This window comes from Nicotiana sylvestris, chromosome 11 (genome assembly GCF_000393655.2).
Source record: "Nicotiana sylvestris chromosome 11, ASM39365v2, whole genome shotgun sequence".
Taxonomy (NCBI): domain Eukaryota; kingdom Viridiplantae; phylum Streptophyta; class Magnoliopsida; order Solanales; family Solanaceae; genus Nicotiana; species Nicotiana sylvestris.
Window position 1 is genome coordinate 17660172 of NC_091067.1, and position 72089 is coordinate 17732260.

General features: G+C 40.0%; 2 protein-coding genes across 2 annotated transcripts; one reads left to right on the forward strand and one right to left on the reverse strand.

Moving 5' to 3' along the window:
• Positions 1–17786: 17786 nt before the first annotated feature.
• LOC104244161 (protein LATERAL BRANCHING OXIDOREDUCTASE 1) lies at positions 17787–19227 on the forward strand. Its single transcript, XM_009799508.2, has 3 exons — positions 17787–18069; positions 18370–18697; positions 18778–19227. The coding sequence occupies exons 1-3, from the start codon at positions 17897–17899 to the stop codon at positions 19012–19014; spliced, it is 738 nt and encodes a 245-aa protein (XP_009797810.2). The 5' UTR covers positions 17787–17896; the 3' UTR covers positions 19015–19227.
• A 4676-nt stretch (positions 19228–23903) lies between these two features.
• On the reverse strand, positions 23904–25734 carry LOC104244162 (arogenate dehydrogenase 2, chloroplastic). Its single transcript, XM_009799511.2, has one exon. It carries the CDS (start codon positions 25466–25468, stop codon positions 24338–24340), a length of 1131 nt encoding a protein of 376 aa, XP_009797813.1. The 5' UTR covers positions 25469–25734; the 3' UTR covers positions 23904–24337.
• Between the last annotated feature and the right edge of the window lie 46355 nt (positions 25735–72089).

Sequence of the window (72089 nt, forward strand, 5' to 3'; positions counted from 1 at the left end):
ATGCGGTATGGGGACCGCACTTGCGGAGCCGCAGATGCGGTTTAGGCTGGTTAATGAATTTCCGCAGAAGTGGAGGTCTAACCGCAAATGCGGTACCGCAGAAGCGGTTAATGAATCGCAGATGCGACAATGTCTGGGCAGAATGTTTTAATTCATTTCATCCGCGATTTTGGGGCTCATTTCCTCCATAGTTGGTCTTTTTGATACCTTTTTGAAGGAGATTGAAGAGAGATTCAAGGGAAAACGATTGGAGGTAAGAATTTCGGACCTAAAACTCGATTTTATTGTGAAATCCACCTAGAAAATCATGAAAACTTAAGCTAAAATGGAAGAACTAGGGCTTGGAATTTTGGACTTTTGATTGGGGATTTGGAGGACCATTTGAGGTCGAATTTGAGAACTTTTGATATGTATGAAATTGTGGGAAGATAAGGAATCCGTTGTTGTGAAAATTTTTGAGTTTCGAGAAATAGGCCCGGGGCTCTGGTTTTGCCAATTTTGGGATTTTTGATTTTTTTTTCAATTGTTTTTGCTTGGCCTTTGTTCCCTTAGCATATTGTGACGTATTGTTCTAATTTTGGATAGATTCGACGCGCGTGGAGGCCGATTCGAGGGGCAAAGGCGTCGTAAGCTAGAGATTTAGCCGGTTCGAGGTGAGTAATGATTGTAAATGATGCTCTGAGGGTTTGAAACCGCGGATTGCACATCGTAGTGCTATATTGAGGTGAGACACATGTTTGATGACGAGCATGGGTTCGTGCACTATTGGGGATTGTGACTTGGTCCGTCCCGATTGATAATTTTACCGCCTATTTGATCGAAAACTATTTGCTATTATCATGTTTTTAGGCTGAATGTCATATTTGGGCCTAGTGCCAACTATTTGAACCTCTTCGGGGATTTTTATTATTGTTTCCTCGCTGTTTTGACTTATTACTTGAACTCAGTCATGTTAATTTCCACTGTTTTACTACTCAGCCATTTTTACTCAGTTTTGAGACTTAAATGATGTTTTAAATGGTGTTTTGGGCTGAGAGATACTGTTTTACTAATGCCCGAGGGGCTTGTGATGATTTTCGGATTGAGTAAGGCCAAGGGCCTATATTATGAGGAACATTGATACTGATATGAGGCTGAGGGCCTGAGATACATATATACGCCACGAGGTGGCAAGATTGATATGAGGCCGGGAGCCTAGATTTGATGCCACGAGATGGCTTGCTATTGCGCTTGGGCCGTAAGGGGCCCCTCCCAGAGTCAGTACACCCCCAGTGAGCGCGGGTACCCATTGTGATGTGAGATTGAGCCCGAGGGGCTGGTATTGTTCTGAGATTGAGCCCGAAGGGCTGGTATCGATCTGAGATATTGCCCGAGGGGCAGATTTGTTGATACTGTGCCCGAGGGGCGAACTTCTATGTATTTACTTTATCTTAATTATCTGTCAATTTACCTGTTTACTGGTTAAAAAAAGATTTTGCTTGCTTTTACTGGTTTTACTGATTTTAAGTGATTTTACTGCTTCATTATAAAATGTTTTGTGCCTTGTGTGATTTCTTACCTTCAGTTGTTATTTACATTTGTTACACACTGAGTTGGAGTACTCACTTTACTCCCTGCACCCCTGTGTGTAGATTCAGGCGTAGCAGGTCCCGCTCTTGAGTGCTAATCCCTCCCGTCCAGGCGGTGTTTCGGAGACCACGAGGTAGCTGTTGGCATCCGCAGCCCCCGTGTCTCCCTTATCTTATTACTTCTATGTTCTTCAAACAGTTGTACCAGATATTGCATTTAGTAGACTCGTATCAGGATCCTTAGTTGCTCATGACTTGTGACACCCCGATTAGGGCTGTGTCGGGTTGGATTTTTGCTTTGTTATCTCTATTTCCGTTAATTGTGCTATTAAATCATGTTTGAACTATTCTTATGCTATTTAACTGCTTAAACGGACGAATTGGGTTAGACTGGCTGCCTTGTCTTCATGAGAGGCGCCATCACGACCAGGTTCGGGGTTAGGGTCATGACAAGTTAGTATCAGAGCCTAGGTTACATAGGTCTCACGAGTCATGAGCAAGTTTAGTAGAGTCTCGCGGATCGGTACGGAGACGTCTTTATTTATCCTCGAGAGGCTGCTGAACCTTTAGGAAAAACTTCATATTCTTGAAATTCTTATCGTGTGAACTTGTTGATCTGAGTGCTGAACTTCCATTATTCTATTCTCTCACAAATGGTGAGGACACGCGCTACCGGACGAGGTGGATGACCCCTAGTGCCACCAACTGAGACCACCATAGGCCGAGGACGCGATCGCGATCGTGGCAGAGGCAGAGCAGTGAGGGTAGCACCTATTGATCTACTAGCTGCCCCAGCTCAAGATCAGGCTCCAGCAGCATCAGTTCAGGCACCAACTATGCCTATCGTGATTCCAGATCTTCAGGAGGCCCTGGCACAGATCTTATCGGTTTGCACTAGCCTGGCTCAGGCGGTTTCAGCCACTACAGCCGCAGCTACTTCATAAGCCGAGGGAGGCAATCAGACTTCCGCCGCCCGCACCCCTGAGCAGGTAGTGCAGGGACTTCAGATGCCGGGGGCGTATCCAGCCCAGCCGGTTGCAGCTGCTCATGATTATGTGGTTCCTGTCATGCCGGAGGATGAGCAGCGGAGGTTGGAGAGATTTGGTAGATTGCAGCCTCCGAACTTCAGTAGCGCAGAGGGCGAGAATGCCTAGGGTTTTCTGGATAAGTGTTAGAGGATGCTTCGTATTGCCGGTATTCTGGAGACCAGCGGGGTCTCTTTTACCACCTATCAGTTTTCAAGAGCTGTTTTTACTTGGTGGGAGGATATTGAGAGGCGTAGGCCTGTTGGTGCAGCACCCCTTTCCTGGCAGCAGTTCTCCATTCTCTTCCTGGAAAAGTATGTGCCTCAGTCCCGAGAGAGGAGCTACGTAGGTAGTTTGAGTGGTTGCGATAGGGGGATATGACTGTGTCACAGTATGAGCTGAGGTTTTCTGAGTTGGCTCGTCATGCCATTTGGATGGTTCCGACAGATAGAGATAGGATTAGGAGGTTTGTGGATGGCCTCACTTATGAGCTTCGTATTCTCATGACCAATGAGAGGGTGATTGGTGCTACTTTCGAGGAGGTTGTGGATATTGCCCGTGAGATTGAGTCTATTCGTCGTTAGGAGCGAGAGGAGATGGAGGCCAAGAGGCTCGAGGATCTGGCAGCTATAGTGGTACTCCTTCGAGGGGTCAGTTTCAGCATGGCAGAGGCCATTCATTCAGATCTGCTCAGCCAGCTCGCCCAGGTTATCATGGGGCATCTTTGGGTCATGGTTATCACGGTACTCAGCAGGGCCAGTCATCACCTAGTGCCCTTCCAACTCAGAGTTCATCCCGTGCTCCATCAGTTCAGGGCTCTTCTACGCCGAGTGCATCTGCTAGTCACTCCGGTGTGAGGGGTTCCCTTCAGTTCCATTCTCCAACACCTGGGTATTGTTTTGAGTGTGGTGAGATGGGTCATATGTGGAGGCAGTGTCCTCGTCATTTTGCTAGTTTATCCCAGCAGAGGGATCAGTCATCAGCTTCAGCGCCAGTTGCATCATTACCACCCGCTCCGCCAGCTAGGGGTGGAGGTCAGTCAGCCAGGGGTCACCCCAGATGTAGAGGTCGATCAGGGGGCGGTCAGGCCTATTTCTATGCACTCCTAGGCAGACCCGATGCTATTGTTTCAGATGCTATTATTATAGGTATTGTTTCAGTTTGCCACAGAGATGCCTCTGTATTATTTGATCCCGGTTCCACCTTTTCTTATGTGTCCTCGTACTTTGCTCATTATTTGGGTACGCCCCGGGAGTTTCTTGCTTTACATGTTCATGTATCTATCCAGGTGGGCGATACTGTTGTTGTAGACCGTGTGTACCGATCATGTGTGGTGACTATTGAGGGTTTGGAGACCCGAGTGGATCTATTGCTATTGAGCATGGTGGATTTTGATGTCATTTTGGGCATGGACTGGTTATCTCCGTGTCGTGCTATTCTGGACTGTCATGCTAAGACAGTCACTTTGGCTATGTTGGGTGTGCCGCGAATCGAGTGGCGTGGTGTGACTGATTATGTTCCTAGTAGAGTGATCTTATTCTTGAAAGCCCAACGTATGGTTGGGAAGGGTTGCCTTTCATATCTATCATTTGTGAGGGATATCGGAGTTGAGGCTCCCAGTAGTGATTCTATCCCAGTTGTGAGGGATTTTCCTGATGCGTTTCCTGCAGACCTGCCGGGCATGCCCCCAGACAGGGATATTGATTTTGGTATTGACCTGCTGCCGGGCACTCAGCCTATTTCTATTCCGCCGTATCGTATGGCACCAGCGGAGTTGAAAGAATTGAAGGAGTAACTTCAGGAACTCCTCGATAAAGGGTTCATTCGGCCTAGTGTGTCACCTTGGGGTGCGCCGGTTCTGTTTGTGTAGAAGAAGGATGGCATAATGAGAATGTGCATTGATTATAGGCAATTGAACAAGGTAACAATTAAGAACAAGTATCCTTTGCCTCGCATTGATGATTTATTCAACCAGCTTCAGGGAGCGAGAGTGTTCTCCAAAATTGATCTCCGTTCGGGCTATCACCAGTTGAAGATCAGGGATTCAGATATTCTCAAGATAGCCTTCAGGACCAGATATGGTCATTATGAGTTCCTTGTGATGTCTTTTGGGCTGACCAATGCCCCAACATCGTTCATGCATTTGATGAACAACGTGTTCCGGCCTTACCTCGATTCATTTGTCATAGTCTTCATTGATGATATTCTGGTGTATTCGCGTAGTCAGGAGGAGCACGCGGATCATTTGAGAGTTGTGTTGCAGAGATTGAGGGAGGAGAAACTTTATGCAAAATTCTCCAAGTGTGAGTTTTGGTTCAGTTCAGTGGCTTTCTTGGGGCACGTGGTGTCCAGTGAGGGTATTCAAGTTAATCCGAAGAAGATAAAGGCGGTTTAGAGTTGGCCCAGACCGTCCTCAGCCATAGAGATTCACAACTTTCTTGGTTTGGCAGGTTATTATCGTCGTTTTATTCAGGAATTCTCATCTATTGCATCGCCCTTGACCAAGTTGACTCAGAAGGGTACTCCATTTGTATGGTCAGACGAGTATGAGGAGAGCTTTCAGAAGTTCAAGACAGCTTTGACCATAGCTCCAGTGTTGGTCTTGCCATCAGCTTCAGGTTCATATACCGTGTATTGTGATGCTTTGAGAGTTGGGATTGGTTGTGTGTTGATGCAGGAGGGTAGAGTTATTGCTTATGCTTCTCGTCAATTGAAGCCCTGTGAGAAACATTACCCCATTTATGAATTGGAGTTGGCTGCCATAGTTCATGCATTGAAAATTTGGAGGCACTACTTGTATGGCGTATCTTGTGAGGTGTTCACTGATCATCGCAGTCTTCAACATTTGTTCAAGCAAAAGGATCTTAATTTGAGGCAGCGGAGATAGTTGGAGTTGCTTAAGGATTATGATACTATACTGTACCATCCGGGAAAGGCTAATGTAGTGGCCGATGCTTTAAGCCGAAAGGTAGTGAGTATGGGGAGTTTGGCATATATTCCAGTTAGGGAGAGACCTCTTGCAGTTGATGTTCAGGCCTTGGCCAATCGGTTTATGTGGTTAGATATTTCGGAGCCCAGTCGGGTTTTGGCTTGTGTGGTTTCTCAGTCTTCCTTGTATGATCGCATCAGAGAGCGCCAGTATGATGATCCGTATTTGCTTGTCCTTGGGGATAGAGTTCAGCATGATGATGCCAGAGATGTGACCATTGGCGATGATGGGGTGTTGAGGATGCATGGCCGGATTTGTGTGCCCAATGTGGATGGGCTTCGGGAGTTAATTCTGGAGGAGGCCCATAGCTCGCGGTATTCCATCCGTCCGGGTGCCACGAAGATGTATCAGGATTTGAGGCGGCACTATTGGTGGAGAATAATGAAGAAAGATATTGTGGGATTTGTAACTCGGTGTCTCAATTGTCAGCAGGTTAAATATGAGCATCAGAGACCGGGTGGTTTGCTTCAGCAGATGGTTATTCCTGAGTGGAAGTGGGAGAGGATCACTATGGACTTTGTTGTTGGACTTCCACGGACTTTGAAAAAGTTTTATGCTATTTGGGTGATTGTGGATCGGTTGACCAAGTCCGCACACTTCATTCCTGTGTGTACTACCTATTCTTCAGAGCGGTTGGCAGGGATCTATATCTGAGAGATTGTTTATTTGCATGGTGTCCCAGTTTCCATCATTTCAGATAGAGGTACTCAGTTACTTCGTAGTTTTGGAGAGCCGTGCAGAGAGAGTTGGGTACTCAGGTGGAGTTGAGCACAACTTTTCATCCTCAAACGGACGGGTAGTCCGAGCGTACTATTCAGATATTGGAGGATATGTTGCGTACTTTTGCCATTGATTTCGAAGGATCATGGGATGAGTTTCTACCGCTTGCAGAATTTGCCTATAACAACAGCTACCAATCGAGTATTCAGATGGCTCCATATGAGGCCTTGTATGGGAGGCGGTGTGGATCCCCAGTCAGTTGGTTCGAGCCTGGTGAGGCTAGGCTATTGGGGACTGATTTGGTTCAAGATGCTTTGGAGAAGGTGAAAATGATTCAGGAGAGGCTTCGTACAGTGCAATCGAGGCAAAAGAGTTATGCTGACAGGAATGTTCGAGATGTGTCTTACATGGTGGGTGAGAAGGTTCTACTGAAGGTTTCACCTATGAATGGTGTTATGAGATTTGGGAATAAAGGGAAATTGAGTCCTCGGTTCATTGGGCCTTTTGACGTGCTTTGGAGGATTGGGGAGGTGGCTTATGAGCTTGCTTTGCTACCCAGCTTGTCGAGTGTGCATCCGATATTTCATATTTCTATGCTCCGGAAGTATATTGGGGATCCGTCTCATGTTTTCGATTTCAGCACGGTTCAGTTGGATGATGATTTGACCTATGATGTGGAGCCAGTAGCTATTTTGGGTCGTCAGGTTCGGAAGTTGAGGTCAAAGGATATAGCTTTAGTGAAAGTGCAGTGGAGAGGTTGGCCCGTGGAGGAGGCTACCTGGGAGACCGAACGGGAGATGTAGAGTAGATATCCTCACCTATTTGAGGCTTCAGGTATGTTTCTTGACTCATTCGAGGACGAACGTTTGTTTAAGTTGGGGAGGATGTGACGACCCAGCCAATCGTCTCATGAATTACCGCTCCGTGTCTCCCATTTCTGCTTCTTTATGCTTCGTTATCCGTGTTTTATGTGATCGGATTGATTAGATCAAGTTTAGAGAGGATTTGGTAAGAAATGAGTCACTTAGTCTCTTTTAAGAAGGTTTAAGTTGGAAAAGTCAACCAGATGTTGACTTATATGTTGGAGGGCTTGGATGTGAGTTCCGATGATTCAGTTAGCTTCGGCAGGTGATTTATGACTTAGGAGTGTGATCGGAATGGGTTTTGGAGGTCCAGAGTAGAATTAGGCTTGAATTGGCGAAGTTGATATTTTGGCGATTTTCAGTTGTTAGGTGAGATTTTGATATAAGGGTTGGAATGGAACTCCGAGAGTTGCAGTAGCTTCGTTGTGCCATTTGGGATGTGTGTGCAAAATTTCAGGTCTTTCAGACGTGGTTTGGTTGGGTTTTTGATCAAAAATGTATTTCGGAAGATTTTAGAAACTTAGGCTTGAATCCGATGTGTTTCGAGTGATTTGATGTTGTTTGAGGTGTTTTGATGATTGGAACATGTTTGGATAAGGTATTGGGTTATGTTCGTGCTTTTGGTTGAGGTCCCAGGGGCCTCGGGGTTGTTTCGGATGGCTAACGGGGAAGTTTAATGTTTAATGCAGCTTCAGATTTTGTTGTTTCTGGTTTTCTCGCACCTGCGGTTTGGGGGCCGCAGGTGCGGCGCCGCATATGCAAGAGAAGGACCGCCGAAGCAGATTATGTGAGGGATGCCTGGAACCACAGATGCGGTATGGGGACCGCACCTGCGGAGCCACAGATGCGGTTTGGCTGGTTAATGAATTTCCGCAGAAGTGGAGGTCTGACCGCAAATGCGGTACCGCAGAAGCGGTTAATGAGTCGCAGATGCAACAATGTCTGGGCAGAATGTTTTAATTCATTTCATCTGCGATTTTGGGGCTCATTTCCTCCATAATTGGTCTTTTTGATACCTTTTTGAAAGAGATTGAAGAGGGATTCAAGGGGAAACAATTGGAGGTAAGAATTTCGGACCTAAAACTCGATTCTATTGTGAAATCCACCTAGAAAATTATGGAAACTTAAGCTAAAAATGAAAGAACTAGGGCTTGGAATTTTGGACTTTTGATTGGGGATTTGGAGGACCATTTGAGGTCGGATTTGGGAACTTTTGATATGTATGAACTCGTGGGGAGATAAGGAATCCGTTGTTGTGAAAATTTCTGAGTTTCGAGAAGTGGGCTGGGGCTCGAGTTTTGCCAATTTCGGGATTTGTGGTATTTTTTGATTGTTTTCACTTGGGCTTTATTCCCTTAGAATATTGTGACGTATTCGTTCTGATTTTGGATAGATTCGACGTGCGTGGAGGCCGATTCGAGGGACAAAGGCATCGCGAGCTCGAGATTTAGCCGGTTCGAGGTGAGTAATGATTGTAAATGATGCTCTGAGTGTTTGAAACCCCGGATTGCACATGGTAGTGCTATATTGAGGTGAGACACACGCTTGATGACGAGCGTGGGGTCGTGCACTATTGGAGATTGTGACTTTGTCCATCCCGATTGATGATTTTACCGCGTATTTGATCGAAAACTATTTGCTATCATCATTTTTTAGGCTGAATGCCATATTTGGGCCTAGTGCCAACTATTTTAACCCCTTCGGGATTTTTATTACTATTTCCTCATTGTTTTGACTTATTACCTAAACTCAGTCATGTTGATTTCCACTGTTTTACTACTCAGTCATTTTTACTCAGTTTTGAGACTTAATTGATGTTTTAAATGGTGTTTTAGGCTGAGAGATATTGTTTTACTAATGCCCGAGGGGCTTGTGATGATTTTCGGACGGAGTAAGACCGAGGGCCTATATTGTGAGGAACATTGATACTGATATGAGGCCGAGGGCCTGAGATACATATATACGCCACGAGGTGGCTTGATTGATATGAGGTCGATGGCCTAGATTTGATGCCACGAGATGGCTTGATATTGCGCTTGGGCCGTAAGGGGCACCTCCCCGAGTCTGTACACCCCTAGTGAGTACGGGTACCCATTGTGATGTGAGATTGAGCCCGAGGGGCTGGTATTGTTCTGAGATTGAGCCCGAGGGGCTGGTACCGATCTGAGATGTTGCCTGAGGGGCGGATTTGTTGATACTGTGCCTGAGGGGCGAACTTCTATTTATTTACTTTATCTTAATTATCTGTCAATTTACCTGTTTACTGGTTGAAAGAAGATTTTGCTTGACTTTTACTGGTTTTACTGATTTTAAGTGATTTTACTGCTTCATTATAGAATGCTTTGTGCCTTGTGTGATTTCTTACCTACAGTTGTTATTTACAATTTTTACTCACTGAGTTGGAGTACTCACTTTACTCCCTGCACCTCTATGTGCAAATTCAGGCGTAGCAGGTCCCGCTCCTGAGTGTTGATCCCTCCAGTCCAGGCGGTGTTTCGGAGACTACGAGATAGTTGTTGGCGTCCGCAGCCCCCGTGTCTCCCTTATCTTATTACTTCTATGTTCTTCAAACAGTTGTACCAGATATTGCATTTAGTAGACTCGTATCAGGATCCTTAGTTGCTCATGACTTGTGACACCCCGGTTAGGGCTGTGTCGGGTTGGATTTTTGCTTTGTTATCTCTATTTTCGTTAATTGTGCTATTAAATCATGTTTGAACTATTCTTATGCTATTTAACTGCTTAAACGGACGAATTGGTTTAGACTGGATGACCTTGTCTTCACGAGAGGCGCCATCACGACCGGGTTCGGGGTTAGGGTCATGACAGATTTTGACCATGACAATTATTATTATATGATTTTCTCCGTGAAAGAGACATTCATCATATGGATGGTGTGACAAAATATCTTGTAGTACAAAATTAATTAAGAGCTCCGGAAGAACTAATATGTTACTATCCGGATGAATGAAATTGTTCTTGACATTGATATCATAGTAAGTCTCAAAAGAAACTTTTTTTAGAGAGACAAATATATTAGCCAAAGTGGTTGGCATATTGAGACTATAAATGAAAGGAAGATTGATTATCTTCATATTACTATAATCATACCGATTAAATATGAAAGGTTACCCGACTTTTCTTCTATTTGTACTATAGATATATAAGCATGATGATGAAATCACATGCCATAGTAAATTAAATGTTTACTGAAACATATATTAGTTGGCATGACCGGTTGGCTATCCCGGTTCAATTATGATGCGAAAAATGATTGAGAATTCACATTGGCATATATTGAAGAATAAGGAGATTCTTCGAGAATTCTCCTATAAGACTTGTTCTCGTGATAAACTGATTACTATACCAATTGGGGTTGGGATTGTATTCCCTGATTTTTGGAACGTATAAAAGGTGATATATATATATATATATATATATATATATATATATATAGGGGCCCAGTCACCTGCCATGTGGACCGTTTACTATTATATGATTTCAATAGATACATATATTGTATGGTCACATATGCGTTTGTTATCAACTTGCAATTTGGATTTTGCAAGGTTGATTGCTCAAATTACTAGAGCACAGTTCCAGAATATAAATTATGATGATTTATCTTGATAATGCTGGTATAATATCTAAGTTGGTTTAGCAGAAGTTGTATGCCTCCAATTATAGCTAAACCATTGGGTATGAGAACAAAACTCCCAAATAGAAATTTGGTATGAAGTGTATTATTTAATACACAACAACACTTGTTCGCATCTAGCCAACAAGTTATGAAAAATTCTCCCTGTCACAATTGGTTCAGGGTCAGGAACCAAATAACTTCCATCTAGAAATATGGATGTGTGATGTGATTTAATTATCCCACCACAATGCACAAAAATGGGTTCCCCGAGAAGGTTGAAAAATGTGTTGGTGATCCCAACATTAGGGGGAGAAAATGGTCAGCTGAAAAAGTGATACATGGAATGAATTATTATGAGTACATCTAGATCCTCGTACAAGAAAATGTAAACTCAAAGTTCACATGATAATTCATTTGCAAAATATTGTCAGGGGCATCTGCTGGCCCAAAGCTAAATGTCATATTTCAGCTGCGAATGCTCCAACTAAAATAAAGTCTATGATGGACAGAGTCTATGACACGTTGGTTCCAAAGATAAAACTCCTTGAAGAAGGAGAGGAGCAAATGATAAAGATGGTCATAATAAGGAGGCTGGTGCTTTATAAGAGCATCATGATATAACACTTTATAAGACCTCATGGGAGAGGCTCAGGTACCTGAAAATAATAAGATCTCGATAAGTTATGTCTTTATTGTGTGATGATGGAACCGACGTAAAATGAGCGTCAACAATGTTGTTGATATAATGTAGAGCTCAATATTATTAATATTGAAGAGGATCTTGAGCTCAAATCTGTCATGAAATTTGGATAGATAAATGATCGGCCAAATGAAAAGTATGCAATGAAAATTGACTTCACCTGAAAAATATAAAATTGGACGGATAGTCCATTGTGCAAAAAGTGAAATGAAAAATCAAGTCGATAGACATAAAGATGACTTGTAGCATACGATTTGTCGTAAATATCCTGGCATTAGTTATATGGAGACAGGTTCTCCTATGGTGGATGAAATTATTTTCACGTTTTAATATGGCAATACACTTGATATGCATATAACGAAAATCCTTAAAGGATTTAAACTGTTATGAAGCATATAGAGGTTCCCTAAAATTTTGTTAAATAAAGCTTCAGCCAGCCATGTATGACATATATGATTTATTTTTGTGTCTTAGTGCACTGGGTGCACTTATGTTCTTGTTAGAACCTTGAGTATAACGTTAACTAGCAAGATTTAACTTTAATTCGATATGGAGACACTGGAATGCAATTAGTAATATACTACAAGAGATTCATTGATAGATTTGTTTATTCTAACAAATATTGTCAAAGTTTTGTTGGTTATGTAAATGTAGGGCATTACATGAAGTTCGTTCTTCATACCAAGATACTAACATCTTATAAATTATGTTACGACCCCAGTTATCCCTCCGTGAACTATCGTGACGGCACCTAGTTTCTACGACTAGGTAAGTCTAACAATTACGGAAAAAGGGAAAACAACAGATAAAACTAATAAAAACTGCGGAATAAACATAATGAAGGTTTAAAATGCCGCTCGACATATACAAATATAACTCTCAAACTGAATAACTTCCCAAAATCCGGAATCTCATGAAATCACAAGTTGTTGAATGACTACAAGTGTCTAACTCCTGAGTGTCTAAACAAAAGTAAATACATAAGGGCTATAACTACATAAGAGAATGGAGAGGGACTCCTCGGTCTGCGGACGCGGCAGATATACCTCGAAGTCTCTGAAGAATCGCCTCGCCTCAAGGATAGTAGGGTTGAGTCGAAGAACCTGGATCTGCACACGGAAAAAATATGTACATGAAAAGGCATGAGTACACTACAGCAGTACCCAGTAAGTGCCAAGCCTAACCTCGGTCGAGTAGTGAGGAGGAAGGTCAGGGCCCTACCGATCATATACAATAATATATAAGGAAAAAGAAGCAGTATTAAAGTAACACGGGGTAATAAGAGTAGCAACAACTATAACAAAGATGAAATAATCACAGAAGGAATACAGCTCAACACAGAGATAAAAATCGGGGATTCTCTCAGGATACCGTCCTGTAGTCCCCAAATGTAAATATCCAGTGGATCTCCCGGGTGTCGTCTCGTAGTCCAACTCATAGTGCGCGCGGATCTACCGGAATCCCGATCCGTAGTCCCAAATGTAAATACCTAGTACTGGGAGAATCTACCGGGTGTAGTCCCGTAGTTCCAATATAAATGTGCATAGGGATCTACCGGGATACAAATCCGTAGTCCCAAAGTAAACATGCAGGGGGATCTCCCGAGGTACCGTCTCATAGTCCCAAAGTAAACACACAACAGCAACACGAAGAATATTCAGTTCAATCCAAATTTCATACCAAGGTAAAACAGGTATTTCTAACCTAGCATGCTGTACAGAATTCAAATAAGGCAGTTTGAGCAAGTAAAGCAATTAAGTCAATTAGACATGCTTCCCTAAGCTAACAGTAGGCTTAATTTGCAAGTAGTAGAAACAAGGAAGAAAACATAGTTACAGTTACTTAATGAAAACAGGATTTTTAACAATTAGCACATTTACGCACTCATCACCTCACGTACAAGGCATTTCATATATCAACAATACCAAATCCTAAAGGAAGTTCCTCCACACAAGGTTAGACAAGCCACTTACCTCGAACCGGCTCAAAATCAACCAGAAACTGCGCTCTTGCCACAAGTACTCGACTCCAAATGACCTAAATCTATTCAAATCAATTGCATAATGTAAATATAACTTCAAGTAACTAATTCCACTAATTAATTCGAAGCTAACACGAGAGATTAAGAAAATTGCCCAAAAAGTCCCCCGGGCCCACGTCTCAGAATCGGGTAAAAGTTACAGATTATGAACCCCCACTCACTCACGAGTTTAACCATACCAAAATTATCCAAATTCGATGTCAAATCCCCAATCAAAACTCGAAAATTAGGTCTAAGAATTGTTTCCAAATTTTTCCCCAATTTCTCACCCCAAATCTGAAATTAGATAATGAATTTACGTTTAGATTAATGGGTTATAAGCAAAAAGGAGTTAAGAATCATTACCCGCAAACTCCCTCCGAAAATCTTTCCAAAATCCGTCTCCCACTGAGCTCCCAATTCAATTTTGTGATATGAACTCAAAACCCTCGATTTTGAACTTTATGTTCTGCCCAGACGCGACCTTAATCGCGATCGCGGAAACTCCCACGCGATCGCGAAGAGCAACCTCACTGACCCCCAAATTAACCCTACGCAAACGCGATATTGCACTGCTCAGCTCTACGCGATCACGGTTGACCTCACGCGATCAAGAGAAACTCCCTCTCCCTCAGCAACCTCACTTCTTCCTCTTCGCGAACGCGGCGTAGCCCACGCGTTCGCGATTCAACTTCTACCAATACTACGCGTTCGCACTCCCTTTCCCGCGATCACGTAGAACAAAATCTCCTCTACCTCATCTAAGCCTTCGCGATCGCGAGCCTCCTCACGCGATCGCGATGAAGAAAAGTCTGCAACAGAAAACCAGAAAAATCTTATTCTTCTCCAAGTCCAAAAATGGTCCGTTAAGCATCCGAAATACACCCAAGGCCCCCGGGACCTCAACCAAACATGTCAACCAATCCTAAAACATCATTCAAACTTATTCCAACCTTCGGAACGCTCAAAACAACATCAAAACACCAATTTAACGTCGGATTCAAGCCTAAGAACTCCAAAAACTCTCAAATTACGCTTTCGATCAAAAAGTCTATCAAACCTCGTCCGAATAACCTGAAATTTTGCAAGCACGTCACATTCAACACTACGGAGCTACTCCAACTTCCGGAATTCCATTCTGACCCCGATATCAATATCTCACTATCGAACCGAAAACTTCAAAAACTTAACTTTCGGCATTTCAAGCATAAATAAGCTACGGATCCCCAAAACACCATCCGAACATGCCTCTAAATCCGAAATCACCCAACGGAGCTAAGGAACTGACGGAATTCCATTTCGAGGCCGTCTTCACGCTTCTCCGACTACGGTCCAATTTCTAAAGCTTAAGCTCTCTTTTAGGGACTAAGTGTCCCAAAACTCTCCGAAACTCCAAATAAATCCTCCCGGCAACTCACAATAGTAAGAACAAATACGGGGAATGCAGTTAATAGGGGATCAGGATGTTAATTCTTTAAACGACCAGCCGGGTCGTTACAAATTAAGTGACTCAACACGAATGAGACGTGTGATTTTTTTTAAGAGAAGATTCCAATAATATTGAAAACGGTGTTGCTTGCATAGCTCAATTGAAAGAACGATATATTGAAGAAGACAAAGAACATTTAGCCAAAGTTTCTTTGTAGAGACGATCTTCAAGAGAATGATGAAATAGATGTTCAACAAATCTGTTCAAGTGATAATTTGGCGGAATAATCACCAAGGCATTGTCGTTCTCAATATTAGAGAAGTTGTTATACAAGCTTGGAATTCGTCGTCTCCGAGAAATAAAGTGATATTTTCGTCATGGGGAGGCAAATACGTGTTGTACTCTTTTTTCTTAGCTAAAGTTTTATCCCATTGGGTTTTCTTGGCAAGGTTTTTAATGAGGCAGCAAGTAATGCGTATTACAAGATATGTGTACTCTTTTTCCTTTACTGGGATTTTTTTCCCACAGGGTTGTTTCCTAGTAAGGTTTTAACAAGGCACATTATCTTTGGACATCCAAGGGGGGGTGTTATGAAATACTTGATTATGGTAGATGTCCATAACTCTTAAGGGAGTAACATCCACTACTCTTCTCCATTAACCTCCCACTACTTCTTACCATTATGGATGTAACTCTCACACCTCCATGATCTTCCCTCATGTTCTCAATAGTTAATAACATGTTCATGGCATCCCTTTGTATTACCTATATAATCCTATAAATAGAGGGTTTGGATATCACATTGTACACACTTGGAATACATAGAAGAAATAAGAAAGTTCCCTCTTCCTCTCTACATCTTTTGTCTATTTTATTGTTCCATATTATTACTTTGAGCTTCATTTATTAATAATTACATCCTTTTATTTGTAAGAAAAGGAAGTAGAAGGTCTTCAACTTCTAAAAGAATTGAATACATCAAGAAAAAATGAAGGATCTGTGTGACCAGAGGCAGATCCAAGATTTAAAATATCTGGTTCAATCTTTAAGATTTTTGCATTGAATCAATTATAATTTTTAAAACTTATAATTTCATATATTACTATTTCTTCCAATTTTAGTGAAGTTTTAGATACAAATTAATATTCCCGTCAAAAGTACTAGGTTCAAATAAACCTAACAACCAATGCTAGATCCACCGCCGCGTGTGACACACTCACTAGACACGAGTACATCTACACAAAATGAAGGATTCACGCAGGGCCGGCTCTAAGGTAAGGCAAGTGAAGGCATTGCGTTAAGCCCCCAATTATTAAGGGCCCCAAAATAAGTATTATATTAATACAATATATAATTTTATGTAATTATTATCAATAAATATTTCAAATTTTAGTATTTTTTTTATTTGGTTGAGGTTGACAGGTGAGTGAGTAAATCCGATATATTCTCTCATTAAATTAAATACTCCTAGTGTATTCAGCTTCTTATCAATTCTAGTTTTCTTCCTCTATTTACACTCTTCTTTTATATGTTCATGCCAATTTTAATTTCAAATTCAACTCAATTTCTCTTAATTTGCTATTTATTTTTGTCATATTTAATTAATACATACATCACAAAGTAAGTTATTTTGCTCTCATATTTTTAAATTAAGAAATCTTCGAGGGCAAGTCGCACAAAGTTCGAATCTCGATACATAATGGACTCATTCATCTATCCTTTTTCACTTAAATACCATGCTTTTATTTTCAAAAAAAATTATAACTGCGACGAGCACTTAACCTGCACATGACGTGATGATGCATTGCACCCTTATTACTAGACCAAAGTCATAGATTTTTTTTTTGTCTCATTAGTTAATATATTTTATGAAAGAAGTTAAAGGGCCTCTTACTATTTTTGGCTTTAGGCCACCAAGTTTGTTGAGCCGCCCCTAAATCAAATGTTGTATGTTTCTTCAAATTGTACATCACTTATCCATAAGCAGGTATCTTTTTGTGCAAAAAACTGATACGCCGCGCAAGATATATATATATCCACAGATAAGTTTAACAGATTATGCACATACTGCCATATTTTGCAGCCTAGCATGTTAACTTCTTCTTTGATGTGGCAATACATATAATGAGTTGTAATCTTTAGCAATAAGAAAGCAACCACATGTTCACCTCAATGTGAACCCTGAGATGAGCTTATATAAATATAAAACAAGAGGACGAAGCATTTAGATAATGATCAACCTCACTGCTATATGCTATCGCTATATATCTCCAGAAACTTTTCTTACTAATATTCACAGAATATGGCTGGACTATCTCCAATTACAGCAGATATAGGCTGCAAACTAGTTCAAGAGATAGTGAAAGATGGTGATGAAATACCGGATAAGTACGTAAGCAAGGATTTTCAATATGGAGCCATAGATGATGACGTTCTGATAATGGACATACCTTTAGTTGATATGAAGGTTTTGACATCTTCATCAGCTTGTGGGAGAGAGGAACTTGGAAAACTTCAATCAGCCCTATGCTCGTGGGGTTGTTTTCAGGTTTGAATATCTAACTGAAGTCTTAATCACCACAATGATACTTTTTGCATCCAAGATTTGTATATTGTTAAACTGCATCTTTAGAAGGGGAATCTTGGCATAACCAGTAAAGTTGTTGCCATGTAACCAAGAGGTCACGGTTTCAAGCCGTGGAAACAGCCTCTTGCAGAAAGACTGCATACAATAGACCCTTGTGGTTCGGCCCTTCCCCGGACCTCGCGCATAGAGGAAGCTGAGTGCACCAGGCTTCCCTTCAACTACATCTTTCGAGCTCTGTTGAGTACTTTTAGCACATTCTAAGAGAAGTATAAAGTTTCAGGCAATAAACCATGGAATTGAAGAATCACTCATAGATGAAGTGCACAAAGTTTCAAGACAATTCTTTGAACTATCAATGGAAGAGAAGCAAAAATATGCAAGAGCAGCAGATGATATTGATGGATATGGAAATGACATGGTTCTATATGAAAATCAAACTCTCGATTGGAATGACCGAATATATCTCAAAGTCCATCCAGAAAATGACCGAAAGCTCAAGTATTGGCCCGAAAATCCCAAGTCATTTAGGTATTTCTGTCTCTACCTTGGGAAATAACAGCAACCTAATGTTTAACCTCCAGTGCATAATATTGGGCACTTGCCACTTTTTCTTCACGAGTTTAACTTCTATACGCTGATAATTTAATAAGATTTATACATAATCAAGTCAGCTAAAAATAACTATAGGTAAACTGTCCACAATAAGTGCAATTAGTAACCTAGAAAATGGAACATGTAACCTGTTATAAGTACAACTGTGGTTAAAATATACTGATAGTGTAAAATTTTGAATTGTCAATGTATGTAAGCTAAACCCTCTATTTGCAGGGAAATTTTAGAAGAATATACCAGCAGATCAAAACTGATAGCGGAAGAGCTCCTCAAGTCCATGGCAAGGTGTTTGAACTTACCGGATGATCGATTTCTGAAACAATATGGAGACAGGCCAGTAATATATGCAAGATTTAACTTTTACCCTCCATGTCCGAGGCCAAAACTTGTTCGTGGCCTCAAACCCCATGCAGATGGAACGGCCATTACCATTCTCTTACATGATAAAGAAGTTGAAGGCCTTCAAGTACTGAAAGACAATAAATGGTACCGAGTTCCCATCATGCCTTATGCTCTTCTTGTCATTGTTGGTGATCAAGTAGAGGTACTAAAATGATCCTATTTTTAAGTGCAAGTGAATTCAACTCCAATTCTCTAATCTTGATCAATATCTACTACCTGCAGATAATGAGTAACGGACTTCTTAAGAGCCCCGTGCACAGAGCTGTGACAAACTCAGAGAAAGAAAGGATCACTGTGGCTATGTTCTGTAGCCCAGAATCCGGGATTGACATCGAGCCTGTTGAGGAGCTCATAGATGATAAAAGACCAAGATTATACAAGACAGCGAAGGATTATCTTGCAACTTACTTCCAATACTACCAGCAAGGAAAGAGACCAATCGATGCTGTGAAAATCTAAAGTATATAGTGCTTCACTCTCATCTTTTCGCGCTTTACACAGCGCTGGTTGTATGCTGTAACTCATGAATCCTATGCAATAACGTGAACAATACTTTTGTTGTATGAGAATAATCTGAGCAATACTAGTGAAGACCAGATGTTTATCTTCACAATGTTGAACGTTTGTTGTTATATGTACTGTTATTGCCATCTTGTCAATGTTTGACAAGAATCTACATTAAGGTAAGAAATAAAGAGAAATAAGATTTACAAACAACCAGCTAACTGGAAAAATCAACCCTTGACAAAAAGATTTTAAAATCAAGCCACTTCAGTTCGTTCCTGTGGTTTTTTGTGTGGAAAATACACAACGTCAAAAACAAGTAAACAACCAATTCAGGAGAGGAACACTATTCAAGCCAATTCAGGAACTCGTGGACAGTTGTAAGGGTATATAGCTCTTTGATGTTCAACAGTTATAGCCTATTCACATCACAAGTTGATCTTAGTCTACTGACAACACAAATCATGCTCAATAAACTTCAATCAGGTCTCAAGTCTTACGGCTGTTCTCAGCTCTGATTTCTCATACACTACCCCGGTCATGTATGGCGTTGAACCCCCACCAAAAAACCTTCATCCAGTTTCTGATCTTGAAATCGGACTTTTTCTCAAAAGTTATCCAAGCAAATAAGTGAATGAGAAAATTCACAAAATGCAATATATGCATACTGGAAGTTTTTTCCGTTTTGAGGGGAGGGACACAAGTAAAGGGAAAAAGTTGTAAACAACAACAACAACAACAAACCCAGTATAATCCCATAAGTGGGGCCTGGGGAGGGTAATGTATACGCAAACCTTACCCCTACCTTGTGAAGGTAGAGAGGTTGTTTCTAATAGACCCTCAGCTCAAAGAACAGTTAAAAGGAAGCAACAAACAATAACAACAATAAGAATAACAAAGACACAACAACAAGAAAGACGCAACGAAGGAAAAGTTGTAAATACAATAGGGTAAAAACTGGGGAAACACATTAAACATTAGTAAAGAGAAGGATTTAAAAAGAAAAACAAAAAGGTAAATATAAATGAAATAAATGGTACTTACTTACTCTGTTGGTAAGATAGGAGCCTATCTGCCGTCCTCTTTGCGTATTTGTCAGCAAAGAGTAACATATGGGAGAACTGCTTGAGAGTTCAGAGAATAATTCATGAAATGGCAGACTCATATCTTGACAAAGTGCATCAACTTAGCAATCAATTCTTTCCTCTTCCAACTGAAAAGAAGTAGTATGCCGGACTATGACTTTGAAATGTATGGAAATGATTCAATTCTCCCAGAAAAACAAATGCTTGATCGGACCGATCAGATTGTATGTTAATGTAATCCTGAAGATCAAAGAAAGTAGACCTTCTGGCCCCTAAAATCCAAATGTTTTAGGTATATGTACTTTTACCCAGAAACTAAAGCTACAAGCCTACTCTTAAAACAAATCCCCGTCTAACACATTACCTGGCAGGAAAATGTTAGGAAAACACATCAAAAAGTAGAAGTCTTTGACTGAGATTATCCTCAAGGCCACGGCAACTGAACTTGGAGGAGAACTGCTTTCTGGACCAGTGTGGAGAAATATTGCAGGATGTCCAAGGCCCAAATTTCATACTTGCGGTAAATCCACAAACTGATAGCTAAGCCTTTACTTCCTGTTGCAAGACAAAGAAGTTTGAGGTACATTAAACATGAACCAAAATGGCCTTCACTGCAGCCTAAATCTTGAAATCCTAGGAAGTCTTTGTTGCATGCAGATCATGCGTAATGGTATTTTCAAGAGACAAGTGCGCAGGATGGCAACAAACTCGCAAAGAAAAGAAACGCTCTGGTCATTTTTCCTTATGCCAGAAGTAGACAAGAAAGTTCAAAACTATGTTGAACTGTTCTCCAAACTTTATTTGATGGATTCTTTCACACTATTAGCAAGGAAGAAGACCAGATGAAGCAGCAATTATATGCTCAAGATACGTCAGCTGTAATACTCTTTTCAAGTGTGTGGCGCGATACTGCAGCTTAAAGCAAGCATGAAACAAAGAGAGCTTTGCCTGAAGAATATGCACCATACATCAAACGGTTTTCCTTCACCTGGCTAGAGAATTATGTTAGGGACCAACGGATCAGCATAATCCCAAAATTGACCTTGATATTGTCAAATACTAAGAGAGGTATCTTGAGTGAGGCATAATGAAGATTCCATGAATGCCATTGTGATAATGGTCATAATTTTCCGGGGCAGTCGACATGACGTGTGAATTCATGGGCTCAACTCACACAATGATATGTACAGACAGCTGATGCAACATTGAAGAGGCAAAAGAGTATAGGCAACTCAGAAATGACTACTACAACAACAACAACAAACCCAGCTTAATCCCATTCAGAAATGACTATTCAATTTAATTAAATCCAATCCTTCCTATCGCCTCGCCCAAAATAACCCCCCCCCCCCCACCAGACAAGTTATTTGATTTGTCCCTTGTTCTTTTCTATATTGTTTAAGAGGAGAAAAAAATAAACTGAACATACATTTTGGGGAAACAGTATACTCGTAAAGCTTCCAAATATGGAACATGTGCCAGTTCAAGTCATATGCAATGGATGCAACATTTTCTTACACCATTTTATATACAACTTGTATTTAACTCCGTGTCACAAGCTATAGTAAAATCAAGGAGAGAATCATCAATCAAATTAAGAATATATGATGACTTGGCCCAAAAAATCTCATAGCTTACGTGTATACATAATAAAGAAGTAAAAGCCAAGATAGAGTCTCCATTAACTAATGACATCTAGTGGGACAAAACTACCATTTGCTGCTAGTAAGCTGCGAATCTCTACCCTGATGTTTTTGGAGTAGAAATAAAATGGCAAACAAAAGAATGCTCAAATCCAGTATCCTTTTCCTTCAATTCTAGTTTTTCTTCATTATTTTCAATCCTCTGTAGAAGAAGGATTAGGTCCATATACAAGGATATATAGAAAGTAGGCCTCAAAGATTTGTCTAGTTATTTCCAAAGCCCGCCATGACAGGCCCTTTTCTCTCCAGAATATGAGAGTAAGTTAACAAGGAATGGTAAGCACTCATCAAAGATTCATTAATGAAGATTTCTAAAACTCAAGCTTCACAAAGTCGAACCCTTCAAACATCTCAGACATTGCAAAGCAGCTCTGCGAAATAATAATGGCACTTGCATTTTCCTAATAGAAAGTGTGTCAATTGAACGAATGATCTATTAAAAGTAATAACTTTCAAAAGCTAGCTATCTTTCTCCAATACACCAGTAGCCAAAAGAGATAAAGGAGCATGTATGGTCTTAATCATTCTCCATTTCCTAATAAAGCCATTACTTACCTGAAAATGATTCAACGTCAAAAAGATTATCAACCGGGGATAAAATTTTGACAATATTGCACAACCATTAGCCAAGTTATGCAATTCACTCGGATATGAAGTTCTCAAATCTCGATTATGGCATAAAGTATAAAATACAATTTTACGAGGTGGTGCTGGGGTCATCTTGGGGGCACCTGAATAAATCCACCGAGCATATTGCTACAGCCTACAAGCACAGGTGTCGGGTAAAGCTACCCACCAAGGTTGAAACAAATGAGCACTCATTAAGGTTTGTAGCTGGATTAAAACTTGGGATCTCTAATTGTTACTCATGTCTCAACCGCTTGATTAGAGCATCAACTATAAAAGCACTTTTTCACTAGAGTAAATAGGAGCTTCGATGCTTTTCTTCAGGCAAGTTGGGATTCAGATTTCGTATGAAATGAGATGAACAGAATGAAGTTCTCTTTAGCTGACAAAACAAAGATTGACATATCAACTAAGAAACTATAACAAGATGCATAAAGATAATTCTTAGTAGAGGGTCTATAGCTGTGAATGATGAAATAGATCTGAGCATAAGGTTGCCTCTGACAATTTGAAGAAGACAAAAAGTAATCTGGCAGCTTAAAAAGGAAATGAACTACTCTTTTTACGACAAAATAAAAAACAACTATTTCATCTTAAACCAACAAAATGAAGCAACAGAACATCAGCAGCAACTACGAGAGCATGCTATCTCAATTGCTAGCAGCCAATATGAATCTTCTATTTTTTTAGTTTCCACATCAGTTTTTCAGTTGAAAAAGGGGAAACACCTGAATCAAGAGTAGATCAGCTTTAACACTCTGCTCTTATTAGGAAAGAAAGCATCTGTCTATATATCAGATGCTTGCTGCAAAAAGTCACCTTCAAACACATAAACAACTCGAGAAAGATGTCACATGGGGAATGCAGAGAATGATTAAAATTGTTTGTGTTAAGTGTTAAGTGTTAGTGTTAGATTCTTCTAAAAAAAAATGGTAGTGTTAGAAGTGTCGTTCTTGAAACCTATAAATGCAAAATGCATATGTATCGTTCTTGAAACCTATAAATTCGCTGTACGCAAAAGTATTAAGACATCAATACATCTCTTTTCTTCTCTTTTCTCTCCCAAAGCTTAAATCAACTTACAAGCAAAAATAAGGATGTAAAATGTGAATTCTGCTTCCCCTTTCCACTTTATAAGTAAATTAGTCAATGAGCTTGAACATTCTAACAATCAATGGTTTATTGTGTTAACAAATTCCGCCAATATGTTCTCCTGCCTTGAGATGAATATAGAATTACCAAATATTGCTTCACACTACCTCTTCTACTTAAAGTAGACCAATATTGCAAAAAAAAGGGCATATGGAAACTCATAACACGTGGGGAAACAGCATGGTAATGAAGTATCATACATCAAGTACTTATGACTAACAGAAAAACTTCATGATTGCAGATTCGGTCTTAGAAATGTAAACCACTTCAGAAGAAATAAAGGCGAACACATAACTCGTCTTATAACATAAATACATGAGATACAGAATACATCCAGTGACCAACAGATAAATTTAACTGCTTTTTCCATCCTACACTACATTCCCAACATCTAATAATTGATCTCACCAAAAGTAACTCTCATACAACAGATGTTCCAAAAATATCAAAAGGACAGCTGACATTGCAGGACAAAATATTTATGGTCCTTTTGATGGTCTTACAACTCAACACCTAACCCCGACTCCAAATGGAAAAGAAGGTTGAATTAGTGCTTTAATCTTCATTTAAAACAACACAATAAGCATGTCCTTGTGGCATAGTTACATTGCTAATATCGAATCATTACATGGGTTGTGCTTATATCTTCTTAATCCCAAAGCAAGAAGTCACCAAACAAAATTGCAGACATACCAAGTTCCAGAATTCCCTTCAATTGTTCTCAGATTTAACAGCCTCCGATGAAGGAGCTGGTAGTGCATACCCATTCTTGGGCAACTTGGTTAAGATACGTCTCTGTCCCGCTTCCTCCGCCTTCCCGAACAATTGCTTCCTCAAGACTTCATGCAAATGCCCAAATAACTCCTTCTTCAAAGCCTCGAAAGCCAAATCAAGTCTTTCCAACTGCTCCATCGCATTCTTATTGTACATAAACAACCCATAGTACAAGTCAAAGCTATCACTAGAAGTATTCTCAACCAAATTCAACAAAGTCTCGTACCCTTTCGTATTAATAGGAGTTGTCTCCAAATCCAACTTCTCCAATACTCTCCCCATTGTATGTGTAATAAACTGCGAACCTGCAGCATACCTATCATGCTCCGCACACGTCATCTGCACCATCCTACACCCTTCTTTCTCAAATATATCAAGAAACCTATCAACCCTTCCTTTTCTCGATTCCCCTTCACCAATTCTAACTTTATCAAACACAAAGGCCAAATCTTTCCAACTATCCTTACCACTTTCAGGTCCAAACATAGGATGAGTACACAAAATATCAAAATGGGAAGGCAAAACTTGAAGGAAAATGTTCTTTGGAAACTCTTTAACAGACAAAACATCAACAAATAATGTGTTTCTTTTTAGCCTTTGAATAGGGAGTGATCTAAGGACAGGTTCAGTAGATATAATTGAAGTACAAAGTAGAATAACATCAGGATGTTGCTCACAAAGGTCATGTGGATCTTGAAAAAACAAAACACCTAAAGAATTTGCAATGTGTGAGTAATCAGTTCTTGAATGAGCAAAAACAACATGACCTTGACGAACAAAGGCTTTAGCAAGAAACTGACCGAAGTTGCCAAAACCCACTATAGCAATCTTGAGTCTTGTTGACTGAGCATATTGATTTGAAACTAATGCTTCATAATCATATGGCTGTGCTGCATCAATGGCATTAATGCTGAGGCGGCGGTAACTGACTTTGGAGGGTGAAGAGGCAGAGAAGTGGCGGCGGGTAGTGGGGTGGTGGTGGGTGAGATGAGACCAAGACCAACGGGTGGGGTTTGAGGTGGGGGTGGGTGGTGTTGGCTTGGATTGAAGAGGGGTGAAAGACAACATGGTATTTTGGTATTATACGATGTTGTCTGCACACAACTTGATTCTTGATTATCTTGAAATATGAAAGATTAAATCTTGAAATATTAAACAGATGAAGGGAAATTTGAGCAAGATTTTGGGAGAGAGAAGGGAAGTGGCGAATTGGGTGTATGGAGAAGGGAAAGGTGAGGGCTTTATATGGAGGAAAATGGGGGAAGGTGAAGAATAGACAACGGGACGACTTTTTCGACGAAGGAGAGAGACAGATTGAAAAGTTTTTTTTTTCCTGGAAAGATTGAATGAATTCTACCATAATAATATGTTTTTTTGGTGTCAAAGAAAAAGGTTTAGCGAAAAAGAATTCTTATTGCCTCGTTTTGCCATTAAAAAGATTCCTTTTTTTTTTGAATTTTTTTTATTTTTTTAAGAATCAGTATTTTGGCCATGAAATTTTTAATTTTTTAATTAAAATTGAATTTCGAAATTTGAAAAACTCCAAAAATTATTTATCAAAAATTTAATTTAAAAGCACTAACAAAAATTTAAAAATAACTTCAAATTGTATTCGTATCCATTCACAACTCTAATTTTTAAATATTCTTTTCAACTTAAAAAAAATTAACTTTTTTCAAATTTCACAATTCATGTCTAAACACCCACTTAGTGCACTTTTTTCCGGAAGATAATTTTTGCACTTTTATAAATTAAGACTTCTTTCTTGCATAATTGCACGTAACCTTCACAATGTAGTCTTTTAGAGAGTTTTATTTAGGGGAGATTAGTTTTTAAATTTTTTTTTCTTTTTATAATAATGATGAATCATATGTATGTACTGACTAAACCATAATAAATACTTAATTTAGTATATTTTTCTTTTTCGTTTAATTGTTCGTCAATCTTTGTATTGTTAGCTTTCGCATACACTATGTTATTTTGAATTCCTGGACAAAGAAAATAAGGGTGTGGGAGACTAATTTTCTTGGGTTACGGGGGCTTTTTTTGGGGTGGTGGTGGGGGGTTAGGGTGTTCTTTTGGACATTAGGGGTAAAGTGGGGGTAGGTGGTTCAAAACTGCTGAATTCTCTTGAATGAAGTTTTGAACAAAAGGAGATCCAAAATGGAGGATTGTGGTCTATAGTCGACGTGTTGGCTCTAGGACTCAAGGTTGGTGAAAAAACCAAAGTACTAGTGACATCATTTTAGGTTCATATAAATTCAACTTAAATTTATAATTCAACTTAAAATATTATTTTAATTATACGGTTTTCACGAAAGATTAACCTTATAAGATCTTCTCCTTTTTTCTTTTTAATTCAAACGTTATCTTATATACAACAACAACAATAAACTCAGTAAAATTTTATAAGTGAGGTTTGAAGAGGCTGATATGTACGCAACCTTACTCCTACCCTGCAGAACAAAGAGACTATTTCTGAAAGATATTCAGCTAAAAAAAAGATAAAAAGAAATAACAATAAAAGATGAAAAGAAGGTCGAAGCTAAGGTAGCAATTAAATGGTAGTAATAACAATCTAAAAATAAAGGGATAACAAACTAATGCTAATGTTGACAACGAAAGAAGACAAAGGGAAACACTCAGACTACCCACAAATTTTTTACCCTAATCCTCTAACTTCGTGATCTCCTATCAAGAGTCATGTCCTCAGTAAATTTCAGCTGCGTCATATCCTGCCTAATTACCTCTCTCCCTCGTGATATGTGTTTTTATATTTCCATAGAGAGGATCCGTCAATGACTAATTTTATATTGATTATCAATTTACTATAACTCTTTTTGTTAATTCGAATTTGAAACAAAATATATTATATATTGAACTAATTTTATATTGACTATCAGCCCACGTGTCGATCTAAGGCTCAGACTGGGAAAAAAAAGTACACTAGCTTTTGTAACGGCATTATTTGATGCGGTAAAAGGTCTCTGTTTTATAGTTAGACATTTTTTTTTTCATGAAATATATTAGGATATTATTGAGAAAAGAAAATGGTTAACCTACCTCAAGATTACTATTATGCACTACTTGAAAACAATATATTAGGATATTATTGAGAATTTTCCAAAAAAAATAAAAATTGATTCACATGATTATAAGTTACTCTCTTCTTTTAATTTTGTATAATGTAGTCGAAATATTAGTATGTGAATAAGAGATATATTAAATTGTATGCTTTTAAATCCATAAACATTGGAGAAAGGACTCCAATATCTTTTTAGACAAATTACAATCGACGTATCAAATAGATCCTGATTGAACCTTCTCCTCATCAAACATATGTGGGTAAAAAGACTTACTTACACCCGATATTTACATTAAAATATATTATTATGTATTTATTAAATTTGTGTAATTACGTATAAGATGCGAGTAAGTTTATCAACATATAATGGCTTTCTATAGTCGTTTTGATCTCTAGATTACCAATTGGGAGTTAGGAGTATGTACCTCTTCACGGGAACAGAGGGAGAGTAGCAGTCACGGGTTCAACCCAATAACTTTTGTTTAAACTCTGTATATTTATCAAAAAATTCAATAGATATGTATTAATATTTAATTGCGAACTAGTAACTATGATCAGCTATGAATTCATAAGCAGCTATCAAAAAATTCCATGTCAATTCATAACCTATAAATTTTAAATTCTGCCCCCGTCACCGTACACAATAATTCTTTGTACCATCATTTCAATTCCAATAATGGTGAGATTGCTCGTCTTTTCACAAGCAGCTTTTGTCGCCTACTTCATATTGGTATTAGTTTGGAAAATTTCCTTCACATGGCCAAAATTTTTGGTGTTAGAAAAGATCTGTTGAAATAAAAGATCAGTTGAAAATTTCCTTCACGTGCGCATTCGAATGCGAATCATTAGCTTGGAAGGCTAGGCGTTATAGTTGACGTTAATTTGATAGCAACTTCAAGACCAAGTCGATCAAACATACTTGAAGAGTATGTGCACCAAGAATGTTGCGATATATTTAACAATGAACCAAAAATCGAGTTTAAATTTCTAGAATTTTTCTTAGAACTTTTGGTCGATTTGTAATGTACTTCACTCTCGAGAGAGAGTCTTCTCTAGCTCCAATTTGGATGAATTGCCAAGATTAGGTTCGCACTAGTTCCATATTAGCGAAAGAAATCTGTTGGCACTTCTATTGGATTTTTCCTCTCATAGAATGACCAATGATTCGTGTTCATAGAACAGTTCGATCAATTATTTTCAAGAAATTTATAATATCACTTTACTGTTAATAATAAATATAGTAGACTTTTTCAAATCGTCTCAATTATGGAAATAGAGATGAGGATTGCACATGAAACAGTAAAAAAGATAGTTTGATGCACAAAATATATTATGTTGACACAGAATCCAAAGAAAAATCGCAACCCAAGGAAGGTGATGCAGATGGAACACTAATTGTGGTAGAAATGGATACACCTCAAAACCATAAGAAAAAATGAAGAAGTATATTGCAGTGTAGCAACAAACTGGGGCAGCTCAAGCACATATATGACCTAAAGTCAAAATTTAATGTAAGATCTAATATTTTTCTAAAAGTTATTATATATACTTATTGTTGTTTGAAGTCTATATAAGTCCCTTTTAATTTAATAATAATTTTAATATTGATTGCGCATCGCGCGGGTACGACTACTAGTGTTATAGTTAACATGAGATACGAACATCCACGGGTTTGATTCCAAGTTCTTCTTGAGTTCGTACAGCAGAAGCCTTGGGTTCAGTTGTACAGTTGGTCAACTCAATTAGTTGTAGTGAGTCAATATATGCAAAGATAATGGGTATCTCTTCCAAGGACCTGCAATGTCTAAACAAGAGGCGCTCAAGGACAGGAAAATTGTCATCTCTGGCTTTCCAGTGCTTGAGATCACAATGCTCAATTAGCAAAAGCTTCAATCGAGTAAATCCTCCTTCAACGGTACACTAACTTTTGTGATGGCATTATTTGATGTGATAAAAGGTGTCTGTTTTATAGTTAGACATTTTTTTAATGAAATATATTAGGATATTATTGAGCAAATAAAATGGTTAACCTACCTCAAGATTACTATTATGCACTACTTGTTATGTAGGAGAATTTTGCCCAAAAAAAAATAAAAAATTGGTTCACATGATTATAAGTTACTCTCTTCTTTAAATTTTGTATTTGTATAATGTAGTCGAAATACTAATATATGTGAATAAGAGGTATATTAAACTGTATGCTTGTAAATCCATAAACATTGGAGAGAGGACTCCAATATCTCTTTGACAAATTAAAATCAACGTATTTGTAATGATCCGACCGATTGTTTTGAGCTCTAGTGTATTGTTCGGAGGTTTGAGGTCTTGAGTAGCTTCATTTCATATATTATGACTTGTACGTGTGGTCGAAATGGAATTTCAAAAAGTTCAGAGTTGATTCGGATGGAAAATTCTAAATTTCGAAGCTTTAATTGAAAGAGTTAACTAAGATCTGACTTTTGAGTAAACGACCTCGGAATCGGGATTTGAAGGTTCCAATAGGTTTGTATGATGATTTCAGACTTGGCGAATGTTCGGGTCGAGTATCGGGTCACCCGGGAGCATTTACACACGTATTGTGGAAAGTTGGCATTTTGAAGGTTTTAGAATTTCCTAAGTTTGGTTCGAGGTGGAATTTGGTGTTATCGATATCCGTTTGTGTAATGACCCGGCCGGTCGTTTTGAAAATTTAAGCTCCATCCAGCCGCATAAGGTCTTGAATAGCTTCGTATTATGTGTTATGACTTACGTGCGTGGTCGAGTTCAGTTACCGGATGATTCGGAGTCAAATTGGAAGAAGGATTCTAGTTTTGGAAGCTTAAGCGGTGAGAGTTGACCGGGATTTTGACTTTGTGTGAACGGCTCCAAAGTGGGTTTTGGATGAATTCAACAGCTTCGTATGGTGATTTGGGACTTAGGCGTGTGTCCATATTTGGATTTGGAGGTCCGTATAGTAATTTGAAGCATTTCGGCGAAAGTTGGAAAAATTGAAGTTTTGGAAGGTTGAGAGGTTTGACCAAGAGTTGACTTTGGTGATATCTGGGTCGGATTTCGATTCCGGAAGTTGGAGTGGATCTATGATGTTGTATATGACTTGTATGCAAAATTCGAGGTCAATTGGACGTGGTTTGATAGGCTTCGGCATCAGTTGTAGAAATTTGAAGTTTCAAACTCATTAAGTTTGGATTGGTGGGTGATTCGTATTTTTAGCGTTGTTTGATGTGATTTGAAGACTCGACTAAGTTTGTATGGTATTTTAGGACTTGTTGGTATGTTTGGTTGAGGTCCCGGGGGACTCGGGTGTCTTTCGGGGTGAATTTTGAGCGAGTCCAGGTATTTCGGTACTCTAATGTTGTTCTGGAATATTGGAAGTGCGGACCGCATAATTCCATGTGCTGAGGCATATTTTTGAGTGTTGTAGTAGATGAAAAAGTGCGGCAGCAGACGAAAAAATGCGGACCGCAGAGGAAAAGTGCGGACCGCACAATTTTGTCTGCGACCGCACTTATGGTGGTTCCGCAGGTTCGCTGGTCCGACTTCAGAAGGTTATATCTTTTGATGTACAAGGAATTTGGAGATGTTTAAGAAACAAAAGTTGTAACTCTTCGTGTCTAGTTTACACAAAGATAAAGAAATCATCATTTGGATATTTTTAGAGAAATTTATGATCAAAATACTGAAGCATGGTATGCACAAGTTGCAAAAGTGCGGCCGCAAAATTTTGAATTGCGGTCGCAGAAGCTAGGATGTGAGACCGCACTTGAAATTGTGCGGACCGCACATTGAGAGGTCAGATTGGGTACTATATAACCGAGGTTTAGGATTTTTGGACTTTGGGAGCTCGGTTTGAGACGATTTTCTATGAGTTTTTTTAAGAAATTCATCGGGGTAAGTAATTCTAACTCGGATTTGGTTTATATACATGAATATATCACTGATTTCATCCTTTAGTTAGTACTTTGAGATAGAAATTTGGAAAAAATTATAGAAACTTTAGAAACTATAAATTGGGGATTTGAAGGTCGAGTTGTGATCGGAATTGGCTAATTTTGATATGGTTGGACTCGTGGTTGAATGGGTATTCGAATTTCGTGACTTTTACCCGATTTCGAGACGTAGGCCCCGGACTCGGCTTTTGTGATGACTTTTTGGCTTTTGACTTAAAGCTTTGTATTTTAGTATGGAATCGATTCCTTTAGCTCGTATTGATTGTATCGAATTGTTTGTGGCTAGATTTAGGCCATTTGGAGTCGGAAAATTGTGGAAGAAGCATTCTTAATGATTGACTGAGCTTGGCTCGTCTTTTTGGTTCTTAAAAAGAAACAGTTCGAGAAGGTTCAATTCACGCTTATAGAGTTTTCCGACCTGAAATGCTGCGTAAAGCATCTTTCTTGCTCGGTGATCAGTCAATCGAAGTAAGTATGTTGACTAATCTTGCGTGGGGAATTTTCCCTTAGGATTTGAGTTTTCTATATTGATTGTAGTCAGTGTACGCGAGGTGACGAGTGCGTGCTCGGACTTATTTCTGGAAAGTTGGCCTTTTAGGATTCTTATGTCCCTATATTCATGGAACATGAAGTTGTCCTTGATACAATTGAGTTCCTATTTACTAGTTTCACCCCTACATGCTTTGGTTAGAATTAATTGCTTTAGGATTCACTCTTGTTGCCTATTTGACCCTTATTTGACTTAACTGAAGATTTTACCTCTTTTACTGTCATGCTAACCTTCATAACTGTTTATCCTTATTTGAAATTATTATTATCTCATCATATAATTATTTAGTCTATTGAGGTTGCGATTATCTTCCTGCTGATTATCCTTAATTGAATTGTTGATTAACCTTCGTAATTGCTCAACTTTAAAGAAGTTAGATATCTTATATTTCAGTTGACTTACTATTATTTGGAATTATTTGACTCGTATTAGCTTTCTTGATGTTGAATTGTATATTGTGGGATCGTTGCTACATATTAGTTTTCTCTTGTTGAGTTGTTCTCTTTACGCCTAGCATTCTTTACTGTGGTTATTCCTTGTGAAGGGGTTCTACCGTTACTTTGTGATTTAAAGTTCTTGAGTTGATTTACTTGTCGTACCTTGTATTATTGTCATTTTTGTTGTTGTACTTGTTGTGGTGATGCACGAGGTTTCTGTCGTCTTGTAAATTGTTATCTCTGTTGGTTGAGCTACATATTTACTTTGGGACTACGAAACGATATTTTGGTAGATCCCCCTATTTTGCATATTTACTTTGGGATTACATAATGGTATTTCGTTAGATCCCCCTATCTGCATATTTATTTTGGGACTACAGTACGGTATTCCGGTAGATCCCCATGTTCTGCATATTTACTTTGGGACTACGGAAAGGTATTCCGGTAAATCCCCTTGTTCTGCAAACATTCTATGTGATGTCCGTTCTTTTTCTTATGCTTACTAGCTGGTATGAACTATGTTAGGACATTTGTACAAGCATAGACGTAGCCAAGCACCCTTATCGGATAAGATGTTTTCTTGATATTGTTGAGTATAGATGCACACCCTTGTTTACTTGCCTTCTATGTGAGAATGGCTCTATTTGGCATGCGTCGTTAGTGCGGTTATGAGGTGTGATAAGGGCACATGATGCCAAGTGTTAGGGTTCAAGCATTGAGACCCGTGAGTTGTGATTTGTCCGGGGTTCGGTACCTTGCGTAGCTTGTTGACTAAAATCTGATGTGAAAGCGATCGTAGTTGCTGAGTTGTTACTTGTTCTTGCTGCACCTGTGATTTCGGATTTAAGTTGTGTTTCTGTTCACTCTTCTGTGTCATTATTATGGTATTCCGCTGATACTTGTCGTTTCCTTTCTTATTGCAATTACGATATTGTTAATCATATTGTGTAGTCTTTATGTAGAAATCGTACATTGTTGTTCCTATAATTATACTTGTTCAGTTTATTAGACCAGTAGCTGTGGTGTGCTCATACTACACTTCTGTACATATTTTTGTACAGATCTAGGTATTTGATCATTAGTAGCTGTGCGGATTCTTACTGAGGAGACTTATGGTAAACCTGCTGCTGCGTACATAAGCTTCGGAGTCACCTTCCTATTTTGTATTCACACTGTTTTTATTTATTTCCAAACAGTTATATTTAGAAGTTATAGTAAACTCTGTAGAGCTTGACTTGTACTACCAATTTTGAAAATTGTAAATTTTGTAGAGGCTTCTATTTCGAGACTGTTAAATTTTAATTATTATGGTTGTTATTTAGTACAAGTTAGGCTTACCTAGTCCCTAAGACTAGGTGCCATCACGATACCCAACAGAGGGAAAATTGGGTCGTGACAAGTTGGTATTAGAGCCCTAGGTTCATAAGTTTTACGAGTCATAAGCGAGTTTAGTAGAGTCTTGCGGATCGGTACGGAGACGTCTGTACTTATCTTCGAGAGGCTACGGAACTATTAGGACAATCTCACTTCTTTCATTCGTATCGTGCGAGCTTATTGATCACGGAGTTTGAACTTTTATCATTCTATTCTCTCATAGATGGTGAGGACATGAGCTGCAATTATCAACGATGCTGCTCCCGGAGCAGGTATCGCTAGAGACAGAGGCAAAGATCGACGAGGAACACGTGCTGCAGCTAGAGCACCTACCAGAGCAACAGTTGAGGAGCCGCTAGTAGCTCCAGTTGGGGGGATAGGTATCGGAGGCGCCTATTGTTACCCCCGGACTTCAGGAGATCTTAGCACAGTTCCTGAACATGTTTGGTACATTGGCTCAGGCGGGGTTGATTCCGGTTGCGCCAGATACTTCACAGATCGGGGGAGGGACTCAGACTCCCGCCGCCCACACTCCAGAGTAGTGAGTTTACATTGGTCAGGTTCAAGGTGTCATGGCAACACGGCATGTGTTTCCAGTTCATCCCATGGTCAGGGCAGCAACATCTGAGGAAGAGCAGCGTAGACTTGCAAGGTTTAAGAAATATGACCCTCCTACTTTCAGTAGCTTGGCTTCAGAGAGTGTACAAGGCTTTCTAGAGGAGTGCCATCACATTCTCTGCAATATGGGTATTTTGGAGACGAGTGGGGTTGCTTTTACTACGTTCCAGCTTAAGGGAGCGGCTTCTCAGTTGTGGCAGGCATATGAGTTGGGTAGCCTGGTCGATGCAGCTTCACTTACATGGGTTCAGTTTTCAAAGATGATCCTGAGAGAGTTTGTACCTCAGTCCCTTTGGAACGCATGGTGAACGGAGTTTGAGCAGTTGCACTATGGCACTGTGTCAGTATCAGAGTATGCCGTTAGATTCAGTGATTTGGCTAGACATGCCCCTACTTTGGTCGCTACAGTTAGGGAGCGTGTCTGTAGGTTCATTGAGGGGCTTAGGCATGATATTCGGTTCAACATGGCTTGGGAGTTGGTGTTAGATGTTTAATTTTAGTAGGTGGTAGGGATCGCTCCCCAGCTAGAGGGCATGTGGGACAAGGAGAGAGAGGACAGGTGGGGCGAAGAGAGAGAGGGCAGACGAGGTCAGGAGAGAGAGGACAGGGAGGCTAGAAGGCCTCGTAGACCGGAGAGATCTGTTGGTCCTTATTTTAAAGGTAGGGTGTGGCATTGTAGAGGTTTTGTAGGTCAGCCAGTTATGTTTGCATTTCAGGTTTCGCACGGTGTTTCAGGTACTCATGGGTTTCAAAGCACATGTACTGCACAGTTTCACAACCATGTCAGTAGAGAGGTTGTTTTGAGTGTGGAGATACCAGCCATATGGTGAGAGGTTGTCCCAGACTTCGAGTAGATGTGTCACAGTGAGGTATTCAGGCGAGTAGGGGGCGCCCAAGAGGGGGAGATCCGACCCGTTGATGTTTTTCATATAGTAGGCGTGAGGTCGCTGCGCGGATGATGTTATACATGTATGCTTTTGATTTATTATAGTGGAGCACCATCCGTATTTTGTTACAATTCTGCTTATCAAGGTGAGTTCCCCTATTTGTTGCTCCACCTATGGGTGAGTTCATGACTCAGTATTTTATTTATATGTTTGCCCTTGTTGGGAGATTCTATGAGTGGTAGACCGTGTCTATCGTTTGTTTCTATTCATTATTGAGAGTTACGAGACTAGTAGTGAATTCCTATTGTCCATGACGGTAGGCTTGATGTGATTTATGAGTATGTTGGTTACGAGTTGTGATTTTTATGCTCCACCAGTGTGAGAGCTAGTACTTGTTGTGATTTGTGCCGGAATTGATCTAGTGGAAGATTTCAGCTAGTTTGATGTATATTCTACTTGTGATTCAGAGTTGAGAGTGGGACCCTCACGATTTCATGTGATTTGATGCGTTTGAACCGGGCTGTGTACCGCAATGGAAGTTATATCAGGATGAGATCCTTGTGAATTGTTCATATACTTTGATTTTTCCTTGTAAATTGATTCGTAGAATAGTACTGATAGAGAGTTGTGCCTATCAGGCTTGTTTGGTAATTCTCTTATGTGTTTCTCCCTACATATTCAGTCATTTTCGTTCTATGCTTCTTGAGTCTTAGCTTGCAGGGTGTGTGCCTGGTGGTTTTAGTTATGACTTGTTGATTCAGGTATATAGTTATGAGGTATTCATGTTCCTTGCATCGCTGTTAGTGTTGTGGAGGTTTGAAATAGATTTCTAACGGATATGATGCTAATTGTCGGTGTTGGGTTTGATTTCAGCAGCTATTATGATCAGAAATGTTATTATAGGACTATGTGTGGTGAGTCACGTTTTGTGGTTGTACCTTGTGGGTGTAGGCATAAGTTTTTGCAGCTGGTTAAGACTGATACGGGGTGTGAATGTAAGAATCAGATCTTTTGGAGATGAACGGAAGGTGAGAATTTTGACTCTAAGGCTTTTTGGTATTACTAGAAGGGTAAATTACTGTTGAGATGGTGTCATTAGGATCATGTGGATTGGGTGATGAGGGGCCACCCACGGGTGTATGTTGGATGTGTGCATTCAATGAATTGATGACTTTTTCGAGGCGATCCTTGGCACGTTCGAGGACGAACGTTTGTTTAAGAGGGGGAAGATATAACGACCCGGTCGGTCACTTTGAGAATTTAAGCTCCGTTCAGCGGCATAAGGTTTGATCAGCTTCATATTATGTGTTATGATTTACTTGCGTGGTCGAGTTCAGTTACCCGATGACTCGGAGTCAAATTGGAAGAAGGATTCTAGTTTTGGAAGGCTAAGCGGTGAGAGTTGACTGAGATTTTGACTTTGTGTGAACGACTCCGAAGTGGGTTTTGGATGAATTCAACATCTTCGTATGGTGATTTGGGACTTAGGCGTGTGTCCGGATTTGAATTTGGAGGTCCGTAGAATAATTTGAAGCATTTCGGCAAAAGTTGGACAAATTAAAGTTTGGAAAGTTGAGAGGTTTGACCAAGAGTTGGCTTTGGTGATATCGGGGTCGGATTCTGATTCTGGAAGTTGGAGTAGGTCCATTATGTTGTATATGACTTGTGTGCAAAACTTGGGGTCAATCAGACGTGGTTTGATAGGTTTTGGCATCGGTTGTAGAAATTTGAAGTTTCAAGTTCATTAAGTTTGGATTAGAGGGTGATTCGTATTTTTAGCGTCGTTTGATGTGATTTGAAGGATTGATTAAGTTTGTATGGTGTTTTAGGACTTGTTGGTATGTTTGGTTGAGGTCCTGGGGACCTCGGTGTCTTTCGGGGTGAGTTTTGAGCGAGTCCGGGTATTTCGGCACTCTGATGTTGTTCTGGAACGTTAGAACTGCGGACCGCACAATTTCATGCATTAAGGCACATTTTTCAGTGTTGTAGCATATGAAAAAGTACTGCAGTAGATGAAAAAAAGCGGAGCGCAGAGGAAAAGTGCGGACCACACAAATTTGTGTGCAGCCGCACTTCTGGTGGTTCCGCAGGTTCGCTCATACGACTTTGGAAGCTTATAGCTTTTGATATACTATGAATTTGGAGATTATTCAAAAACAAAAGTTGTATTTCTTCGTATCTAGTTTCTAGAAATATAAAGAAATCATCTTTTGGATATTTGTAGAGAAAGTTGTGGTCAAAATACTAAATTATGGCATGCACAAGTTGCAAAAGTGCGGTCGCACAATTTTGGACTGCGATTACAGAAGCTAGGATGTGCGACCGCACTTGGAATTGTGCGGAACGCACATTAAGAGGTCAGATTGGGTACTATATAACCGAGGTTTAGGGTTTTTGGACTTTGGGAGCTCGGTTTGAGATGATTTTTCGTGGGTTTTCAAGAAATTCATCGGGGCAAGTAATTCTTACTTGGATGTGGTTAATATACATGAATATATCACTGATTTCACCATTTAATTAGTACTTTGAGATGGAAATTTGGAAAAAATTGTAGAAACTTTATAAATTGTAAATTGGGGATTTGAAGGTCGAGTTGTGTTCGGAATTGGCTAATTTTGGTGTGGTTGGACTCGTGGTTGAATGTGTATTCAAATTTCATAATTTTTACCCGATTTCGAGATGTGGGCCTAACACCCGACTTTTGTGTTGACTTTTGACTTAAAGATTAGTGTTTTATTATGGAATTGATTCCTTTAGCTCGTGTTGAATGTATTGAAATATTTGTGGCTAGATTTGGGCCATTCAGGGTCGGAAAATCATGGAAGAAGCATTCTTACTGATTGATTGAGCTTGGTTCGAGGTAAGTATCTTGCCTAACCTTGTGTGGGGGATTTTTCCTTAGGATTTGAGTTTTCTATGTTGATTGTAGTCTGTGTATGCGAGGTGACGAGTGCGTGCTCGGACTTATTTGTGGAAAGTTGGCCTTTTAGGATTCTTAGGTACCTATATTCACGGAGTATGAATTTGTTCTTGATATGATTGGGTTAGAATTAATTGCTTTAGGATTCACTCTTGTTGCCTATTTGACCGTTATTTGACTTAACTGAAGATTTTACCTCTTTTGCTGTCATGCTAACCTTCATAACTGCTTATCCTTATTTGAAATTATTATTATCTCTTCCTATAATTGTTTAGTCTTAATTGAGGTTGCGATTATCTTTCTGCCGCTTATCCTTAATTGAATTGTTGAATAACCTTCGTAATTGCTCAACAATAAAAGAAGTTAGATATCTTATATTTCAGTTGACTTAGTATTATTCGGAATTATTTGACTCGTGTTAGCTTCCTTGATGTTGAATTGTATATTGTGGGATCGTTGCTACATATTAGTTTTCTCTTGTTGAGCTTTTCTCTTTATGCCTAGCATTTTTTACTGTGGTTATTTCTTGCGAATGGGTTTTACCGTTACTTTATGATTTAAAGTTCTTGAGTTGATTTACTTGTTGTACCTTGTATTATTGCCATTTTTGTTGTTGTACTTGTTGTGGTGATGCATGAGGTTTCTGTCGTACTGTAAACTGTTATCTTTGTTGGTTGAGATATATATTTACTTTGGGACTACAGAACGGTATTCCGGTAGATCCTCATGTTCTCCATATTTACTTTGGGACTAAGGAACGATATTCCGGTAGATTCCCATGTTCTGTATACTTACTTTGGGACTACAGAGCGTTATTTCGGTAGATCCCCCCTATTCTGCATATTTATTTTGGGACTACGAAATAGTATTCCGGTAGATCCCCCTGTTTTGCATATTTACTTTGGGACTACGGAACGGTATTCCGGTAGATCCCCCTGTTCTGCATATTTACATTGGGACTACGAAATGGAATTCTTGTAGATCCCCCTGTTCTACAAGCATTCTATGTGATGTCCGTTCTTTTCCTTATGCTTACTAGCTGGTATGAACTATGTTAAGACACTTGTACAAGAATAGACGTAGCCAAGCACCCTTATCAGATAAGAGGTTTTCTTGATATTGTTGAGTATAGATGCACACCCCTGTTTACTTTCCTTCTATGGTGAGAATGGCTCTATTTGGCACGTGAGTCGTTAGTGAGGTTATGAGGTGTGACGAGGGCATAGGATGCCAAATGTTAGGGTTCAGGCATTGAGACCCGTACTGGGGTTCGGTACCTCCCAGAGCTTGTTGACTAAAATCTGATGTGAAAGCGATCGTAGTTGCTAAGTTGTTACTTGTTCTTACTGCACCTGTGATTTCGGATTTAAGTTGTGTTTCTGTTCACTCTTTTGTGTCATTATTATTGTATTCTGCTGATACTTGTTGTTTCCTTTCTTATTGCAATTACGGTATTGTTAATCATATTGTATAGTGTTTATGTAGAAATCATACACTGTTGTTCCTATACTTATGCTTGTTTAGTTTATTAGACCAGTAGATGTCTTGATTATTCCTCGTCACTACTTCACTGAGGTTAGTCTTGATACTTATCGGGCACTACTGTGGTATGCTCATACTACACTTCTGTATATTTTTTGTACATATCCAAGTATTTGATTGTTAGCAGTTGTGCTAATTCTTGCTGAGGAGACTCATGGTAAACCTGCTGCTGCGCTCGCAGGCTTCAGAGTCACCTTCCTATTTTGTATTCACACTATTTTTTACTTATTTCCAAACAGTTGTAGTAAACTCTGTAGTGCTTATGACTTGTACTACCGATTTTGGAAAATTATAAATTCTATAGAGGTTTCTATTTCGAGACTATTAAATTTTAATTATTATTATTGTTATTCAGTACAAGTTAGGGTTACCTAGTCCTTAAGACTAGGTGCCATCAGATACCCAACAGAGGGAAAATTGGATCGTGACGATTTGGGATTCATAGCCTTAGAATAGGTTCGCATCGTGATTTATGACTTGTACGCAAAGTTTGGCGTCATTCCGGAATGTTTTGCTACGGTTCGGACGCGTTCATCGAAGTTTGGAAGTTTGAAGGTTTAAAAAAGGGTTTTGACCGTCGATTCATAGTTTGGATATTGTTTGTATGATTTGAGGCCTCGAAAAGGTTTGTGTCATGTATTGGGATTTGTTGGTATGATCAGACGAGGTCCCGAGGATCTCAGGTGTGTTTCAATGGGGACACGAGTCTTTTCCCTATGTTTGGACTGCTGTTTCTGAGGTCTACTGTGTCTTTCATCGCGTTCGCAAAGGTTTGTAGAGGTGTTTGGAAATTTTCTCACCGCGTTCGCGATTTGGGGTGCGCGTTCACAAAGCCTTGGAGGAGACAGTGCTTCGCGATCGCGAGTGGTATTACGCGATCGCGTAGAAGGCAGGCAGGTGGTAGGCACAAGGCAATTATTCTATGCGTTCGCGTTCTTGGAGCCACGTTCACGAAAGGGCGGAGGAGTTGGTCACCGTATTTGCAACCGGTGCATCGCCTTCGTGTAGGAGAGATTTGGAGATGGAGCTGGAATACTCTTCTCGAACGCGAGCATAAGGCCGCATTTGCGAAGAATGGGTGCTGGGCAGTGTCATTTTTTAAACGGGGGTTTGGCTCATTTTCACTTTATTCCTTCATGGGAGCAGACTTTGGGAGCGATTTTGGAGCACCATTTGATCATAAACTAGGAGGTAAGTGATTTCTTCTCATTGTGAATTAAATACATACTTTATATATAGATTTAAATACAGAAATTTATAAAAATTTGAGATTTTGGTGGAAACCCTAGAATATGGTAATTTGGAATTTGACCAAGAAATTTGGCATAGAATTTGGAATAAATTATATATTTGAGTTCGTAATGTTATGGGTAAAGTTTATCTTCGAATTTTTTTGGAATTCGGGCATGTGGGCCCGAGGGTTGACTTTATTGACTTTTCGAGCGGAGTTGAGAATTCTTATAAATTGATTAATTATAAGCATTATAGTATATTTTGATTGAATTGCACATTGTTTGACTAGTTTCGGATCGATGGGCTTTTTGTTGAGGTGCTAGAGAGGTGTTGGAGCCGGTTATGGAACTTCGGAGTAAAGTAAGTCTTTTGTCTAACCTTGTAAGGGAGAAACTATTCCCTTGGTGATGTAATTGTTATGTGCTATTAGTTGTGGGTGCTACGTACGCACGAGGTGACGAGAGTCCGTACGTAGCTAAAGCATATTAATGTCCGGGTAGACTTAGAATTTTATCATGCAATATTTTAATTATTTGAACTTATTCTGCTGGTTTAATTAATTGAAATTATAACGGAACTTGATTTAGGAATTTCATTTATCTTAGGCCTAGCCTTATCACCTTGAGATGTTGGCAAGTTATTTGAGAAATAGTAAAACTTACATTCACTTTATACTCATGTATTGTATGATAAGCACGTGTCTCGTAATACAATAAGTTCCTCCCTTTCTTGTGGAGCGGTCTGAATGCCTCGGCAGTATAATAGATGCATCTATGGTTCGTGTCGCTCGGTTCTCGGCAATGTACATATTATTCTGGATCGGGGCGTACAAACTCGGCATAATCGTGCGTTATATCGCTAGCAGATCGAGTATTCACAAGATTACCCTTCCATTGATGCCTGATACTTCATATGGTATTTCCTTATCCGTTTGATATTGGCACTTGATATTTACGAGTTGTTGAGATAGAATACGAGATCGAGAAAACGTTATCGTTAAAAGAAATTTTGGAAGATTGTGTTCGTTACAGATTTATCTCGCTACTACTACTATATTTCTTATATGTTTATGATCTACCATATTGATTTATTGGACCATTAGTAAGTGTTGATGTCGACCCCTCATCACTACTTCTCCGGGGTTAGGCTATATACGTACTAGATACATGTTGATTCACGTACTCATAATGCACTTCTGTACTAAAGGTGCAGGATCTGACAGGTTCATTTGGTGATCATCTTGGCGCGTAGGCGCAACTGTTGAGGAGACTTGATATGAGCTGCATTCTAGGCTATGCATCACAGTCCACTAAGTCTCTATTGTACTATTTATGTTATCGTGTCTCATTTACATTTTAGACAGATGTTGTATTATTATTGCACTCCTTAGTAGATGCTCATGCACTTGTGACGCCGATTTTTGGGGGTTCCTATTGGATGTTAATTATTGTTGTCACGTAATTTCACCTGAAATTTATATTTCATACAGAAATTGAAAAATAAAATCACGGGTTTTCCACGAGTACCAGATTTTTTACTCTATTTATCTAATAAGATTCACGATTTTGAAAGTAATAAAAATGAATAATTAAGTGTTGGCTAGCCTAACGATGACGTTGGACGCTATCACGGCCTATAATGGATTTGGGGTCGTGACAGTACCAAATTGATCCTAATTGAACCTTTTCCTCATAAAACATGTGCGAGTAAAAACTTACTCACACAAGATATTTATTGAATTTAATAATTAAGTATCGAGTGCGAGTAAATTTTTTTCAAACATAAAATGCCTTCCGATAGTCGTTTTAATCTCTCAATTACCGATTGGGAGTTGGGAGTATGTATCTCTCCATAGGGGCGGAAAGAGAGTATCAGTTACGGGTTCGAACGAATCCAATAACTTTTGTTTGTTCTGTATTTTTATTAGAAAATTTAATAAATGTGTATGAATATTCAATTGCGAACTAGTTATTACAACTAGCTATGGATTCGATATCCATTCAGAATTATAAACTTTAAATTTTGGCTCAATCTCTGCTCCTCTCCATCACCGTACACAATAATTCTTTGTACCATCACTTTTTTCGTCACTCGTCTCGTGCTCCACTAATTTCAACTCCATTAATGGTGAGATTGCTTGTCTTTTCACCGGCAGCTTTTGTCGCTGCCTTCATATGGCCATAATTTATGATGTTAGGAAAGATCTGTTGAAATAAAAGATCATGCTTGTTACTTATTGTATTGTCTCATATTATTAATTTAAATATAATATTTATTTTGATTGTTATTTAAATTTTATTGTATCACATCCTTAATTGCATCGCTACGTAACGATTGTCACTTTATGGAACGACGAATTTGGTGTGGTGACGTTGTTACCTTACTTTTTTCTCTCATCTTGCCCTTTTTTATTATTAAATTATCATATTTTATCCTTTGTCCTACTTCTTTATAAAATAATTATACTTGTTATCTTATTTTTTCTTAGTAATGCTGCAAGTTTATTCTTCATATTGTTGGTATGTGACATCATCAAACGATACAATGTATCCAAAAATTGTACAATATATTACAATATAATACGATATATTACGAAGATACAATAACAAAACGACGGCAAACGATACAAATTACGTACTACACTCTCAAGAGTCTTCTCTAGCTCCGATCGATTTGGATGAATTGCCAAGATTAGGTTTGCACTGGTTCTATATTAGCGAAAGAAATCTATTGGCACTCCTATTGGATTTTCCCTCTCGTAGAATGACCAATGATTCGTGTCCATGGTACAGTTCGATCAATAATTATTTTCAAGAAATTTATAATATTACTTTACTGTTAATAACAAATATAGTAGACTTTTTCAAATCGGCTCAAGTATGGGAATAGAGATGAGGGTTGTAGATAGAACAGTAAAAAGACACCCCAATACACAAAGTATCCCGCATTGACATAAGGTACGAGAAAAGGTTGCACCCCAAGAAGGTGTAACGCAAATGAAACACTAATTGTGGTAAAAATGGATACACCTCAAAAAACAAAAGAAAATATGAAAAAGTTTATTGCAGTGGCGCAATAAATAGGAGCGGCTCAATTACATATGTGGCTTAAGCTAAAATTTAATGTGAGGCGTATTTTTTTTTTTATGTGAAGCCTAAGAGGCGGCCCGGCAACAAACAAATGATAGGAGAGAGATTTAGTAGATGAGTTAATGAGCAATAACAAGTTAGAGGTATGAATGTGAGAAATATGATACACATGCAAATATATATGATCCCACTACTTCAGTGTATGTGGGTCGATCACGTACTACTCCCATTAAAATTGTTGTTCAATCGTAATGCCTTTTTTTAAATAATTCCGTTTTAAATTTACCGGTCTGATTAATTCATATCCGTACCGTATAGAAGGATTTTAACGAGCCTTACCTAACAGGCTAAGAGCATGCCCCGTATCAACTTTAAATAATTACATTAATCATCAATATACATATATAGATATATTCTTACATTCATTAAAATATAATACAATCAACCCTATATAACAATCTCGTTTGTTCCGATATTTTTTTCCGGCTATATCAAAATGCTATTATAGAAAACATATATTATAACATAACATGAAAAAATGATTACAAAGAAAACTTGGTTGTTATAGCAACAACCAAGTTTCTTTTACAAATACATGTTTGACCATAGATTTTATCTATATTTTGAAAAATTCCCAAAACCCAAAATTCAAATTCCAAAACCAACTTGTTTTGGCCCAAAATATCACTATTACATTTTTAAAAATTGCCCCAAACTTTTGTATTTATAAAAGAGCCCACCATTTATTATTTTGTAATAATGCTACTTCGTCTTATCGGTCATCTGATAGTGTATTATGTAATTCGTTATTAAAATGATAATTTTGTACCAAATTTATTTATGTTCAGGACAATGATTTGCGATAATATAATGAATATTATTGATAAAGGTACTGTTGGGTATTTGTAATAGTTTTTAGAACTTGTGGGTATAAGTCGTGTTTCATGTTTTTTCAGTGAAATATATTTTGAAAACTTATGTCCAAACACATTTTCATCTTCAAACCAAACTTCAACCCAATCAGATTTTCAAAATAAATTTGGGAATCTATGGCCAAACGCTAGCTAAAGCTCAGCGCGACTGGAAAAATCTGAAAAACTAAAGAAAAGCAAAGGGGCAAAATAGATGATAAATGAGAAAACATTTTTTGGCCGGAACCCAATCTATCCCGCAAGATCTGTTTTCCTGCAAGCCACAATGAGTGCAATCAGAGAAATTCAAAAAAAAAAAGGAACATGATAAATAACAAGAATCGGCCAAACACTCAGCCCAAGTTCACAAGCATGTTTCGCCACATAACTTCCCCAATAGCGAGTGATAAGTACTTAGGGAGAAATTTTATTTAGTGTGAGACTCAACCAACAAAAGTTGTATGGGGTCATATTCTATGCTTGACAAATGTTTTAGAATGGGTCCCACTTGCCAAGTCTTTCTCTCCTTTTCTCGACCATCTTCTTCCTCGTTCTTTTCATCACATCTTTTTTTCCTTCATTGTTTGTTATTTTTCTTCCTCATACGCTTTGTCTCTAAGTTTCTCTATTCCTTCTTTACTATTCTTTTTTTGGTTCTTTCTTTTATAACCTTCTTCTCTATCTTTTTCCATGTTATTTAACGGAAAAAGAACTAAAAAGGTTCTCATTTTCTTATTTTACTCTTAGATCTATTGGGCTGCTTCAATGGCTGCAATAACTATAACAAAAATTGGAAAAATGCCTCCTTTTAATCGACGATTATAAAAAAACAGAAAATGTTGCTAAATTTATATTAACCCCATTCAATATAAGTTCAAGACGCATAAGGTCTCTAACCATATTTCGACTTGTGATCAATTCAAAGATAACGATAGAAAATAACTAGGCACTCAAAATAAGTACATGTTCGAGAATTATTAAACAACTCTTTATCAATCTCTGCTCCTTTCAATATGAACAACAATTCAACCAATTTAAATGACTAGTATATAACAAGTATGGAACAAAGAAATATATTGGTACTAGATTGACCTAAAGTCTTTTTATTTATACAGCAGGAATTCAAATAGAATTGAAGGAAAATGAATGTGATAAGACAGAACAAAATTTTATTTGAATTCAAAGTTTTAATAGAATTTTTTTATTGACGAGCTACAACAATTGCACCTATTAAAGCAATTTCAGCAATGCATTAACACAAAATGTTTGGTGTGTTCGATCGTGTTGATCAAGTACTGCCTTTAGTCCTCTTTTATGGTTGAAAATTGTTGACCTGAGATGGGTCTTAATCACATTTTGGAAATAATGAATATGTTCTTTGGAGCATTCTATATTTTGATCCGTTCCAAGAAAATAAAGCCAAAATCAAATTAATAGGGAGTTTCAGAACATTTATGTATATTTTTTGGTACTTTGCAATGTCAAAGATGAAGATTTTAAACTATCATCAGAAGACAAAATATGAGGGCTTGAGAGGAAGATTGATGGTGAGAAAACTTAAGAGGAAAAAGAATAGTTTGAAGTGCTAGAAGTAGAAAGAGAATTTAGTAAAGGAGGAAGAGAATTAAGAAAATTAAGGGAGGAAGAGAATTTATTTAGGGTAGGGGATAGTGAGTCCTTGTGAAATAAAAATAAAATAAGGAAGAAAGAAGCAAGATGATTCTGGAGTTATGAAGAAGAGAGAAGAAAGAGTAAAAGAGAAATTAACTAAAAGTCATGGGCCCTAGAATACACTTGTCAGGACCTCATACAATTGACAATAGTTGAGTCTCAAATCAAATAAAATTTCTCCTTCTTAGGAGATGCATATTATGTTCTTATCCGATGACTACTATTCATCAGAAAATAACTGAAGCAATTGTTAAGAAAGACATCGATGGTGGATAAGTAGTCAAATTTCTGGGAACTGTATTTTAATAATTTAAATTTCACTAGTCGGAAAAAAAGAATTCGCTGGCGTGATAGATTTTCCGGCCAAATCTTCTTCTACTTTTCTATACCTCTTTGTCCTAGCCAACATCTGATGGCCCTCCTCCCATGTAGCTCACGATTTTTTGGAGATAAAAACGCGAAAAGGATGAAGGTTTAGAAGAATTAGAGGGGATGAACAATGATGTATCTTTTATATATAAGAGAGAGTAGGGAGATAGAAAGAAAAGTGGAGATGTATTGACATGTTAATTTTTTATTAGTTGTATTTGCCACGTTAAATCCGTGTTTGCACGCGCTTTTGTTTGTTGACAGAATGTTCAACTTGTTTTTAATTGGCACATTTGAATAAAGTTCAGGTGTCCAATATGTTATTGTCTCAGTTAAAATATCTAGATGAAAAATATGGACTAGTTTAAAGGGTTGTATAAAAAAAGGAATACAATGGAATGGTACTATTCACCACCTTCCTTTAATCGGTCAAAACGTAATCATTTTTTGGTCAGCGGGATAATATATTAACTAGTTAAACAAAAAGGGGTTATACTACCTTGGGAGTTACTAGGGTACCTTAAGTCCCCCATAGATGCAAAGTTTTGCATAATTGTACTTATATTACAACCCACAAAAGTTTTAGGTAGTTCAGTTCCTAGGGTGTCTGCCTAAAATACATCATTGGCAAACACCGGAGGAACTGCTAGAGATGTTGATTTGTTCAAAAAGATTTCCTTGGCTGCTTCCTTCGCCAGTGCATCAGCTACCCTGTTTTGCTCCCTGTATGAGTGCCTCACTACCACGATTCCATCCTTTGAATCAGCAATATGCATTCACAAATTAGGGAGTCAAATATTAGATTTCCATTCAACAACATATTGATTACTTTTGCTGAATCAGTGTCTACTTGTAACGGAACTAAGTTGTTTAGTTCTACTAGTTGTAGGCCTCTTATGAGGGCTCTAAATTCAGCCCCTATGTTAGTTGTTTGGGGTAAGTTTTCCATAAAGCCCAACATCTAACTTACGTTATGGTTTCTGAAGATGCCCCCAACTCCACCCATTCCTGGGTTGCCCTTTGCTGCTCCGTCAGTGTTTAATTTGTAGGAGCCTCTTGGTGGTGGAGACCATTTATGCATGATTTGGTGGGTGCATTGTTGTGAAATGTTATTATTAAGGACATGATACTCAGTAACTTTAGCAATGGTGTTATTAGCATTGATGGATTCTTTTTTATTATTGAACACATTGTTATTCCTTACCAGCCAAATGTGCCAGAGGCAATAGGGAATGAGATTGCCCCAGTTAAGGTAGTCATTGTACTTTACACCTTTAAGAGTTGTCAATACTGTTTGCCAAATGTGACTACAACTGAGAGGATTGGAGGGTGATGGAGCTGAAGATTTTGACCGGATGACACTCCAAAAGTGGACAGAATTGGGGCATAGGAAGAAGATGTGGTCAATATCTTCTCGTTCAAAACCACAGAAATGGCACTGGGCGGGGCAGTTTATTCCAATAGAGTGTAAAAAGCTCCTGGTGGGTAGTCTTTTATGTGTTAGGAGTCAGGTAAAGTACTTTATCTTGTTTGGGGTCTGGAGTTTCCAGATCCACTTGAAGTGGTCCTCTTCTCCAGGAGAATGAGCTTGTGTACTTTTGCTTATGATGGAGTATGCAGAGCTGTTGGAGAATTGCCCATTGGTTGTGATGCCCCATATTAGATTATCTTTCTTAATGGCTACCCTTGGAATAAACACAGCCTTAAGCAGGTTTTGGATATAGGGAGGGAGGTCAAATGACAGGGTTGATGTGTCCCAAGTGCCCATCCTGTGGATTGTTTCCACTTTAATTTGAAGGTCGTTCTGTGTTAGGGGTCCCTCTATCAAATGCCTGAGGCAGGCTGATTAGGAATCCAGGTGTCATTACAGAAGCTGACCCTATCTCCTTTATTAACTACCCATCTACTGGCTTTACTAGATGTCTCTCAGCCTTTTAGTAAGCTCTTCCAGGTAGGTGATTTATTGTTCCCATGGTGTCTCACAGCCTGAGCAGGTCTGGACATGTTGCAATTTTTTTGGATAAGGACTCTAGCCCAAAGGCTGTTGGTATTCTTGTAAGTTCTCCATGGCAGGTTTGCTAAATCAACTTTGTTTTTAAAACTAGCTTTTTGCAGCCCTAACCCTCCCTCAGCTTTTGTTCTAGTAACTACATCCCACTTCATCAAATGAAGTTTTTTCTTTTCAGGGGTAGTACCCTAGAGGAAGTTCCTCTGAATTCTATCAATTTGATTTTTTATTTTGGTTGGTAGTGTAATGTATTGCATTACATGGCTTGGGATGGTGCCTAGGGTGGTTTTTGCCAGGACAGTTCTCCCAGCCATGTTGAGGAATCTAGTTTTTCAGCCAGCCAATTTGTGTTGCATATTGTCAATGATGAATTGGAAATCTGAGGCTGATTATTTTTTGTGAAAGATTGGAAAACCAAGATACTTTCCAAAGGAGGTGGTGTGTTTGATGGATAGGAGGTTGGAGAGTTGTTGGGAGGTACCTTGGGTAGTGTTTGAGGAGAATAGGACTATGGATTTGGCTAGGTTTATTTTTTGTCCTAACTGGTTGTTGAAGCTATGTAATATGGAAAGGATTGTATTACAGTTCCTGATGTTACCTTTAGCAAAGAGGGTGAGGTCATTTGCAAAGAAAATGTGGGAGATTTTTGGTCTAGACCTACTTATGTTGATGGGGTGCCATTGGTTTTGCATGACTTCCTTGTCAATGGATCTGGATAGCTTTTCGTACATAGAATGAACAGGTAAGGTGACATAGGGTCCCCTTGTCTGATGCCTCTTGAAGGGTTAAAAGGATTAGTTTTCCCCCATTGATAAGGATTGAGATGGAGGAAGTACTTATGCAGGACATGATGAGTTTGGACAGACCCTTAGGGAAATTGAAGGCATCTAGGGTGTCTCTGATAAAAGATCATTCCAGTCTGTCAAAGGCTTTCTCAAGGTCTATTTTTAAAATCATATTGGCACTCCTTCCTTTCATTTTCCTGAAGTGGTTGATGTATTCTTGGACAATGATGGCACTGTCACAGACTCTTCTGTTGGTTAAGAAACTAGCTTGGCTTGGTCCTATGATGGGGTGCAGTATAGGTTTGATCCTATTCACTATTATTTTTGTGACAGTTTTATAGATGGTGTTGCAAAGGCCAATGGGTCTGAAGTTTCTTAACGTTGAAGTTTGTGGACATTTAAGGATTAGGCACAAGAGGGTTTGGTTCATGGTGTTATCCATGGAGCATATGCTGAAACATTTTTGGCAAAATTCTATGACAGAGTTCCCAACAATGTTCCAGTATTTTTGGTAGAATAATGGGTGGAGGCCATCAGGTCTTGGTGATTTGAAGGGTTTGCTGGAGAAGACAGCCCTTTTTATTTCACTCATATGGAGGGTCATGTCCATGAAAGCCTTGTGGCTTTGCTGCAAGGTAGGTTCTATTGTGGAGTGGTGAGTGGTTGTCCAAGGGACTTCAGAGTGGGAGGTTGAGTAGAGCTCATTAAAGAAGGTGACAATGGTTGACTGGATCTTTTTTTGATCATTGATCCAGTTGCCATTGTCATCCTTGAGGGAGTGGATTCTGTTTCTCCTCCTTCTATTAAGGGTAGAAGTGTGGAAAAATCTGGTGCTGGCATTACCCTCATTGAGCCAGTTGATCCTAGACTTCAGCTTCCAAAAGTCTTCCTCATTCCTGAGGATACTGTTTAGCTCCTCATTAAAGTCTGTTTCAAGCTTTTGGAGGAAGCTACTGGATTGGTAGCTGAGGGACTTTTGAATGCCATAGATTCTGTCCAGGAGTCTGTTTTTTTGTGGAAAATGTTTCCAAAGACTTGTTGTTTCCATTCTGTTGTCAGATCCTTAAATTTGGCAGTGGATTGGAGTAGGGGGTTTGTCCAGAGAAGGCTTTATTGATGATGCTGGGGAAGGAAGGGTGGCTAGCCCACATTATTTCAAATCTGAAGGGCCTAGAGGGTTTGTTGCTTAGGGGCCCTTCCATTTGAATCTTTAAAGGACAGTGGTCTGAGTGGATCCTAGGTAGGTGTTGAACACTTGCCTCAGGGTACTGTTCAATCCAATCCTCATTGGCAAAACACCTATCAATTCTTTCTCGGATTAGGGAAGTTCTGCTAGAATACCTTTTGTTAGTCCATGTGAATTTACTTCCCTTATACCCTAGGTCGATTAAATGTCACCTATTTATGCAGTTCCAAAATAGATTACTGCGACTCTGGTTGATAGGGTTACCCCCAAACTTGTCCCTGGCCTTCAAGACTTCATTGAAGTCTCCACCTATGAACCAGTTATTTCCTAATGTATTAGAGATAGTGATAAGCTGCTCCCATAGGAGTTTTCTTTCTACTAAGATGTTGCTAGCATAAATAGCTGAAAAAATCCAAGGTGGATGATTAGGTCTTACCTTCATTATTGCGTGAATACCTTGGGGGTGGTGGCCACCTCTTTCACAGATACAAGATCTTCCTTCCATATGAACACGATTCCTCCAGAAAGACCAACCGCAGGGGATTGAATGATAATATCAAAGTCTAGTGTCTGGGCCAAGGTCTGATGGTTAGCTATCTTAGTTTCAAGAAGGACTAACATCGCCGGCTTGTGCATCCTCACCATATATGTGCAGTGCCTTTTAAATTTGGCACTATTACCACCCCTAACATTCCATATGATGTAGTTCATCATTGGGAATGTGGGTGATTGGTGAGCTCCCTCTTGAGGGCTCGATTGGTTTGGCAGACTTGGCACTTGTGGGGGAGGGGATTTCCTCTTCAGGCTTAGAATTGGTGTTAGATTTAGTAGTGGTTTCAGTTGTCCATGTGTTTGGGCTGAGACTAGGCTCATTCCACACTTGGACATGGACTTGGGGCATAGGACTACTACTATTTTGCTCACTTCCGTGCTGAATTCGATCGATCTTACCGAGTCTAGCTGAATCGACTCCGTTCTTGGTGTTGGGTAGGTCTGCTCCAGCTCTTCTGTGACATCCTTCTTCTTCTTCTTCAGTAAATCCAGTGCTTTGGAGACTCCTTGTCGAATATTCTGAAGTGGAGGTGGTTTGTTCATTATCTTTGGTGTGGATGATGAGGGTGTTGTTAATAGATCGATCTGGGTGAACACTGGCTCCGCCGCTGGGTCTTCCTTCATCAGATATGGGAAGAATGGGAGATATTGGAAACTTTGAAGAATGTGGTTGTTGAGATCTTATGGGTCTGTGATCGGTGATGGGCTGTCGGAGCTGGCCATCGATTGCCATAAGAGAGGGACAAATGCCACTAATGCCTTGTTCAGGGCTTCTACTGTCACTCTAGCTAGGTGTGCCGGATTTTGGACTATCAACGTCACCTTCTTGTCGTCCAGAGTGAAGTCGTAAGATATCCCTTGCCCTTGCAAGAAAACCTCCAACTAGGAGGCCAGTTGGTGGTCCGGTGGCAGTGGGTGGGTGGAGATGGTGGTCGGAAGTGTGTTTTTTGCCATTTTTGTATTTATTTGATTTGCTATTTTAGGTAAAGATGGGAGTGGTGTTTAAGGACCGATTTCCCATCGTAAAACCTTCTGGTGTCATATCTTGGACAGTGGAAAGGTTTCCAGGTGTTGGGGTTAAGGGTGTTACTTGTTCATTAATTGGGGATGTAATGGAGGTGATGATTGTGGTCTTTTCGACTGAAGAGGGAGAGGAGTGCAGATAGGGTACTCGATTACCGTTTCTATCGCTTGGGTTTTCTCCATTATCGTGTATTTCAATAGCTTTGGCATGAGAGGTATAGGTTTTGGGGTTTGGGTGGGTAGATTGGTTGTCAGTGGTACCCACAGATGAGTATCCGTTTGAGTTTAAGGAAAAATCCCCATTGGCTATTCCGCCCAATGTGATGATTGAATCATTGGGGTTTGGGCTAGCCTCTGTTTGGGAAATGGGCTGGTTGTTTGAATTAGTGGGGTCTTCTGCGTCTGGCCCCGCTTTTCACTTAGCTCCCATGATGGGCTGTTTCCGTAGGCTTGGGTTGGGCACATGATTGGGCGTTTGATGGTCCTCGGGTGATGCTTTTATTGGGCCCAGTGGCCTTCTTTTGTTTTTCTGAGTACTATGGATTGGTTTTTTCAAATTATAATTAAACGTTTTTGTTTGTAGGAATTTACCTGAAATGGCATCGAACATGTTTACCTGTACCTCTTTTGTATGTGGAGTGTGTTGTGTTTTTGGTGCACTACCTTCCATGGGGATAGGTGTCTTTGGCTGTCCCTGCTTGCGTCTTCGTAGGAAGGTGACAGTCTTCCATTCGCTTTCCTCTGGTGTTGGTTCTATTTGGTGAGCTTCTTCTTGCGTACCATTGAACGTTGAGGAGTGTGATTTATAATTGCACCTTAGAGCAGTGTGTCATATCCTACCACAGCGGGTGCATAGGGTTCCTTCGCCTTCGTATATCATTGATTATTTGTGGTCTCCTATGATTACTGAAGTTTCCACTGGGGTTTCTAGTGGCACTAGAATACAAATGCGTGCATAACTCCCCCTTAGGGTAGAGGATGTGCATTGGTCAATCTTTAAGAGTTTACCTAATTTCCTTCCAACTTTTTCCAAGATGACTTTGTCATAGAACTCTGTTGGTAGCTGGGGTAATCTTATCCAAATGGCAGTAGAAGTGAGGGTGGCTTCCAGGGGGACAAATTTTGGTTCCCACTTTTGAACAGATAGAAAGTGTCCAGAAACGAACCATGGCCCTAGATGTAGTGCCTTAACCATACTTTCCTCTAAGCAAAATTTTGCTATGAAGAAGTCTCATCCTAGGTCAATCAAGATTAACGTTTCAGATGGCTTCCATAGATCAATTAGTTTAGGTCGAAGCATGTGGTGAGACATCTTTCTTTTGAATATTTTGATGATTACTGAGTACCTCCAAGGAGCATAGAGGCGTTCATTCTCTTCTGGTGAGAGTGGGATGGAGTCTTCAATGTGTTTCCCTTTAGCCAACTCTGATGTTGGGTGGTTTTCCATTTCGTAGTAGTTGGTTTGGTGACCCGCTTGTTTGTCTAGGAACATTTTCTTATAGGAGTGTTATGGTGTTTCCACCTCCATTTGGACTTGTTTATCTGAGGGCTCCGGTGGGAGAGCTGATTTGATCAAAGAGGGATTCATTCTGTTGAGTTGAGGTTGAAGTTCTACTTAAGAGAGAGAATAATTGCATTGTTTCTTTTAAGGGCCTGATTCAAGAACACTCACTTTCTAATCTGCTTAAAATATCAAAATTGCTAATCGTTTCAAATTTATCAAAATTACTAATAGTTAGGGTGTTCAAACCGAACAGGAAAACGTACCAAACCGATAAGTCAAATCAAACTGATTAAAAACCCTATTAAATTTGGTTTGATTTGATTTGGTATTGAGTGAAAAAAATCTAACCTAACCAACAAATAAATATATAAGTTTAATATATACTTTTAAGACTTTATATATAGAATTTTCTTTAAAAAACATGTAGAAATATTTGAGATTCTCTCATAGGATGTAATATTTAATATAACTATGAAGTACATTCATTTTTTTTACTTTAAATAATGGGTTGTATCATCACTTTCTTATCAAGTGTTATTGAAATGCGTCAATCTCTTTATTCTTTCATATTCTTATGTCAACATCTGTTAAATTCTTATATCTTTTTCGAGTTTGAAATGGTATTTTGAATAAATTCTTATATATTACTTGTTTTAGAAATAAATTCTATATTCCAATGCCTTAAAACCTCTTTCTGTCTCACCTCGATTTGCATGCGCAGTCTGGGCGCGTATCCAAAGAGTCATTATGTGAAAATCAATGAAAAATGATAAATTTTGCTTTTAAAATAAATTTAAATTGACTTCGATCAATATTTTGGTTAAACGAACCCAGACCCGTGATTTGACTATCCCGGAGGGTCCGTAGGAAAATATGGGACTTGGGCGTATACCTGGAATCGAATTCCGAGATCCCAAGCCCGAGAAATGAATTTATAAAGAAAATTATTTTCTGGAATATATATGAGTTTTTGGAAATAAAATATGTTTGAATCTGATGATATCGGGCCCGTATTTTGATTCCGGAGCTCGGTACATGTCTTATATGTGATTTAAGTTGAGCCTGTAAAAATTGGTAAGAAAGGGAGGTCATATGACGTGATTCGAAACTTTAGTTGTAAAATTTGAAACTTTGATAGTTCTTGAGATTTTCTTTGTTTTTGATGCTAAATTCATAATGGTTGATGTTATTTAGATGATTTGATCGCACAAGCAAGTCTGTATGATGTTTTTAGGTTAGTGTGCATGTTTGGTTTGGAGTCCCGAGGCTCGGGTGAGTTTTAGATAGGCCACAGAGTGAAATTTGGACTTAGGAAATTGCTGGTATGTTGCAGGTCTGCAGGCGAAACCTGGTTCTCAAATGCGAGCTCGCAAATGCGAAAGTCGACCTGGGTTTCCTTGTTCGCAAATGCGACTTTTGTATCGCAAATTTGCGAAGGGTCCCTCGCAAATGCGAAGGTGACCGGAATTGCACTGGGTTGCAAATGCGACAAAATCTTCGCATTTGCGAAGTTAGCAGGTTGCAAATCCTGGTCGCAATTGCGACATCTGCAACTTGCAAAATCATAACTTAGCCGAAAATCATTCATTTTTCAAACCTTTTCAAAACCTAAACACCTTTGGGCGATTTTTCAAAGACAACTACTCTTCCAAATCGATTGTAAGTCATTTCTAATTCGTTTTTATTAATCTTCAATATCTTTTCTCATGATTTCAACTCAAAATTAAGGGTTTTCATGGGGGAAATTGTGTGTTTTGGGTAGAACTTAGGTTTTTCAAATTTTGGAGATTTGGACAACGATTTGAGGTCCGATTTCAAAACAAATTATATATTTGGGTTCGTGGGGAAATGGGTAATCGAGTATTGGTTCGAACCTCGGGTTTTGATCGTGTGGGCCCGGGGTCAATTTTTGACTTTTTGGGAAAAACTTTAGAAAACTTATTTTCATGCATTAGAATTGATTCATTTAGCATTTATTGATATAGTTAAGTAACTTGTGGCTAGATACGAGCGAATTGGTGGTGGAATCAAGAGGTAAAGCGGTAGTTGAGGCTTGAATTGTGTTCGTGTCATCGAGGTAAGTGTTTGGTCTAACCTTAGCTTGAGGGATTAGGAGTTGTGTCCTATTTGCTATGTGCTAGTTGTTGAATACGACGTATAGGCATAGTGACGAGTATCTATACGTTGGTGTCAAGCATGCCCGTGAGTCTCATGCTATGATTAATGTGACTTAATTTGTATTGTTCATGCCTTATGTGATAATTTCTATTGTTGAGCAAGGCTTGTGGAAGTAATATTGGTATTTGAACATTGAAGAGCATTGGCTCAAGTTGTAAAATAATTTGTGGAAGTACAATTGGCAATTGAACTTTATAGAGCATTGGTTCAAATTATGAATTGAGTTGTGAAACAAATGTGAAAAAGGAAAGAGGATTATGATATTGTCTCCCTCGCCGGGATGTTATTATTTTAATGTTATCTCCTTGCCGAGATGTTATTGTTTTGATATTGCTTACCTTGCCGGGATATGATTGTTGTACTATTGTTCCCTTGCCGGAATTTTATTTTGAATTTGTTGGTTCCCTTGTCCTTATTGCTTTGTGATTGTTGTTTGGGTGAGGAAGAGTGTTAAAGCACGAAGGGTGATGCCATGTATGATTTTTGTGAGGAAGAGTGTAAAGCACGAAGGGTGATGCCGTGTATGATTTTTGTGAGAGAGTGTTAAAGCACGAAGGGTGATGTCGTGCCGCAGGATGTACCATTTCGTGCCATGATATGAGTGTTAATGCACGAATGATCATTCCTTGCCATGATTATGTGAGGTAAAAGCACGAATGGTGATGCCGTGCCGATTTTATTGATGTTATGGTGAGTGTCACACTTCCTTTTTCCGCACCCAAGGGGGTGCAAGGGAGTTTTTTCCAATTAAAGGACAATCAAAACGGGATTTGTTTATTTATTTCAGAGTCGCCACCTGGGAGATTTAGGGTGTCCCAAGTCACCGATTTTAATCCCGAATCGAGGAAAAGAATGACTCTATATTACAGTCTGCGTACCAGAAATCCGGATAAGGAATTCTGTTAACCCGGGAGAAGGTGTTAGGCATTCCCGAGTTCCGTGGTTCTAGCGCGGTCGCTCAACTGTCATATTTGGCTTGATCATCTGATTTAATACATGTTGAACCTATGTGCAAAATTTAACTTTTAACCGCTTTTGTCATTATTATTATTTTACGAGAATTGCAACGTCGTGAAAACATATCTCGAACCACGTTACATCAATGCACCCGTAGTTATCGATATATCTCGACTCGGTTGAGATTTGGATTTGGGTCACATAAATGCGCACCCGAATTTAAGAAGGTAAAATTATTAAATACGCGCTTAAAGAGGCTATCGCGTTATTATTCCGGGAGGGTCGTGAGATTTTCTAAACGACCTGCTTTGGAAACTGAATGCTTCGATATATACATTTAACTAGGGCCCCGCAGCTTGTGCGTTTTTATTTGTCGAGGCTCATCTCGTCCTTATTTTAAAAGGATATCCTATAGCGACTACGTTTCTTGTCGCGTTTGTCTCTACTAATTGAAAACAGAGATAGTCCTAGTTGATTACATGCTTGTAGGCTTATTTATAGCAGGATTAAAAATGCTTTTACAGAATAAGTAAACGTGATTACGCACACGGACAACTGATTGAACATTACGGCCCAAATCCAGCTCATGCGGGATGGGCCAGACCTGGGCCACTGTTTGTTCGATGCGGGCCTGCTTGGTCTGTTTTGACCTGGGCTCAACCTTCATGCGGTTGAGATTGCAAGCTTTGTGTTCTTTGTTCTAAAGCATGGTTTACCAGTTAGATGAGGCAATTTATCGGAAGAGAAAGAACTTAACTAGTAGTGTACAGTTTTCATGCTTGGCATACATTAAAGAATTATACTACACAATTAAACTAAATCCAAGATACAACCTACTGCATTGGGAATACCTTTATCTAACAGCATACATATACAACTATTATTCAATCCCCTACATTGACATCAGCTAGGCTTGTAAGCTACCTTCAGTATCCCAAACAAAAATGTGAGCTATTAGACACTACATGACATTTAACACAAAAGTCCATGTATATAAAAAACATCTGCAAATCTTCTCTTTTACACTCATTGCTCAAACTTTCGAGTTACATTGGTAGTGTAATTGTGTACCTGGTAAGGAAAGCAAAGGAAGAAAGGAATGATCAGTTGAGTGGTATTCAACAAACACAGCAATAGCAGATACACAACAACAACAACCAGCCAACAATGATGAAGCTCCCGAGCAGTCGAGCAACAAACAAACAATCCCAGAACCAGTAATGAACTCACAGAAATAAACAGAGTATTCAATGCAGCGACACCAGCAGTTCAACAATCACAAGCAGCTCAATCAGGGCAAACAACAGAACTTGGCCAAGACAACTTGACCAAAGTAAACTCTTCTGTAGTTTTCAGACAGCGTTTGGTTACAATATTCTCAGAATTTTATGTTTCTTTCTTTCAGTTTTTTTTTAAGAAAACCTTCTCTTTTAGGCTCCAAAAAGAATCCTCCCTCCTCTAACGGAAGGTCCCCCTTCTTATAGCCTAATCCCAACACTTTACAGCCTGCTGGACAACTCAAAATTCCCCCTCCCTGTTATTTTTCCACTCAGTTATTTTAAATAACAAAACTCCCATGAGATCCCTGACAGCCCCCCTTCTAACATTTATTAAACTAAAACAGGCCATGGGCAGCAAGAATATAATCTGACAGCATGTGCTGTCAAACTATTTTAATCCAAAAGGGCTTTATGCACATGTTGTGCACAAGTGCACATGCCCTCCAATTCTAACTGCAACTAAACAAAATCAATCCCTTTATATTTCTGATTCCAATACATCAATTGTAAATAGCTATAGTCGATCTTCAATTTTGATTCAAGCAATGTTCAACGAGACAAATCAAGTTGTTACCATTCAAACAGCTAAAACTATTTAACGACATGTATCGAATCGACTATACTAATTACAACATACACAATCAAAGCCAAGGATTAGAATCAAACAGTATCAGCAAGGGGTCAGATTGCACATGTCAATACAGAGGTTAACTTGGGGATTGATTACTCAAACAGTTTCAATTCAGTAAGTTATGCAGTTCACATACACACGCATTATCAGTGAATGAGGAAACATTTGATCAAATAACAGAGGTCCAGGCAAGGTGTGAGAAAAAAGTTGGTAAAATTCAAAACACAATTTGAACAAGATGTTTGGCCATACGAATAGACCTTTAACACACACACGAATTGGAATGAAGAAGAGAAGACAAACTTACCTTAAAATCTTTGAAAGAAAAGATCAGGAAAATCAACTTGTGTTTGAACATACCCTTCTCAAAGTTTAACGGACTTTAATCGAAGTGTTTCTCAAATGAGAAATCCTTCGATTAAGGTCCATTAGACCATAAACTCTTGGTTTAAACAGGCACGGAACAGACACGAGGAACCCTTAATCGAAGTGTTTTGAGAAACACTTTGTTTAAGGTCCATTATACCATAAACTCTTGGTTTAAACAGGCACGGAACAGGCATGGAATAGGCACGAAGAACCCTAGGGTTCGAAACAGCAGATCTGGGATTCGTGTTTCCCTGGTCAGATTCGGACCAAACAAAACATGGTTTGGTCACGAGGGAGGTTCGAGGACTGTCTAGTGTGAAGATGGTGAGGTTTGGTGTAGGTCAGAGTTCGACTCGAATCTTCAAATGAAGATTCGAGACGAAGGAAGGTGATTCGAGGCTAGGGGGTAACGGATCCATGTTCAGGACAGTGAGGTGGTCCTAGGGTGTTCAGAAGGTGGTCATCGGCGTTCATGCCGCCGGGTTCTGGTGAAAGGGAAATCAGGGCGACTGCTAGGGTTTGGGGGGTTTCTGTGTTTGGTGAAGACGATGAGTGGAGGGGGGTTCGGATAGGGGGCGTGGGGTACGATAGAAAGCTTATATACGATCTAAGGGTTTAGATCCTGGTCGTTGGATCAGATGAGATCTATGGCCAGGATCTATTCACTTAGGGAAGACGGTGTCGTTTTGGGTTTGATAGTGGGTGAGACCGGGTAAGGCTGGATCGGGTCAAAATTGGACGGGTTTAGGGGGAAGGCCTGGGTCCGTTGGATCTAAGGGTTGGACGGTTCAGATTAATTTGACTGAAACGGCGTCGTTGAGGTGGAATGATCAACCTGATCAGGACCGTTTGTTTGAGTCAAATCAACGGTTCTGATAAGGACGCTGATACGGCGTCGTTTGAATCAGTGTTTGGGCAGGCCTGACTTGGACTGAGTGCTTGTGTACCGATTTTGGGCCTATTTTTTGTTTCATTTCTTGGGCCCAAATCACTCTTTTCTTTGTTCTTTTATTTAAAAAAAATGAAATAACAAAATAAATAATAAAACAAATGAAATTAAAACAAACAACAATGTAACACTTCAACACAATTATCACACCAAATTAAAATGTTTAAGTAAGTTAAATCACAACCTAGAACGAACGATGCATATATATAATTTTTGAATTTTCTTTCAATGACCGAATTACGTTGATTATCATGACAGACATACTTTGTATTTTGATTGATAAGATCAAATGCAACTTGGGACGAACCATAAATGACTAGCAGTACAGGTCATGAAAAATTGAAAATTTGTACAGCGAGGTCACTGGTCACTATTTTTGTTTTCTTTTGGAGTGATTGTCCGTGAGGCAAAAATCACGTGCTTACAGCTGCCCCTCTTTGCACGAAGACACGAAGGGTTTTCGCGCAAAGATAAAGCGGGCAATTTTTGCTCGTCCGAGTACTCCGTGTGAAGCATTTTTTGAAAAAGATTTGACCGAACCTTTGCTTCAGAGGTTTCCTACATATCCTGGGCTGAACAGGAATCAGGTCAATGTAGTTCGGGAAATTTTGGTAGCTGGGACTACCGTGTGACTGTATTGCTTGCTGTTGTTGTGCGCTGTTGTATGCTGCTGTAGGATGCTACTGCTCAACCGATCTCCCTGTTACATTGCTCTGGCGGTCCCGGTCTTCGTGGGCCTAATGGGTGGAATCGGCCCGTGACGGGCCTAAGCCCACATGGTCCTGTGCTTAACAGGCCGGGCTCGTGGGCTTCGCGGGCCTAGCGGGCTTTTTTTTTTTTTAAGACAATTTCTTGTAGTATCATGGCTATATTAAAAATATATATGTAGTATATATGTATATCTAATTATTAAAGTGCTTGACGAAAAAGAAAATAACAAAACAATAGTAAAACACTAAATTGTCATGCATAAATATCACTTCTTGAAGTATATTATATTGTATCTTATGTATATATATTCTCTTATATATTTTCTTTTAGTATATGTATTGTATCTTATGTATATATATTCGCATAATAATATATTTTCTTGTAGTATATATATTGTATATTATGTATATATTGTAGCATAATATATTTTCTTGTAGTATATTATATTGTATCTTATGTATATATATTCTCTTATATATTTTCTTGTAGTATATATATTGTATCTTATGTATATATTGTAGCTTATAAATATATTTTCTTGTAGTATATATATTGTATATTATGTATATATTGTAGCATAATATATTTTCTTGTAGTATATTATATTGTATCTTATGTATATATATTCTCTTATATATTTTCTTGTAGTATATATATTGTATCTTATGTATATATATTCGCATAATATATTTTCTTGTAGTATATATATTGTATCTTATGTATATATTGTAGCATAATATATTTTCTTGTAGTGGATCTCTGTCGTAACCTTCCGTCTTCAGGTGGGGTGACTGATTCCAAAATCTAGAGCTGAATGTATTCCCGCATTATACTGGTGGGCGACCTAGAACTTAAATGTATTCCCGCATTATACTGGTGGGCGACCTAGAACTTAAATGTATTCCCGCATTATACTGGTGGGCGACCTAGAACTTAAATGTATTCCCGCATTTTACTGGTGGGCGACCTAGAACTTAAATGTATTCCCGCATTTTACTGGTGGGCGACCTAGAACTTAAATGTATTCCCGCATTTTACTGGTGGGCGACCTAGAACTTAAAAGTATTCCCGCATTTTACTGGTGGGCGACCTAGAACTTAAAAGTATTCCCGCATTTTACTGGTGGGCGACCTAGAACTTAAATGTATTCCCGCATTTTACTGGTGGGCGACCTAGAACTTAAAAGTATTCCCGCATTTTACTGGTGGGCGACCTAGAACTTAAAAGTATTCCCGCATTTTACTGGTGGGCGACCTAGAACTTTAAATGTATTGAAATTGTTTCCTCGTTCTTCCGAGAAAATTTTGACAATCGGCAGAAATTTTCTGCCCCGATTTTGGTGATTTCCCTGGCGTTGCGTCTTGCTGCCATCATCAATCCTTTGTTTTCCTGCAGCAGACAAAAGGATTTAGTTAGTTTTAATCGTGGTGGGAGGAGGTGCCTTTCCGGCGGATGATTTTTCCTCTTTTCCCCTTTTCTTGCTCTATGTCCCCATAATTGGTTGGTGGACAAAATTGCTTGTTGGGGGTTTCTGGCCTGCTGCGGGCTGGTTTTCAATTTATCCCCCTTTCTGCTTTCTCTTTAAGCACATGTTGTGGGAGTCTGCTTTTACTCCCGAAACCACTCCCTTTAGGCACGATCAACTAATAGGCACGATCATTGCATTGCCTGGGGCCGGCCTTTAAGACTGTTTGTGTTATCCTGCATTGGATGAATTCCCCTTCGGTCTCTGGTAGTAAGCTTTGAAAAATCCTTTTCAAGACAAATTTTTAGGAAGATAAATAAAAGATAGAAAAAGGAGAAAATCTTTCTAAACCAATATTTGGTGGGAGAAGAAATTCAGAAGAACTTATCTGGAGGACATGACTGGTCCCCGTGATCATGACATGCACCATAGATTCCCGACCCAGTCTATTCGTATCAATCGATTTGCCCGATGGTCTGACTTGCTGGGGATGATAAATGAGTGTCCATTTCGTTGCGAATGTGGTCGCTTTTTGTTGATCTGTCTTGTCGCCTCATAGTGCCCTTCGAGGGGTTTTCACTAATGAGACTCTCTCTTTTCTCTCATCTCCCGGCGCCTTATGGTGCCTGTGAAGGTTTTCACCAATAAGACTCTCTCATTTTATATCCCTCATCTTACGTCGCCTTTCGGTGCCTGTGAAGGTTTTCACCGATAAGACTCTCTCATTTTATTTCTTCATCGAGGAATCGGGGTGTTGTCGATACGACCCTCTCTTCTGGAGATTCCTTTGACCATCAATTCATTCCCAGTCTTATGATCCTCTTCTTTGCTGGGGATCGGCGTATTACTCCTGGCTCTATTTGCCTGACTTGGTATCTCTTGGATATTGATCGGGAGGTCTTTTGGACATCGATGTTGGTTTTGGTGTGGGGTTAAAGAAAGGCTATCAAAAAATGAAATAATTTGATGGGTGATCTGCTACAACTTTTGGAATCAAACCTTTGTTGGAAATTAAAACATAACCTCTGCCCCAGTTTTCTTGCTTGGGGAATTTTATTTTTTACACTTATGTTGGGCTGCGTGCGTTACGCACACTGTGCCTATTATGCACACTATGTACATTATGCATCCTATATATACTATGATGCACACTATGACCGAGCCGTGAGGCGCCTACGTATCCTCTTTGAGGAATCAGGTCAAACGTAGTTCCCACGGTTTGTGGTTTTTATCTTCTGCTTTTTTTTTCATCATTTTTTTTTCATTTTTCCTTAAAAATTATCTTTTCTTCTTTCTCTTTTCATATCTTTTCCGTTAGTGATTCCAAAAGAGGGGTATGAAAGAATAACTTAAGGCTCAAAAGGGGGAAACAAGAGTTAAAGTGTTTGGATAGAAGAAAGAATTGCCTCCGTCATCTCATTATCCAACAAACACCAGATACAAACAAACGAACCAAAAATTGCCATAATTAAAGAAATTACGCATAATATCTCTTGACTGCATCAGAATTGATAGCCATGTCGACACATCTCCCCTCGATATCTGTCAAACACAAAGCACCATTGGACAATACTCTGGTCACGATATAAGGCCCTTGCCAATTTGGGGCGAATTTGCCTTTTGCCTCGACCTGATGTGGGAGGATCTTCTTCAATACCTGCTGCCCTACTTCAAACTTCCTGGGGCGCACCTTCTTATTATATGTCCTCGCCATTCTCTTCTGATACAGCTGACCATGGCACACTGCTGCCAATCTTTTCTCGTCTATCAAGCTCAACTGTTCTAATCGAGCTTTGACCCATTCATCATCATCAATCTCGGCTTCAGCGACAATCCGGAGGGATGGAATTTCGACCTCTGCTGGTATTACAGCCTCAGTTCCGTACACCAACAAATAAGGAGTTGTCCCTATGGAAGTCTTGACGGTAGTGCGGTAACCCAACAAAGCGAAGGGTAATCTCTCGTGCCATTGTCTCGACCCTTCCACCATCTTTCGCAGTATCTTCTTGATATTCTTATTGGATGCTTCGACCGCTCCATTCGCCTTGGGATGATATGGGGTGGAATTGCGGTGTGTAATCTTGAATTGTTGGCATACCTCTCTCATCAGGCTGCTATTAAGATTCGCACCGTTATCCGTGATGATTACTTTTGGGATCCCGAATCTGCAGATGATATAGGAGTGCACAAAATCCACCACCGCCTTTTTGGTTACCGATTTGAAGGTTTTAGCCTCAACCCATTTGGTGAAGTAATCAATGGTCACTAGAATGAACCTATGACCGTTGGATGCTGCCGGCTCAATAGGTCCAATGACATCCATGCCCCATGCCACAAACAGCCAGGGTGCTGACATCGTATGTAACTCTGTTGGCGGAGAATGGATCAGATCTCCATGTACCTGGCACTGATGGCATTTCCTCACGAAAGTGATACAGTCGTGTTCCATGGTGAGCCAATAACACCCTATTCTAAGGATCTTCCTTGCCAACACATATCCGCTCATGTGTGACCCGCAAACTCCAGCATGTACCTCTGCCATAACCGTCGTGGCTTGAACGGCATCTATGCATCTCAACAATCCCAAATCCAGGGTTCTTTTGTACAACACTCCTCCGCTGAGGAAGAAACCATTCGACAAACGCCGAAGGGCTCTTTTTTGGTCTCCAGAGGCATGTTCTGGATACATCCCCATTCTGAGGTATTCCTTGATATCATGAAACCAGGGTTCGCCATCTGCTTCTTCTTCTATGGCATTGCAGTAAGTGTGCTAATCACGGACCTGGATGTGCAGAGGATCAACATACATTTTGTCAGGGTGGTGCAGCATTTATGCTAAGGTGGCTAAGGCATCCGCAACCTCATTGTGAACTCTCGGGATATGTTTGAACTTTACCGATCGAAATCGCTTGCTCAGATCATGCAAGCATTGTCGATATGGTATGAGCTTTAGATCTCGCGTTTCCCATTCAACCTGAATCTGATGTACCAAGAGGTCCGAGTCTCCCAAGACCAAGATGTCTTGGACATCCATGTCTGCAGCCAATCGTAGACCCAAAATGCAAGCTTCATACTCGGCCATATTGTTGGTGCAGTAGAAGCGTAGTTGAGCCATAACAGGATAATGGCGTCCTGTTTCAGAAATGAGTATTGCTCCTATCCCGACCCCTTTCGCATTTGCAGCTCCATCGAAGAAAAGCTTCCAACCTAGTTCCTCGGGTAACTCCAGCTCATTTGTATGCATTACTTCTTCGTCGGGGAAATATGTTCTTAAAGGCTCGTATTTTTCATCAACAGGATTCTCTGCCAAATAATCGGCCTGCGCCTGGGCTTTCATGGTTGTCCTCAACACATAGACGATATCAAACTCTGTGAGCAGAATTTGCCATTTTGCCAACCTTCCCGTGGGCATAGGTTTCTGAAAGATATACTTCAATGGGTCCAAACGGGATATGAGATAAGTAGTATACGAAGACAGGTAGTGTTTCAACTTCTGAGCTACCCAAGTTAGGGCGCAACATGTTTTCTCGAGTTGAGTGTACTTGACCTCATGTACTGTGAATTTCTTGCTAAGATAGTAGATGGCTTGCTCCTTCCTTCCTGTGTCATCATGTTGCCCCAATACACAACCAAATGAATTTTCCAAGACCGTCAGGTAAAGAATTAGGGGCTTCCCGGGCTTAGGCGGGACCAATACGGGTGGATTAGACAGATACCCTTTGATTTGGTCGAAAGCCTCCTGACACTCTGCCGTCCAACCTACCGCAGCATCCTTTCTCAGCAGCCGAAATATGGGCTCACAAGTTGCTGTGAGTTGAGCGATGAACCTGCTGATGTAATTGAGTCTACCCAGCAAACTCATTACCTCTGTTTTGTTCCTTGGCGGTGGCAAATCTCGGATGGATTCAATTTTGGATGGGTCTAACTCAATCCCCCGTCGACTGACGATGAATCCTAGCAGCTTTCCTGATGGAACCCCGAATGCGCATTTGGCCGGGTTGAGCTTGATATCATACCTTCGGAGTCTTTGGAAAAATCTCCTTAGGTCTGCTACATGGTCCTCCTGACGCCAAGACTTTATGATCACATCATCGACGTACACCTCGATTTCTTTGTGTATCATGTCATGAAACACAGCAGTCATTGCTCGCATGTACGTTGCCCCGACATTCTTCAATCCGAACGGCATTACCCGATAGCAGTAGGTTCCCCATGGCGTAATAAACGCTGTCTTTTCCGCATCCTCCTCGTCCATTAGGATCTGATGATAACCCGCATAGCAATCTACAAAAGATTCGATCTCGCGCCCAACGCAATTATCGATCAAGATATGGATGTTGGGAAATGGAAAATTGTCCTTGGGACTTGCTTTGTTGAGGTTACGGTAGTCGACGCACACCCTGATTTTCCCATCCTTCTTTGGAACTGGCACCACATTGGCCAACCACTCGGGATATCGAGTGACCCGAATGACCTTCGCCTGCAATTGCTTAATCACCTCTTCTTTGATCTTTACACTCATTTCTGTTTTAAACTTCCTTAGCTTTTGCTTGACCGGAGGGTATGCCGGGTCAGTGGGCAATTTATGAACCACTAAATTGGTGCTTAATCCAGGCATATCGTCATATGACCATGCAAAAACATCCTTGAATTCCATGAGGGTTTTGATCAATTCTTCCCTGACATTCGGCTCAATGTGGATGCTGATTTTGGTTTCTTGGACGTTATCAGCGTCTCCTAGATTTATAGCCTCAGTGTCATTTAGGTTAGGCTTGGGTTTTTCTTCAAATTGGCATAGTTCTCGGTTTATCTCTTCGAAGGCCTTATCTTCGTCATATTCAAATTCATCATCGCAAACGACCTCTTGCATCATTGAGTCGGATTCAGATTGATTTATTAGACTAGGTCGAAGATCTGCTGTGCATGCCATGTCATTAGAACCAGTAAAAAGAGAACTGTTCAGGAAAAAAAAAGAATAAAACAAAATTAAAATGGGACAAAACAAGAGAACTTTATTAAACTTGCGGGATAAAAGGGTTCACACTTTTACAAAAACGAAAGTAAAATTTGGATTACACCCTGGAATAATCCGAACAAAACAAAACACACAAAACATAAATCAAAGCCTACTACCAAGACTCCCCTCGGACAGGAAGAGGAGTAACTGTCCAATTGTTGGTATTGGCCTCAGTCCCCACAAACTGTATCTCTGTTCTGCTGGAACCTTCTCCAGCTTCTACCACACTGACATCCGCGAATAGCCTCTCGAAACTCTGATTCAGGTCCTCATTTATACCGATCAATGGTCCTAGAATTTTTGGGACCGGTGACCCCTTGGCACTTGCTTTGACAAAAGACCTTGAGAGACGTGGCACCGGCTTAGGCAGAAACCAGTCCCTCTTCTTCATTTTTCGCGCTTGCTTCTTATCTGCTGCGGTTGGTTTGAACCCCAATCCGAAAGTTTCCAGATTTTTAGGCAAGGTGACAGGTTGGACAATCCCCTGAAGCTCGACTCTTAGGCCCTTTCCCGGCACAAATCCATTACCCATCATTTCTGAGACCATCATGACTGTCGCGGCAGCTACCCTGGGGTGTGGGATGATCTCTCCTTCAGAGATTTTGTTGGCCGACCCTGTATCGAAAATCTGGTAGACCCAAGGACCTTTGTCGTCAGTGGTCTCTATGAAAGGTACAATGGCTCCGCCCATGGTGCACGTTGTGTCCTCGCCATGTAACACGACCTCTTGTCTTTCCCACTCGAACTTCACCATCTGATGTAGTGTGGAGGGCACTGCTTTGGCTGCATGAATCCATGGTCGTCCTAACAGCAGGTTATAAGACACTGTGGCATCTAACACCTGGAACTCCATGGTAAACAGGACTGGACCGATGGTCAATTCAAGTACAACATCCCCCACAGTGGCTGTTCCGTTTCCGTCGAACCCTCGGACACAGATGCTATTCTTGCGGATTCTTCCGCGGTCGATCTTTAACTGGTCCAGAGTGGATAATGGGCAAATATTGGCACTTGAACCGTTATCCACCAATACTCGAGTTACCACCGAGTCTTCACATTTGACAGCTAGGTATAGAGCTTTATTATGCTTCGTACCTTCCACCGGCAGATCATCATCTGAGAATGTTACCCTGTTCACCTCGAAAATCTTGTTGGCAATGGTTTCCAGGTAGTTTACAGAAATCTCGTTGAGTACATGAGCTTCGTTCAATATCTTCATCAAAGCCCGTCGATGCTCCTCATAATGGATCAGTAATGACAGCAGCGAGATCTGGGCTGGTGTTTTTCTCAGCTGTTCGACCACGGAGTAGTCCTGCATTTTCATCTTCCTCAGGAACTCCTCAGCCTCTTCTTCGGACACAGGTTTCTTGGTTGCAGCTGGGTTGGTTCTCCTTAGTTCCACCGGAGCGAAACATCGACCTAATCGAGTCAGCCCTTGCGCTTCACAACTAACTTCTTCCACCTGTTTTCCTTTATACATCACCACCGCCTTTTTCATATTTCCAAGGCACAGCCTTGCTATCAATCATCGGCAGCTGGACCACAGGCTTTATGGTTACCAGTTCTCTACATACCCCTTTTAACACGACTGTCGGTGTGGGCGGAATCCCTGATATTACCAACTTGTTTGGCTCGGGTTTGCTTGTTATGGCGGACGGGCTCTTTCCCAATATCACTACTGGCTTGACGCCTTCTCCCTGCGACTGTACACTCGTTCCTCAACTGGTTGAGACTTCTTTCGGGGCGACCTGGATCATTATCACCGTTTGTGAGGGTTTTCTCAACTCTCCTCCCTCATACACCAACTCAATCATGTGAGTCTCGTGGTGCGCTGGCAGTGGGTTCTGGTTGATGTTAGGAACCTCCGGTGTCTGGACCTCGATCTTATTGGTGTCAATAAGATCCTGTATGGCATGCCTCAATTTCCAACACTTTTCGGTATCATGCCCGAGCATCCCTGAGCAGTATTCACAACTTATTGATCGATCCAAATTCTGAGGTGGGGGATTTGGTTCTCGAGTCTGGACAGGACTAACCAAACCCAATTGCCTCAGCTTGTGGAACAAAGCGGTGTAGGTTTCTCCCAACTCCGTGAAAGTTCTCTGTTTCTGCAACCTGTCATTCCTAGCATCTGGATTTCCCTGAAAGCCTGCCCTTGAAAGGTTTCTGTACGCCCTCGGTGAAGGATAGGTGTTTTGGGGTGGTGCATATATGTTCTGGGGAGCCGACGCGCGCCATTGCGGGCAAACCGGAGGCGGAGTGTATACCTGGGCCTGGTGTACGGAACAATGTGGTTCTCGAGGTGGATAGAAATTTTGTGGTGGGTTGTATGGGTAGTTGGACCTGTGAGGTCTGGGTTGGTTGTAGTGTGGCTTGCCAGCCCTGGACCAACTGCCTGCCTCGATCGTGGCAACCTCTTCTTTCTTTCTTCTCAGCGCACCTCCCGTGCCGCTCTGAATAGCTTGGGTTGTGGCCTTGAGAGCCGAGTAGTTCAAGATTTTGTCAGACCTCAGACCCTTTTCTATCATGACCCCTATCTTGACCACCTCGTTGAAGGATTTTCCAACCGTTGTCACCAAGTGACCAAAGTAGGTTGGATCCAATGTTTGCAAGAAATAGTCCACCATCTCTCCCTCTCTCATGGGAGGATCGACTCTAGCTGCTTGTTCTCTCCAGCGGAATCCGAACTCGGGAAAACTTTCCCCGGGTTTCTTCCCAGTTCTTAATAATGTGAGACGGTCAGAGACTATCTCGAGATTGTACTGGAAATGACCTGCAAAAGCCTGCGCCAGATCATCCCATGTATACCACCTACTGGAATCCTGCCTGGTATACCATTCTAGTGCAGATCCGCTCAGACTTTGGCCGAAATAAGCTATTAGCAGCTCATCCTTGCCGCCTGCCCCTCTCATCTTGCTACAGAATCCCCGCAAATGTGCCATGGGATCATCGTGCCCTTCATATAAATCAAACTTAGGCATCTTGAACCCAGCCGGGAGTTGGACGTCTGGGAAAGGGCACAGATCTTTGTATGCTACGCTGACCTGGTTGCCCAAACCGTGCAGGTTCCTGAAGGACTGCTCCAGGCTTTTGAACTTTCTCAATACCTCATCCTGTTCAGGGGCTTTAACCGGCTTTTCAATCTCTGCCGGTACTTCCAAGTGCGGATTGTAGGTATGTGGCTCGGGAACATGAAACGTAGGCTCGGGCGGATAGTATTGTGTATCGTGAGCCTGAAACAATGGCTCACTGGTCGTTCTTTGCAAGGGGGCTGATGTGGGTCCCACAAAAGTGGGAATACTGGGTGTTGGGAGAGGTTGATGGGGTGGTGAAGCTTGGGAATCATGAGGGCTTCTTTCTTGATGATAACGGGGATTTGGGAGGCTTGTGGAAGGGCCAGAGTGAGGGTATTCCGGCATGTATCCCAGTGGCTCGGGGCTCTTTTGTGCTTTGGATAGGGCTAGCTGCATTGCATTCATCTCTAGTCCCATCCTTTCAATCTTTTCCATCGCTTCTTTTAACAACTGGCTCATCGGCCTTTCTTCCTCATTACTATTTTCTGAAGTAGTCATGCTTGTTGCTACCGGTCCTTTGGATCTGGTTTGATAGGAGTGTGTTGCCAGAGTTCTTTAACAACTAACTTGTCTGAATCAGAAAACAACAAACTTTGTTAGCGTTAGAGTTTAACAGATTTGATCATAACACATAGAGGATGCAATGCTCCTAGGCAGTTAACCATTTCTACATGCTTTGCTTCAAACAACATGCGTCACCCCGGCTTGCTCATTTGTCCTTTTTATTGTTATTTTTTTTTTGTATTTGCTTTTTCTTTCTTTATTAAGAGCGGTCGAATCTTATGGGGATTGCCTACGTATCACGTCCCCGCGCGAATCAGACCAGGCGTAGTTCTGCCAGGAGGCTAACATTTTCATTTATAAAAAGATGAACAAACATTACATTTGAAAACTTTGTAAGAAAATGTCTTGAAATACACACATTAAAATTGAAATAAAAAGATACAATTCTTAACATCTCACAACGTGCCCCACTTTCCACTTGTGTTGTAAATTATTAGATCATTTGCTCAAGGCGGGGCTTGACCTGGATGACCTCCCAACGTACGATACATCCTTTCCAACTCCATTGCTAGATGATGGGCAAAAGTGGGTGCATGCTCTGTAAACCTTTCATAATCCATTCCTTGGCAGTTTACATAACTTTGAGAGGTGTAGACCGCCAGGTCGTGGATCTGTGCCCTGAAATCTTGGAGATGTTGGCCTTGATTCTGCAATTGCTGTTGGCGAGTGGTGGCTATATCTCTGATACGGTCTTCACGATCTAGGGCTGACTCTAATAGAGCTCGGAGTCTGGCCTGCTCTAATCTCATCTGCGCTCTTTCTCTATCAGTGTCCGCTTGTTGATGCTCTCTGTACCTTCTTGC

Coding starts and splice junctions, on each gene's coding strand:
- LOC104244161 (XM_009799508.2), top strand. CDS start 17,897: ATGGAAGAGAAGCAAAAATATGCAAGAGCAGCAGATGATATTGATGGA. Junction 18,070..18,369: donor GAAAATCCCAAGTCATTTAG/GTATTTCTGTCT, acceptor CTCTATTTGCAG/GGAAATTTTAGAAGAATATA. Junction 18,698..18,777: donor TTGTTGGTGATCAAGTAGAG/GTACTAAAATGA, acceptor TACTACCTGCAG/ATAATGAGTAACGGACTTCT.
- LOC104244162 (XM_009799511.2), bottom strand. CDS start 25,468: ATGTTGTCTTTCACCCCTCTTCAATCCAAGCCAACACCACCCACCCCC.